Below are 72,089 nucleotides of genomic sequence, written 5' to 3'. Positions count from 1 at the left end.
GTAATGTCTCTAACAGTCTACGCTTTGCGCGTTCCCTGGAAGACCAGTAGTGGTTTCCGATGCATATCTGGAGGCTTTCTGTTCTCTGTGTACTATCAGAGTGTTGATGAAACACAGAAATTTCATCGGGATTGAATACAACAGTCACCATGCGCACTTTCCTCCATGGGAGTAATATCTCAAACAGTCAACGCTTTGATCGTTCCCTGGAAGACCAGTAGTAGTTTCTGATGCACATCTGAAGGCATTCTGTAATCTGTGGACTATCATAGTGTTGATGAAACGCAGAAATTGCATCGGGATTGAATACAATAGTGACCATGCGCACATTCCGCCATGGGAGTAATGTCTCCAACAGTCTACGCTTTGATCGTTCCCTGGAAGACCAGTAGTAGTTTCCGATGCACATCTGGAGGCATTCTGTAATCTGTGGACTATCAGAGTGTTGATGAAACACAGACATTGCATCGGGATTGAATACAACAGTCACCATGCGCACTATCCTCCATGCGAGTAATATCTAAAACAGCCTACGCTTTGATCGTACCCTGGAAGACCAGTAGTAGTTATTGATGCATATCTGAAGAAATTCTGTAATCTGTGGACTATCAGAGTGTTGATGAAACACAGTAATTGCATCGGGATTGAATACAACAGTCACCATGCGCACTTTACTAAATGGGAATAATGTCTCTAACAGTCTACGCTTTGATCGTTCCCTGGAAGACCAGTAGTAGTTTCCGATGCACATATGGAGGCTTTCCGTAATCTGTGGACTATCAGACTGTTGATGAAACACAGAAATTGCATGGGGATTGAATACAACAGTCAACATGCGCACTTTCCTCCATGGGAGTAATGTTTCAAAGAGTTTACGCTTTGATCGTTCCCTGGAAGACCACTAGCAGTTTCCGATGCACATGTGGAGGCATTCTGTAATCTGTGGAGTATCAGAGTGTTGATGAAACACAGAAATTGCATCGGGATTGAATACAACAGTCACCATGCGCACATTCCTCCATAAAAGTAATGTCTCAACAGTATACGCTTTGATCGTTCCCTGGAAGACCAGTAGTAGTTTCCGATGCACATCTGGAGGCATTTTGTAATCTGTGGAATATCAGAGTGTTGATGAAACACAGAAATTACATCGGGATTGAATACAAGAGTCTCCATGAGCAGTTTCCTCCATGGGAGTAATGTCTCAAACAGTCTACGGTTTGATCGTTCCCTGGAAGACCAGTAGAGGTTTACGATGAACATCTGGAGGCATTCTGTAATCTGTGGACTATCAGAATGTTGATGAAACACAGAAATTGCATCGGGATTGAATACAACAGTCACCATGCGCACTTTCCTCCATTGGAGTAATTCTCAAACAGTCTATGCTTTGATCGTTCCCTGTAAGACCAGTAGTAGATTCCGATGCACATCAGGTGGCATTCTGTAATCTGTGGACTATCAGAGTGTTGATGAAACACAGAAATTGCATCGGGAATGAATACAACAGACACCATGCGCAGTTTCCTCCATGGGAGTGATGTCTCAAACAGTGTACGCTTTGATCGTTCTCTGGAAGACCAGTAGTAGTTTCAGATGCACATCTCGAGGCATTCCGTACTCTGTGGACTATAAGTGTGTTGATGAAACACAGAAATTGCATCGGGATTGAATGCAACAGTCACCATGCGCTCTTTCCTCTATGGGAGTAATGTATCAAGCAGTCTACGCTTTGATCGTTCGCTGGAGGACCAGTAGTAGTTTCCGATGCACATCTGGAGGCATTCTGTAATCTGTGGAGTATCAGAGTGTTGATGAAACACAGAAATTGCATCGGGATTGAATACAAGAGTCTCCATGCGCAGTTTCCTCCATGGGAGTAATGTCTCAAACAGTCTACGCTTTGATCGTTCCCTGGAAGACCAGTAGAGGTTTACGATGAACATCTGGAGGCATTCTGTAATCTGTGGACTATCAGAATGTTGATGAAACACAGAAATTGCATCGGGATTGAATACAACAGTCCCCATGCGCACTTTCCTCCATGGGAGTAATTCTCAAACAGTCTATGCTTTGATCGTTCCCTGTAAAACCAGTAGTAGTTTCCGATGCACATCTGGTGGCATTCTGTAATCTGTGGACTATCAGAGTGTTGATGAAACACAGAATTTGCATCGGGAATGAATACAACAGACACCATGCGCAGTTTCCTCCATGGGAGTGATGTCTCAAACAGTCTACGCTTTGATCGTTCCCTGGAAGACCAGTAGTAGTTACAGATGCACATCTCGAGGCATTCTGTTCTCTGTGGACTATCAGAGTGTTGATGAAACACAGAAATTGCATCGGGATTGAATACAACTGTCACCATGCGCTCTTTCCTCTATGGGAGTTATGTCTCTAACAGTCTACGCATTGATCGTTCCCTGGAAGACCAGTGGTAGTTTCCGATGCACATCTGGAGGCTTTCTGTACTCTGTGGGCTATCAGAGTGTTGATGAAGCATAGTAATTGCATCGGGATTGAATACAACAGTTACCATGCGCCCTTTCCTCCATGGGAGTAATTCTCAAACAGTCTATTCTTTGACCGTTCCCTGTAAGACCAGTAGTAGTTTCCATTGCACATCTGGTGGCATTCTGTAATCTGTGGACTATCAGAGTGTTGATGAAACACAGAAATTGCATCGGGAATGAATACAACAGACACCATGCGCACTTTCTTCCATGGGAGTAATGTCTCTAACAGTCTACGCTTTCCGCGTTCCCTGGAAGACCAGTAGTGGTTTCCGATGCATATCTGGAGGCTTTCTGTTCTCTGTGTACTATCAGAGTGTTGATGAAACACAGAAATTTCATCGGGATTGAATACAACAGTCACCATGCGCACTTTCCTCCATGGGAGTAATATCTCAAACAGTCAACGCTTTGGTCGTTACCTGGAAGACCAGTAGTAGTTTCTGATGCACATCTGAAGGCATTCTGTAATCTGTGGACTATCAGAGTGTTGATGAAACGCAGAAATTGCATCGGGATTGAATACAACAGTCACCATGCGCACTTTCCTCCATGGGAGTAATGTCTCTAACAGTCTACGCTTTGATTGTTCCCTGGAAGACCAGTAGTAGTTTCCGATGCACATCTGGAGGCTTTCTGTTTTCTGTGGACTATCAGAGTGTTGATGAAACACAGAAATTGCATCTTGATTGAATACAACTGTCTCCATGCGCAGTTTCCTCCATGGGAGTAATGTCTCAAACAGTCTACGCTTTGATCGTTCCCTGGTAGACCAGTAGTAGTTTCAATTGCACATCTGGAGGCATTCTGTAATCTGTGGACTACCAGAGTGTTGATGAAACACAGAAATTGCATCGGGATTGAATACAACAGTCACCATGAGCACTTTACTAAATGGGAATAATGTCTCTAACAGTCTACTCTTTGATCGTTCCCTGGAAGACCAGTAGTAGTTTCCGATGCACATATGGAGGCTTTCCGTAATCTGTGGACTATCAGACTGTTGATGAAACACAGAAATTGCATGGGGATTGAATACAACAGTCAACATGCGCACTTTCCTCCATGGGAGTAATGTTTCAAAGAGTTTACGCTTTGATCGTTCCCTGGAAGACCACTAGCAGTTTCCGATGCACATGTGGAGGCATTCTGTAATCTGTGGAATATCAGAGTGTTGATGAAACACAGAAACTGCATCGGGATTGAATACAACAGTCACCATGTGCACATTCCTCCATAAAAGTAATGTCTCAACAGTATACGCTTTGATCGTTCCCTGGAAGACCAGTAGTACTTTCCGATGCACTTCTGGAGGCATTTTGTAATCTGTGGAATATCAGAGTGTTGATGAAACACAGAAATTGCATCGGGATTGAATACAAGAGTCTCCATGAGCAGTTTCCTCCATGGGAGTAATGTCTCAAACAGTCTACGGTTTGATCGTTCCCTGGAAGACCAGTAGAGGTTTACGATGAACATCTGGAGGCATTCTGTAATCTGTGGACTATCAGAATATTGATGAAACACAGAAATTGCATCGGGATTGAATACAACAGTCACCATGCGCACTTTCCTCCATTGGAGTAATTCTCAAACAGTCTATGCTTTGATCGTTCCCTGTAAGACCAGTAGTAGATTCCGATGCACATCAGGTGGCATTCTGTAATCTGTGGACTATCAGAGTGTTGATGAAACACAGAAATTGCATTGGGAATGAATACAACAGACACCATGCGCAGTTTCCTCCATGGGAGTGATGTCTCAAACAGTGTACGCTTTTATCGTTCCCTGGAAGACCAGTAGTAGTTTCAGATGCACATCTCGAGGCATTCCGTACTCTGTGGACTATAAGTGTGTTGATGAAACACAGAAATTGCATCGGGATTGAATGCAACAGTCACCATGCGCTCTTTCCTCTATGGGAGTAATGTCTCTAACAGTCTACGCTTTGATCGTTCCCTGGAAGATCAGTAGTAGTTTCCGATGTATATCTGGGGGCTTTCTGTACTCTGCGGACTATCAGAGTGTTGATGAAACATAGTAATTGCATCGGGATTGAATACAACAGTCACCATGCGCAGTTTCCTCCATGGGAGTAATGTCTCAAACAGTCTACGCTTTAATCGTTCCCTGGAAGACCAGTAGAGGTTTACGATGAACATCTGGAGGCATTCTGTAATCTGTGGACTATCAGAATGTTGATGAAACACAGAAATTGCATCGGGATTGAATACAACAGTCACCATGCGCACTTTCCTCCATGGGAGTAATTCTCAAACAGTCAATGCTTTGATCGTTCCCTGTAAGACCAGTAGTAGTTTCCGATGCACATCTGGGGGCACTCTGTAATCTGTGACTATCAGACTGTTGATGAAACACAGTAATTCTATCGGGATTAAATGCAACAGTCACCATGCGCACTTTCCTCCATGGGAGTAATGTCTCTAACAGTCTACGCTTTGCTCGTTCCCTGGGAGACCAGTAGTAGTTTCCGATGCACATCTGGGGGCATTCTGTAATCTGTGGAATATCATAGTGTTGATGAAACACAGAAATTGCATCAGGATTGAATACAACAGTCTCCATACGCACTTTCCTCCATGGGAGTAATTCTCAAACAGTCTATGCTTTGATCGTTCCCTGCAAAACCGGTAGTAGTTTCCGATGCACATCTAAAGGCATTCTGTAATCTGTTGACTATCAGAGTGTTGATGAAACACAGAAATTGCATCGGGATAGAATACAATAGTCACTATGCGCACTTTCCGCCATGGGAGTAATGTCTCAGACAGTCTACGCTTTGATCTTTCCCTGGAAGATCAGTAGTAGTTTCCGATGCACATTTGGAGGCATTCTGTAATTTGTGGACTATCAGAGTGTATGATGAAACACAGAAATTGCATCGGGATTGAATACAACAGTCACCATGCGCACTTTCCTCCAAGGGAATAATGTCTCAAACTATCTACGCTTTGATCGTTCCCTGGAAGACCATTAGTAGTTTCCGATGCAGATCTGGTGGCAATCTGTAATGTGTAGACTATCAGAGTGTTGATGAAACACAGTAATTGCATCGGGATAGAATACCACAGTCACCATGCGCACTTTCCTCCATGGGAGTAATGTCTCTAACAGTCCTCGCTTTGATCTTTCCCTGGAAGACCAGTAGTAGTTTCCGATGCACATCTGGTGGCTTTCTGTACTTGGTGGACTATCAGAGTGTTGATGAAACACAGAAATTGAATCGGGATTGAATAGAACAGTCACCATGCGCACTTTCCTCCAATGGGAGTAATTCTCAAAGAGTCTATGCTTTGATCTTTCCCTGGAAGACCAGTAGTAGTTTCCGATGAACATCTGAAGGCATTCTGTTCTTTGTGGACTATCAGAGTGTTGATGAAACACAGAAATTGCATCGGGATTGAATACAATAGTCACTATGCGCACTTTCCGCCATGGGAGTAATGTCTCAGACAGTCTACGCATTGATCTTTCGCTGGAAGACCAGTAGTAGTTTCCGATGCACATCTGGAGGCATTCTGTAATTTGTGGACTATCAGAGTGTATGATGAATCACAGAAATTGCATCGGGATTGAATACAACAATCACCAGGCGCACTTTCCTCCATGGGAGTAATGTCTCAAACAGTCTACGATTTGATCGTTCCCTGTAAGACCAGTAGTAGTTTCCGATGCACATCTGGTGGCATTCTGTAATCTGTGGACTATCAGAGTGTTGATGAAACACAGAAATTGCATCGGGAATGAATACAACAGACACCATGCGCAGTTTCCTCCATGGGAGTGATGTCTCAAACAGTGTACGCTTTGATCGTTCCCTGGAAGACCAGTAGTAGTTTCCGATGCACATATGGAGGCTTTCTGTTCTCTGTGGACTATCAGAGTGTTGATGAAACACAGAAATTGCATCGGGATTGAATACAACAGTCTCCATGCGCAGTTTCCGCCATGCGATTAATATCTAAAACAGCCTACGCTTTGATCGTTCCGTGGAAGACCAGAAGTAGTTATTGATGCACATCTGAAGAAATTCTGTAATCTGTGGACTATCAGAGTGTTGATGAAACACAGTAATTGCATCTGGATTGAATACAAGTCACCATGCGCACTTTCCTCCATGGGAGTAATGTCTCAAACAGTCTACGCATTGATCGTTCACTGGAAGACCAGTAGTAGTTTCTGATGAACATCTGGTGGCACTCTGTAATCTGTGACTATCAGACTGTTGATGAAACACAGAAATTGCATCGAGATTGAATACAACAGTCACCATGCGCACTTTCCTCCATGGGAGTAATGTCTCCAAAAGTCTACGGTTTGATCGTTCCCTGGAAGACCAGTAGTAGTTTCCGATGCACATCAGGAGGCATTCTGTAATCTGTGGACTATCAGAGTGTTGATGAATCACAGAAACTGCATCGGGATTAAATACAACAGTCATCATGCGCATTATCCTCCATGCGATTAATATCTAAAACAGCCTACGCTTTGATCGTTCCGTGGAAGACCAGAAGTAGTTATTGATGCACATCTGAAGAAATTCTGTAATCTGTGGACTATCAGAGTGTTGATGAAACACAGTAATTGCATCTGGATTGAATACAAGTCACCATGCGCACTTTCCTCCATGGGAGTAATGTCTCAAACAGTCTACGCATTGATCGTTCACTGGAAGACCAGTAGTAGTTTCTGATGAACATCTGGTGGCACTCTGTAATCTGTGACTATCAGACTGTTGATGAAACACAGAAATTGCATCGAGATTGAATACAACAGTCACCATGCGCACTTTCCTCCATGGGAGTAATGTCTCAAACTGTCTACGCATTGATCGTTCACTGGAAGACCAGTAGTAGTTTCTGATGCACATCTAGTAGGATTCTGTAATGTGTAGACTATCAGAGTGTTGATGAAACACAGTAATTCTATCGGGATTAAATACAACAGTCACCATGCGCACTATCCTCCATGGGAGTAATGTCTCTAACAGTCTACGCTTTGCTCGTTCCCTGGAAGACCAGTAGTAGTTTCCGATGCACATCAGAAGGCATTCTGTAATCTGTGGACTATCAGTGTGTTGTTGAAACACAGTAATTCTATCGGGATTAAATACAACAGTCACCATGCGCACTTTCCTCCATGGGAGTAATGTCTCAAACAGTCTACGATTTGCTCGTTCCCTGGAAGACCATTAGTAGTTTCCGATGCACATCTGGAGGCTTTCTGTTCTCTGTGGACTATCAGAGTGTTGATGAAACACAGAAATTGCATCGGGATTGAATACAACAGTCACCATGCGCACTTTCCTCCATAAAAGTATTGTGTCAACAGTCCACGCTGTGATCGTTCCCTGGAAGACCAGTAGTAGTTTCCGATGCACATCTGGAAACATTCTGTAATCTGTGGAATATCATAGTGTTGATGAAACACAGAAATTGCATCGGGATTGAATACAACAGTCACCAGGCGCACTTTACTCCATGGGAGTAATGTCTCAAACAGTCTACGATTTGATCGTTCCCTGGCAGGCCACTAGTAGTTTCTGATGCACATCTGGTGGCATTCTGTAAAGTGTAGACTATCAGAGTGTTGATGAAACACAGTAATTCTATCGGGATTAAATACAACAGTCACCATGCGCACCTTCCTCCATGGGAGTAATGTCTCTAACAGTCTACGCTTTGCCCATTCCCTGGAAGACCAGTAGTAGTTTCCGATGCACATCTGGAAGCTTTCTGTTCTCCGTGAACTATCAGAGTGTTGATGAAACACAAAAATTGCATCGGGATTGAATACAACACTCACCATGCGCTCTTTCCTCTAAGGGAATAATGTCTCAAACAGTCAACGCTTTGATCGTTCCCTGGAAGACCACTAGTAGTTTCTGATGCACATCTGGTGGCATTCTGTAATCTGTGGACTATCAGAGTGTTGATGAAACACAGAAATTGCATCGGGATTGAATACAATAGTCACCATGCGCACTTTCCGCCATGGGTGTAATGTCTCCAACAGTCTACGCTTTGATCGTTGCCTGGAAGACCAGTAGTAGTTTCCGATGCACATCTGGAGGCATTCTGTATTTTGTGGACTATCAGAGTGTATGATGAAACACAGAAATTGCATCGGGATTGAATACAACAGTCACCACGCGCACTTTCCTCCATGGGAGTAATGTCTCAAACAGTCTACGACTTGATCGTTCCCTGGAAGACCACTAGTAGTTTCTGATGCACATCTGGTGGCATTCTGTAATGTGTAGACTATCAGAGTGTTGATGAAAAACAGTAATTGCATCGAGATTGAATACCACAGTCACCATCCGCACTTTCCTCCATGGGAGTAATGTCTCTAACAGTCCTCGCTTTGATCTTTCCCTGGAAGACCAGTAGTAGTTTCCGATGCACATCTGGAGGCTTTCTGTACTTGGTGGACTATCAGAGTGTTGATGAAACACAGAAATTGAATCGGGATTGAATAGAACACTCACCATGCGCACTTTCCTCCAATGGGAGTAATTCTCAAAGAGTCTATGCTTTGTTCTTTCCCTGGAAGACTAGTAGTAGTTTCCGATGAACATTTGAAGGCATTCTGTTCTTTGTGGACTATCAGAGTGTTGATGAAACACAGAAATTGCATCGGGATTGAATACAATAGTCACTATGCGCACTTTCCGCCATGAGAGTAATGTCTCAGACAGTCTACGCTTTGATCTTTCCCTGGAAGACCAGTAGTAGTTTCCGATGCACATCTGGAGGCATTCTGTAATTTGTGGACTATCAGAGTGTATGATGAAACACAGAAATTGCATCGGGATTGAATACAACAGTCACCAGGCGCACTTTCCTGCATGGGAGTAATGTCTCAAACAGTCCACGATTTGATCGTTCCCTGTAAGACCAGTAGTAGTTTCCGATGCACATCTGGTGGCATTCTGTAATCTGTGGACTATCAGAGTGTTGATGAAACACAGAAATTGCATCGGGAATGAATACAACAGACACCATGCGCAGTTTCCTCCATGGGAGTGATGTCTCAAACAGTGTACGCTTTGATCGTTCCCTGGAAGACCAGTAGTAGTTTCCGATGCACATATGGAGGCTTTCTGTTCTCTGTGGACTATCAGAGTGTTGATGAAACACAGAAATTGCATCGGGATTGAATACAACAGTCTCCATGCGCAGTTTCCGCCATGGGAGTAATGTCTCCAACAGGCAACGCTTTGATGGTTCCCTGGAAGACCAGTAGTAGTTTCCGATGCACATCTGGATGCATTCTGTAATCTGAGGACTATCAGAGTGTTGATGAAACACAGAAACTGCATCGGGATTCAATACAACAGTCACCATGCGCATTATCCTCCATGCGATTAATATCTAAAGCAGCCTACGCTTTGATCGTTCCCTGGAAGACCAGTAGTAGTTATTGATGCACATCTGAAGAAATTCTGTAATCTGTGGACTATCAGAGTGTTGATGAAACACAGTAATTGCTTCTGGATTGAATACAAGTCACCATGCGCACTTTCCTTCATGGGAGTAATGTCTCAAACAGTCTACGCATTGATCGTTCACTGGAAGACCAGTAGTAATTTCTGATGCACATCTGGTGGCACTCTATAATCTGTGACTATCAGACTGTTGATGAAACACAGAAATTGCATCGAGATTGAATACAACAGTCACCATGCGCACTTTCCTCCATGGGAGTAATGTCTCAAACAGTCTACGCATTGATCGTTCACTGGAAGACCAGTAGTAGTTTCTGATGCACATCTGGTAGGATTCTGTAATGTGTAGACTATCAGAGTGTTGAAGAAACACAGTAATTCTATCGGGATTAAATACAACAGACACCATGCGCACTATCCTCCATGGGAGTAATGTCTCTAACAGTCTACGCTTTGCTCGTTCCCTGGAAGACCAGTAGTAGTTTGCGATGCACATCTGAAGGCATTCTGTAATCTGTGGACTATCAGTGTGTTGATGAAACACAGTAATTCTATCGGGATTAAATACAACAGTCACCATGCGCACTTTCCTCCATGGGAGTAATGTCTCAAACAGTCTACGCTTTGCTCGTTCCCTGGAAGACCAGTAGTAGTTTCCGATGCACATCTGGAGGCTTTCTGTTCTCTGTGGACTATCAGAGTGTTGATGAAACACAGAAATTGCATCGGGATTGAATACAACAGTCACCATGCGCACTTTCCTCCATAAAAGTAATGTCTCAACAGTCCACGCTGTGATCGTTCCCTGCAAGACCAGTAGTAGTTTCCGATGCACATCTGGAGGCATTCTGTAATCTGTGGAATAACATAGTGTTGATGAAACACAGAAATTGCATCGGGATTGAATACAACAGTCACCAGGCGCACTTTACTCCATGGGAGTAATGTCTCAAACAGTCTACGATTTGATCGTTCCCTGGCAGACCACTAGTAGTTTCTGATGCACATCTGTTGGCATTCTGTAATGTGTAGACTATCAGAGTGTTGATGAAACACAGTAATTCTATCGGGATTAAATACAACAGTCACCATGCGCACCTTCCTCCATGGGAGTAATGTCTCTAACAGTCTACGCTTTGAACATTCCCTGGAAGACCAGTAGTAGTTTCCGATGCACATCTGGAAGCTTTCTGTTCTCTGTGAACTATCAGAGTGTTGATGAAATACAAAAATTGCATCGGGATTGAATACAACAGTCACCATGCGCACTTTCCTCTATGGGAATAATGTCTCAAACAGTCAACGCTTTGATCGTTCCCTGGAAGACCAGTAGTAGTTTCCGATGCACATCTGAAGGCATTCAGTAATCTGTGGACTATCAGAGTGTTGATGAAACACAGACATTGCATCGGGATTGAATACAATAGTCACCATGCGCACTTTCCGCCATTGGTGTGATGTCTCCAACAGTCTACGCTTTCATCGTTGCCTGGAAGACCAGTAGTAGTTTCCGATGCACATCTGGAGGCATTCTGTAATTTGTGGACTATCAGAGTGTATGATGAAACACAGAAATTGCATCGGGAATGAATACAACAGTCACCACGCGTACTTTCCTCCATGGGAGTAATGTCTCAAACAGTCTACAATTTGATCGTTCCCTGGAAGACCACTAGTAGTTTCTGATGCACATCTGGTGGCATTCTGTAATGTGTAGACTATCAGAGTGTTGATGAAACACAGTAATTCTATCGGGATTAAATGCAACAGTCACCATGCGCACATTCCTCCATGGGAGTAATGTCTCTAACAGTCTACGCTTTGCCCATTCCCTGGAAGACCAGTAGTAGTTTCCGATGCACATCTGGAGGCTTTCTGTTCTCTGTGAACTATCAGAGTGTTGATAAAACACAAAAATTGCATCGGGATTAAATACAACAGTCACCATGCGCACTTTCCTCCATGGGAATAATGTCTCAAACAGTCAACGCTTTGATCGTACCCTGGTAGACCAGTAGTAGTTTCCGACGCACATCTGAAGACATTCTGTAATCTGTGGACTATCAGAGTGTTGATGAACCACAGAAATTGCATCGGGATTGAATACAATAGTCACCATGCGCACTTTCCGCCATGGGAGTAATGTCTCCAACAGTCTACGCTTTGATCGTTGCCTGAAAGACCAGTAGTAGTTTCCGATGAACATCTGGAGGCATTCTGTAATCTGTGGACTATCAGAGTGTTGATGAAACACAGAAATTGCATCGGGATTGAATACAACAGTCACCATGCCCACTATCCTCCATGCCAGTAATATCTAAAACAGCCTACGCTTTGATCGTTCCCTGGAAGACCAGTGGTAGTTATTGATGCATATCTGAAGAAATTCTGTAATCTGTGGACTATCAGAGTTTTGATGAAACACAGTAATTGCATCGGGATTGAATACAACAGTCACCATGTGCACTTTCCTCCATGGGAGTAATGTCTCTAACAGTCTACGCTTTGATCGTTCCCTGGAAAACCAGTAGTAGTTTCCGATGCACATCTGGAGGCTTTGTGTACTCGGTGGACTATCAGAGTGTTGATGAAACACAGAAATTGCTTCTTGATTGAATACAACAGTCTCCATGCGCACATTCCTCCATAAAAGAAAGGTCTCAAACAGTCTACGCTTTGATCGTTCCCTGGGAGACCAGTGGTAGTTTCCGATGAACATCTGGAGGCATTCTGTAATTTGTGGACTATCAGAGTGTTGACGAAACACAGAAATTGCATCGGGATTGAATACAATAGTGACCATGCGCACTTTCCTCCACGGGAGTAATGTCTCAAACAATCTACGCTTTGATCGTTCCCTGGAAGACCAGTAGTAGTTTCCGATGCAGATCTGGTGGCATTCTGTAATGTGTAGACTATCAGAGTGTTGATGAAACACAGTAATTGCATCGGGATTGAATACCACAGTCACCATGCGCACTTTCCTCCATGGGAGTAATGTCTCTAACAGTCCTCGCTTTGATCTTTCCCTGGAAGACCGGTAGTAGTTTCCGATGCACATCTGGAGGCTTTCTGTACTCTGTGGACTATCAGAGAGTTGATGAAACACAGAAATTGAATCGGGATTGAATAAAACTGTCACCATGCGCACTTTCCTCCAATGGGAGTAATTCTCAAGAGTCTATGCTTTGATCTTTCCCTGGAAGCTTAGTAGTAGTTTCCAATGAACATCTGGAGGCATTCTATAATTTGTGGACTATCAGATTGTATGATGAAACACAGAAATTGCATCGGGATTGAATACAACAGTCACCATGCGCACTTTCCTCCATGGGAGTAATGTCTCAAAAAGTATACGCTTTGATCGTTCCGTGGAAGACCAGTAGTAGTTTCCGATGCACATCTGGAGGCATTCTGTAGTCTGTGGACTATAAGAGTGTTGATGAAACAAATATATTGCATCGGGATTGAATACAACAGGCACCATGCGCACTTTCCTCCATGGGAGTAATGTCTGAAACAGTCTACGCTTTGATCGTTCCCTGGAAGACCAGTAGTAGTTTACGATGAACATCTGGAGGCTTTCTGTACTCTGTGGACTATCGGAGTGTTCATGAAACAAATTAATTGCATCGGGATTGAATACAACAGTCTCCATGCGCACTTTCCTCCATGGGAGTAATTCTCAAACAGTCTATGCTTTGATCGTTCCCTGTAAGACCAGTAGTAGTTTCCGATGCACATCTGAAGGCATTCTGTAATCTGTGGACTATCAGAAAGTTGATGAAACACAGAAATTGCATCGGGATTGAATACAATAGTCACTATGTGCACATTCCGCCATGGGAGTAATGTCTCAGACAGTCTACGCTTTGCTCTTTCCCTGGAAGACCAGTAGTACTTTCCGATGCACATCTGGAGGCATTCTGTAATTTGTGGACTATCAGAGTGTATGATGAAACACAGTAATTGCATCGGGATTGAATACAACAGTCACCAGGCGCACTTTCCTCAATGGGAGTAATGTCTCAAACAGTCTACGCTTTGCTCGTTCCCTGGAAGACCAGTAGTAGTTTCCGATGCACATATGGAGGCTTTCTGTTCTCTGTGGACTATCAGAGTGTTGATTAAACACAGAAATTGCATCGGGATTGAATGCAACAGTCACCATGCGCACTTTCCACCATAAAAGTAATGTCTCAACAGTCTACGCTTTGATCGTTCCCTGGAAGACCACTAGTAGTTTCTGATGCACATCTGGAGGCATTCTGTAATCTGTGGAATATCAGAGTGTTGATGAAACACAGAGATTGCATCGGGATTGAATACAATAGTCACTATGCGCACTTTCCGCCATGGGAGTAATGTCTCAGACAGTCTACGCTTTGATCTTTCCCTGGAAGACCAGTAGTAGTTTCCGATGCACATCTGGAGGCAATCTGTAATTTGTGGACTATCAGAGTGTATGATGAAACACAGAAATTGCATCGGGATTGAATACAACAGTCACCTGGCGCACTTTCCTCCATGGGAGTAATGTCTCAAACAGTCTACGCTTTGATCGTTCCCTGGAAGACCACTAGCAGTTTCTGATGCACATCTGGTGGCATTCTGTAATGTGTAGACTATCAGAGTGTTGATGAAACACAGTAATTCTATCGGGATTAAATACAACAGTCACCATGCGCACTTTCCTCCATGGGAGTAATGTCTCTAACAGTCTACGCTTTGCTCGTTCCCTGGAAGACCGGTAGTAGATTCCGATGCACATCTGGAGGCATTCTGTAATCTGTGGACTATCAGAGTGTTGATGAAACACAGAAATTGCATCGGGATTGAATACAACAGTCACCATGCGGACTTTCCTCCATGGGAGTAATGTCTCAAACAGTCAACGCTTTGATCGTTCTCTAGAAGACCAGTAGTAGTTTCCGATGCAGATCTGGTGGCATTCTGTAATGTGTAGACTATCAGAGTGTTGATGAAACACAGTAATTGCATCGGGATTGAATACAATAGTCACCATGCGCACTTTCCGCCATGGGGGTAATGTCTCCAACAATCTACGCATTGATCGTTCCCTGGAAGACCAGTAGTAGTTTCCGATGCACATCTGGAGGCATTCTGTAGTCTGTGGACTATAAGAGTGTTGATGAAACACAGATATTGCATCGGGATTGAATACAACAGTCACCATGCGCACTTTCCTCCATGGGAGTAATGTCTCTAACAGTCTACGCTTTGATCGTTCCCTGGAAGACCTGTAGTAGTTTACGATGAACATCTGGAGGCTTTCTGTACTCTGTGGACTATCGGAGTGTTCATGAAACAAATAAATTGCATCGGGATTGAATACAACAGTCTCCATGCGAACTTTCCTCCATAGGAGTAATTCTCGAACAGTCTATGCTTTGATCGTTCCCTGTAAGACCAGTAGTAGTTTCTGATGCACATCTGAAGGCATTCTGTAATCTGTGGACTATCAGAGTGTTGATGAAACAAAGAAATTGCATCGGGATTGAATACAATAGTCACTATGCGCACTTTCCGCCATGGGAGTAATGTCTCAGACAGTCCACGCTTTGATCTTTCCCTGGAAGACCAGTAGTAGTTTCCGATGCACATCTGGAGGCATTCTGTAATTTGTGGACTAACAGAGTGTATGATGAAACACAGAAATTGCATCGGGATTGAATACAACAGTCACCAGGCGCAATTTCCTCCATGGGAGTAATGTCTCAAACAGTCTACGCTTTGATCGTTCCCTGGAAGACCACTAGTAGTTTCTGATGCACATCTGGTGGCATTCTGTAATGTGTAGACTATCAGAGTGTTGATGAAGCACAGTAATTCTATCGGGATTAAATACAACAGTCACCATGCGCACTTTCCTCCATGGGAGTAATGTCTCTAACAGTCTACGCTTTGCTCGTTCCCTGGAAGACCAGTAGTAGTTTCCGATGCACATCTAAAGGCTTTCTGTTCTCTGCGGACTATCAGAGTGTTGATGAAACACAGAAATTGCATCGGGATTGAATACAACAGTCACCATGCGCACTTTCCTCCATGGGAGTAATGTCTCAAACAGTCAACGCTTTGATCGTTCCCTGGAAGACCAGTAGTAGTTTCCGATCCACATCTGAAGGCATTCTGTAATCTGCGGACTATCAGAGTGTTGATGAAACACAGAAATTACATCGGGATTGAATACAATAGTCACCATGCGCACTTTCCGCCATGGGAGTAATGTCTCCAACAATCTACGCTTTGATCGTTCCCTGGAAGACCAGTAGTAGTTTCCGATGCACATCTGGAGGCATTCTGTAATCTGTGGACTATCAGAGTGTTGATGAAACACAGAAATTGCATCGGGATTGAATACAACAGTCACCATGCGCACTATCCTCCATGCGAGTAATATCTAAAACAGCCTACGCTTTGATCGTTCCCTGGAAGACCAGTAGTAATTATTGATGCATATCTGAAGAAATTTTGTAATCTGCGGACTATCAGAGTGATGATGAAACACAGTAATTGCATCGGGATTGAATACAACAGTCACCATGCGCACTTTCCTCCATGGGAGGAATGTGTCTAACAGTCTACGCTTTGATCGTTCGCTGGAAGACCAGTAGTAGTTTCCGATGCACATCTGGAGGCTTTCTGTTCTCTGTGGACTATCAGAGTGTTGATGAAACACAGAAATTGCATCGGGATTGTATACAATAGTCACTATGCGCACTTTCCGCCATGGGAGTAATGTCTCAGACAGTCTACGCTTTGATCTTTCCCTGGAAGACCAGTAGTAGTTTCCGATGCACATCTGGAGGCATTCTGTAATTTGTGGACTATCAGAGTGTATGATGAAACACAGAAATTGCATCGGGATTGAATACAACAGTCACTTGGCGCACTTTCCTCCATGGGAGTAATGTCTCAAACAGTCTACGCTTTGATCGTTCCCTGGAAGACCACTAGTAGTTTCTGATGCACATCTGGTGGCATTCTGTAATGTGTAGACTATCAGAGTGTTGATGAAACACAGTAATTCTATCGGGATTAAATACAACAGTCACCATGCGCACTTTCCTCCATGGGAGTAATGTCTCTAACAGTCTACGCTTTGCTCGTTCCCTGGAAGACCGGTAGTAGTTTCCGATGCACATCTGGAGGCTTTCTGTTCTCTGTGGACTATCAGAGTGTTGATGAAACACAGAAATTGCATCGGGATTGAATACAACAGTCACCATGCGCACTTTCCTCCATGGGAGTAATGTCTCAATTAGTCAACGCTTTGATCGTTCTCTAGAAGACCAGTAGTAATTTCCTATGCAGATCTGGTGGCATTCTGTAATGCGTAGACTACCAGAGTGTTGATTAAACACAGCAATTGCATCGGGATTGAATACCACAGTCACCATGCGCACTTTCCTCCATGGGAGTAATGTCTCTATCAGTCCTCGCTTTGATCTTTCCCTGGAAGACCAGTAGTAGTTTCCGATGCACATCTCGAGGCATTCTGTAATCTGTGGACTATTACAGTGTTGATGAAACACAGAAATTGCATCGGGATTGAATACAACAGTCACCATGCGCACATTCCTCCATAATAGTAATGTCTCAAACTGTCTACGCTTTGATCGTTCGCTGGAAGACCAGTAGTAGTTTCCGATGAACATCTGGAGGCATTCTGTAGTTTGTGGACAATCAGAGTGTTGATGAAACACAGAAATTGCATCGGGATTGAATACAACAGTCACCATGCGCACTTTCCTCCATGTGAGTAATGTCTCAAACAGTATACGCTTTGATCGTTCCGTGGAAGACCAGTAGTAGTTTCCGATGCACATCTGGAGGCATTCTGTAGTCTGTGGACTATAAGAGTGTTGATGAAACACAGATATTGCATCGGGAATGAATACAACAGTCACCATGCGCACTTTCGTCCATGGGAGTAATGTCTCTAACAGTCTACGCTTTGATCGTTCCCTGGAAGACCTGTAGTAGTTTACGATGAACATCTGGAGGCTTTCTGTTCTCTGTGGACTATCAGAGTGTTCATGAAACAAATAAATTGCATCGGGATTGAATACAACAGTCTCCATGCGCACTTTCCTCCATGGGGGTAATTCTCAAACAGTCTATGCTTTGATCGTTCCCTGTAAGACCAGTAGTAGTTTCCGATGCACATCTGAAGGCATTCTGTAATCTGTGGACTATCAGAGTGTTGATGAAACACAGAAATTGAATCGGGATATAATACAATAGTCACGATGCGTATTTTCCGCCATGGGAGTAATGTCTCCAACAGTCTACGCTTTGATCGTTCCCTGGAAGACCAGTAGTAGTTTCCGATGCACATCTGGAGGCATTTTGTAATCTGTGGACTATCAGAGTATTGATGAAACACAGAAATTGCATCGGGATTGAATACAACAGTCACCATGCGCACTATCCTCCATTCGAGTAATATCTATAACAGCCTACGCTTTGATCGTTCCCTGGAAGACCAGTAGTAATTATTGATGCATATCTGAAGAAATTCTGTAATCTGTGGACTATCATAGTGATGATGAAACACAGTAATTGCATCGGGATTGAATACAACAGTCACCATGCGCACTTTCCTCCATGGGAGTAATGTGTCTAACAGTCTACGCTTTGATCGTTCCCTGGAAGACCAGTAGTAGTTTCCGATGCACATCTGGAGGCTTTCTGTACTCTGTGAACTATCAGAGTGTTGATGAAACACAGAAATTGCATCTTGATTGAATACAACAGTCTCCATGCGCAGTTTCCTCCATGGGAGTAATGTCTCAAACAGTCTACGATTTGATCGTTCCCTGGTAGACCAGTGGTAGTTTCAATTGCACATCAGGAGACATTCTCTAATCTGTGGACTACCAGAGTGTTGATGAAACACAGAAATTGCATCGGGATTGAATACAACAGTCACCATGCGCACTTTACTAAATGGGAATAATGTCTCTAACAGTCTACGGTTTGATCGTTCCCTGGAAGACCAGTAGTAGTTTCCGATGCACATATGGAGGCTTTCCGTAATCTGTGGACTATCAGAGTGTTGATGAAACACAGAAATTGCAACGGGATTGAATACAACAGTCAACATGCTCACTTTCCTCCATGGGAGTAATGTTTCAAAGAGTTTACGCTTTGATCGTTCCCTGGAAGACCAGTAGCAGTTTCCGATGCACATGTGGAGGCATTCCGTAATCTGTGGAGTATCAGGGTGTTGATGAAACACACAAATTGCATCGGGATTGAATTCAATAGTCACCATGCCCACATTCCTCCATAAAAGTAATGTCTCAACAGTCTACGCTTTGATCGTTCCCTGGAAGACCAGTAGTAGTTTCCGATGCACATCTGGAGGCATTTTGTAATCTGTGGAATATCAGAGTGTTGCTGAAACACAGAGATTGCATCGGTATAGAATACAACAGTCACCATGCGCACTTTCCTCCGTGGGAGTAATGTATCAAACAGTCTACGCTTTGATCGTTCCCTGGAAGACCAGTAGTAGTTTCCGATGCCATCTGGAGGCCTTCTGTAATCTGTGGAGTATCAGAGTGTTGATGAAACACAGAAATTGCATCGGGATTGAATACAAGATTCTCCATGCGCAGTTTCCTCCATGGGAGTAATGTCTCAAAGAGTCTACGTTTTGATGGTTCCTTGGAAGACCAGTAGAGGTTTACGATGAACATCTGGAGGCATTCTATAATCTGTGGACTATCAGAATGTTGATGAAACACAGAAATTGCATCGGGATTGAATACAACAGTCACCATGCGCACTACCCTCCATGGGAGTAATTCTCAAACAGTCTATGATTTGATCGTTCCCTATAAGACCAGTAGTAGTTTCCGATGCACATCTGGTGGCATTCTGTAATCTGTGGACAATCAGAGTGTTGATGAAACACAGAAATTGCATCGGGAATGAATACAACAGACACCATGCGCACTTTCCTCCATGGGAGTGATGTCTCAAACAGTCTACGCTTTGATCGTTCCCTGGAAGACTTGTAGTAGTTTCAGATGCACATCTGGGGGCTCTCTGTAATCTGTGGACTATCAGAGTGTTGATGAAACACAGAAATTGCCTCGGGATAGAATACAGCAGTCACCATGCGCACCTTCCTCCATGGGAGTAATTCTCTAACAGTCTATGCTTTTATCGTTCCCTGTAAGACCAGTAGTAGTTTCCGATGCACATCTCGAGGCATTCTGTACTCTGTGGACTATTAGAGTGTTGATGAAACACAGAAATTGCATCGGGATTGAATACAACAGTCACCATGCGCTCTTTCCTCCATGGGAGTAATGTCTCTAACAGTCTACGCTTTGATCGTTCCCTGAAAGACCAGTAGTAGTTTCCGATGCACATCTGGAGGCTTTCTGTACTCTGTAGACTATCAGAGTGTTGATGAAACACAGTAATTGCATCGGGATTGAATACAACAGTCACCATGCGCACTTTCCTCCATGGGAGTAATTCTCAAACAGTCTATTCTTTGACCGTTCCCTGTAAGACCAGTAGTAGAGTCCGATACACATCTGGAGGCATTCTGTTGATTATTAGAGTGTTGATGAAACACAGAAATTGCATCGGGATGAATACAATAGTCACTATGAGCATTTTCCTCCATGGGAGTAATGTCTCTATCAGTCCTCGCTTTGATCTTTCCCTGGAAGACCAGTAGTAGTTTCCGATGCACATCTCGAGGCATTCTGTAATCTGTGGACTATTACAGTGTTGATGAAACACAGAAATTGCATCGGGATTGAATACAACAGTCACCATGCGCTCTTTCCTCCATGGGAGTAATGTCTCTAACAGTCTACGCTTTGATCGTTCCCTGAAAGACCAGTAGTAGTTTCCGATGCACATCTGGAGGCTTTCTGTACTCTGTAGACTATCAGAGTGTTGATGAAACACAGAAATTGCATCGGGATTGAATACAACAGTCACCATGCGCACTATCCTCCATTCGAGTAATATCTATAACAGCCTACGCTTTGATCGTTCCCTGGAAGACCAGTAGTAATTATTGATGCATATCTGAAGAAATTCTGTAATCTGTGGACTATCAGAGTGATGATGAAACACAGTAATTGCATCGGGATTGAATACAACAGTCACCATGCGCACTTTCCTCCATGGGAGTAATGTGTCTAACAGTCTACGCTTTGATCGTTCCCTGGAAGACCAGTAGTAGTTTCCGATGCACATCTGGAGGCTTTCTGTACTCTGTGAACTATCAGAGTGTTGATGAAACACAGAAATTGCATCTTGATTGAATACAACAGTCTCCATGCGCAGTTTCCTCCATGGGAGTAATGTCTCAAACAGTCTACGATTTTATCGTTCTCTGGTAGACCAGTAGTAGTTTCAATTGCACATCAGGAGACATTCTGTAATCTGTGGACTACCAGAGTGTTGATGAAACACAGAAATTGCATCGGGATTGAATACAACAGTCACCATGCGCACTTTACTAAATGGGAATAATGTCTCTAACAGTCCACGCTTTGATCGTTCCCTGGAAGACCAGTAGTAGTTTCCGATGCACATATGGAGGCTTTCCGTAATCTGTGGACTATCAGAGTGTTGATGAAACACAGAAATTGCAACGGGATTGAATACAACAGTCAACATGCGCACTTTCCTCCATGGGAGTAATGTTTCAAAGAGTTTACGCTTTGATCGTTCCCTGGAAGACCAGTAGCAGTTTCCGATGCACATGTGGAGGCATTCTGTAATCTGTGGAGTATCAGAGTGTTGATGAAACACACAAATTGCTTCGGGATTGAATACAACAGTCACCATGCCCACATTCCTCCATAAAAGTAATGTCTCAACAGTCTACGCTTTGATCGTTCCCTGGAAGACCAGTAGTAGTTTCCGATGCACATCTGGAGGCATTTTGTAATCTGTGGAATATCAGAGTGTTGCTGAAAGACAGAGATTGCATCGGGATAGAATACAACAGTCACCATGCGCACTTTCCTCCATGGGAGTAATTCTCAAACAGTCTATGATTTGATCGTTCCCTATAAGACCAGTAGTAGTTTCCGATGCACATCTGGTGGCATTCTGTAATCTGTGGACAATCAGAGTGTTGATGAAACACAGAAATTGCATCGGGAATGAATACAACAGACACCATGCGCACTTTCCTCCATGGGAGTGATGTCTCAAACAGTCTACGCTTTGATCGTTCCCTGGAAGACTTGTAGTAGTTTCAGATGCACATCTGGGGGCTCTCTGTAATCTGTGGACTATCAGAGTGTTGATGAAACACAGAAATTGCCTCGGGATAGAATACAGCAGTCACCATGCGCACCTTCCTCCATGGAAGTAATTCTCTAACAGTCTATGCTTTGATCGTTCCCTGTAAGACCAGTAGTAGTTTCCGATGCACATCTCGAGGCATTCTGTACTCTGTGGACTATCAGAGTGTTGATGAAACACAGAAATTGCATCGGGATTGAATACAACAGTCACCATGCGCTCTTTCCTCCATGGGAGTAATGTCTCAAACAGTCTACGCTTTGGTCGTTCCCTGGAAGACCACTAGTAGTTTCTGATGCACATCTGGTGGCATTCTGTAATGTGTAGACTATCAGAGTGTTGATGAAACACAGTAATTCCATCGGGATTAAATACAACAGTCATCATGCGCACTTTCCTCCATGGGAGTAATGTCTCTAACAGTCTACGCTTTGATCGTTCCCTGGAAGACCAGTAGTGGTTTCCGATGCACATCTGGAGGCTTTCTGTTCTCTGTGGACTATCAGAGTGTTGATGAAACACAGAAATTGCATCGGGATTGAATACAACAGTCTCCATGCGCAGTTTCCGCCATGGGAGTAATGTCTCCAACAGTCTACGCTTTGATCGTTCCCTGTAAGACCAGTAGTAGTTTCCGATGCACATCTCGAGGCATTCTGTAATCTGTGGACTATTACAGTGTTGATGAAACGCAGAAATTGCATCGGGATTGAATACAACAGTCACCATGCGCACATTCCTCCATAAAAGTAATGTCTCAAACAGTCTACGCTTTGATCGTTCCCTGGAAGACCAGTAGTAGTTTCCGATGAACATCTGGAGGCATTCTGTAGTTTGTGGACAATCATAGTGTTGATGAAACACAGAAATTGCATCGGGATTGAATACAACAGCCACCATGCGCACTTTCCTACAATGGGAGTAATTCTCAAACAGTCTATGCTTTGATCTTTCCCTGGAAGATCAGTAGTAATATCCGATGAACATCTGGAGGCATTCTATAAATTGTGGACTATCAGAGTGTTGATGAAACACAGAAATTGCATCGGGATTGAATGCAAAAGTCACCATGCGCACTTTCCTACAATGGGAGTAATTCTCAAACAGTCTATGCTTTGATCTTTCCCTGGAAGACCAGTAGTAGTTTCCGATGAACATCTGGAGGCATTCTATAATTTGTGGACTATCAGAGTGTTGATGAAACACAGAAATTGCATCGGGATTGAATACAATAGTCACCATGCGCACTTTCCGCCATGGGAGTAATGTCTCTAACAGTCTACACTTTGATCGTTCCCTGGAAAACCAGTAGTAGTTTACGATGAACATCTGGAGGCTTTCTGTTCTCTGTGGACTATCAGAGTGTTCATGAAACAAATAAATTGCATCGGGATTGAATACAACAGTCTCCATGCGTAATTCTCAAACAGTCTATGCTTTGATCGTTCCCTGTAAGACCAGTAGTAGTTTCCGATGCACATCTGAAGGCATTCTGTAATCTGTGGACTATCAGAGTGTTGATGAAACACAGAAATTGCATCGGGATTGAATACAATAGTCACCATGCGCACTTTCCGCCATGGGTGTAATGTCTCCAACAGTCTACGCTTTGATCGTTCCCTGGAAGACCAGTAGTAGTTTCCGATGCACATCTGGAGGTATTCTGTAATCTGTGGACTATCAGAGTGTTGATGAAACACAGAAATTGCATCGGGATTGAATACAACAGTCACCATGCGCACTTTACTAAATGGGAATAATGTCTCTAACAGTCCACGCTTTGATCGTTCCCTGGAAGACCAGTAGTAGTTTCCGATGCACATATGGAGGCTTTCCGTAATCTGTGGACTATCAGAGTGTTGATGAAACACAGAAATTGCAAAGGGATTGAATACAACAGTCAACATGCGCACTTTCCTCCATGGGAGTAATGTTTCAAAGAGTTTACGCTTTGATCGTTCCCTGGAAGACCAGTAGCAGTTTCCGATGCACATGTGGAGGCATTCTGTAATCTGTGGAGTATCAGAGTGTTGATGAAACACAGAAATTGCTTCGGGATTGAATACAAGATTCTCCATGCGCAGTTTCCTCCATGGTAGTAATGTCTCAAAGAGTCTACGTTTTGATGGTTCCTTGGAAGACCAGTAGAGGTTTACGATGAACATCTGGAGGCATTCTGTAATCTGTGGACTATCAGAATGTTGATGAAACACAGAAATTGCATCGGGATTGAATACAACAGTCACCATGCGCACTTTCCTCCATGGGAGTAATTCTCAAACAGTCTATGATTTGATCGTTCCCTATAAGACCAGTAGTAGTTTCCGATGCACATCTGGTGGCATTCTGTAATCTGTGTACAATCAGAGTGTTGATGAAACACAGAAATTGCATCGGGAATGAATACAACAGACACCATGCGCACTTTCCTCCATGGGAGTGATGTCTCAAACAGTCTACGCTTTGATCGTTCCCTGGAAGACTTGTAGTAGTTTCAGATGCACATCTGGGGGCTCTCTGTAATCTGTGGACTATCAGAGTGTTGATGAAACACAGAAATTGCCTCGGGATAGAATACAGCAGTCACCATGCGCACCTTCCTCCATGGAAGTAATTCTCTAACAGTCTATGCTTTGATCGTTCCCTGTAAGACCAGTAGTAGTTTCCGATGCACATCTCGAGGCATTCTGTACTCTGTGGACTATCAGAGTGTTGATGAAACACAGAAATTGCATCGGGATTGAATACAACAGTCACCATGCGCTCTTTCCTCCATGGGAGTAATGTCTCAAACAGTCTACGCTTTGATCGTTCCCTGGAAGACCACTAGTAGTTTCTGATGCACATCTGGTGGCATTCTGCAATGTGTAGACTATCAGAGTGTTGATGAAACACAGTAATTCCATCGGGATTAAATACAACAGTCATCATGCGCACTTTCCTCCATGGGAGTAATGTCTCTAACAGTCTACGCTTTGATCGTTCCCTGGAAGACAAGTAGTGGTTTCCGATGCACATCTGGAGGCTTTCTGTTCTCTGTGGACTATCAGAGTGTTGATGAAACACAGAAATTGCATCGGGATTGAATACAACAGTCTCCATGCGCAGTTTCCGCCATGGGAGTAATGTCTCCAACAGTCTACGCTTTGATCGTTCCCTGTAAGACCAGTAGTAGTTTCCGATGCACATCTCGAGGCATTCTGTAATCTGTGGACTATTACAGTGTTGATGAAACACAGAAATTGCATCGGGATTGAATACAACAGTCACCATGCGCACATTCCTCCATAAAAGTAATGTCTCAACAGTCTACGCTTTGATCGTTCCCTGGAAGACCAGTAATAGTTTCCGATGCACATCTGGAGGCATTTTGTAATCTGTGGAATATCAGAGTGTTGCTGAAAGACAGAGATTGCATCGGGATAGAATACAACTGTCACCATGCGCACTTTCCTCCGTGGGAGTAATGTATCAAACAGTCTACGCTTTGATCGTTCCCTGGAAGACCAGTAGTAGTTTCCGATGCCATCTGGAGGCATTCTGTAATCTGTGGAGTATCAGAGTGTTGATGAAACACAGAAATTGCATGGGGATTGAATACAAGATTCTCCATGCGCAGTTTCCTCCATGGGAGTAATGTCTCAAAGAGTCTACGTTTTGATGTTTCCTTGGAAGACCAGTAGAGGTTTACGATGAACATCTGGAGGCATTCTGTAATCTGTGGACTATCAGAATGTTGATGAAACACAGAAATTGCATCGGGATTGAATACAACAGTCACCATGCGCACTTTCCTCCATGGGAGTAATTCTCAAACAGTCTATGATTTGATCGTTCCCTATAAGACCAGTAGTAGTTTCCGATGCACATCTGGTGGCATTCTGTAGTCTGTGGACAATCAGAGTGTTGATGAAACACAGAAATTGCATCGGGAATGAATACAACAGACACCATGCGCACTTTCCTCCATGGGAGTGATGTCTCAAACAGTCTACGCTTTGATCGTTCCCTGGAAGACTTGTAGTAGTTTCAGATGCACATCTGGGGGCTCTCTGTAATCTGTGGACTATCAGAGTGTTGATGAAACACAGAAATTGCCTCGGGATAGAATACAGCAGTCACCATGCGCACCTTCCGCCATGGAAGTAATTCTCTATCAGTCTATGCTTTGATCGTTCCCTGTAAGACCAGTAGTAGTTCCCGATGCACATCTCGAGGCATTATGTACTCTGTGGACTATCAGAGTGTTGATGAAACACAGAAATTGCATCGGGATTGAATACAACAGTCACCATGCGCTCTTTCCTCCATGGGAGTAATGTCTCAAACAGTCTACGCTTTGATCGTTCCCTGGAAGACCACTAGTAGTTTCTGATGCACATCTGGTGGCATTCTGTAATGTGTAGACTATCAGAGTGTTGATGAAACACAGTAATTCCATCGGGATTAAATACAACAGTCATCATGCGCACTTTCCTCCATGGGAGTAATGTCTCTAACAGTCTACGCTTTGATCGTTCCCTTGAAGACCAGTAGTGGTTTCCGATGCACATCTGGAGGCTTTCTGTTCTCTGTGGACTATCAGAGTGTTGATGAAACACAGAAATTGCATCGGGATTGAATACAACAGCCACCATGCGCACTTTCCTACAATGGGAGTAATTCTCAAACAGTCTATGCTTTGATCTTTCCCTGGAAGACCAGTAGTAGTTTCCGATGAACATCTGGAGGCATTCTATAATTTGTGGACTATCAGAGTGTTGATGAAACACAGAAATTGCATCGGGATTGAATACAATAGTCACCATTCGCACTTTCCGCCATGGGAGTAATGTCTCTAACAGTCTACACTTTGATCGTTCCCTGGAAAACCAGTAGTAGTGTACGATGAACATCTGGAGGCTTTCTGTTCTCTGTGGACTATCAGAGTGTTCATGAAACAAATAAATTGCATCGGGATTGAATACAACAGTCTCCATGCGTAATTCTCAAACAGTCTATGCTTTGATCGTTCCCTGTAAGACCAGTAGTAGTTTCCGATGCACATCTGAAGGCATTCTGTAATCTGTGGACTATCAGAGTGTTGATGAAACACAGAAATTGCATCGGGATTGAATACAATAGTCACCATGCGCACTTTCCGCCATGGGTGTAATGTCTCCAACAGTCTACGCTTTGATCGTTCCCTGGAAGACCAGTAGTAGTTTCCGATGCACATCTGGAGGTATTCTGTAATCTGTGGACTATCAGAGTGTTGATGAAACACAGAAATTGCATCGGGATTGAATACAACAGTCACCATGCGCACTATCCTCCATTCGAGTAATATCTAAAACAGCCTACGCTTTGATCGCTCCCTGGAAGACCAGTAGTAATTATTGATGCATATCTGAAGAAATTCTGTAATCTGTGGACTATCAGAGTGATGATGAAACACAGTAATTGCATCGGGATTGAATACAAAAGTCACCATGCGCACTTTCCTCCATGGGAGTTATGTGTCCAACAGTGTACGGTTTGATCGTTCCCTGGAAGACCAGTAGTAGTTTCCGATGCACATCTGGAGGCTTTCTGTACTCTGTGAACTATCAGAGTGTTGATGAAACACAGAAATTGCATCTTGATTGAATACAACAGTCTCCATGCGCAGTTTCCTCCATGGGAGTAATGTCTCAAACAGTCTACGATTTGATCGTTCCCTGGTAGACCAGTAGTAGTTCCAATTGCACATCAGGAGACATTCTGTAATCTGTGGACTACCAGAGTGTTGATGAAACACAGAAATTGCATCGGGATTGAATACAACAGTCACCATGCGCACTTTACTAAATGGGAATAATGTCTCTAACAGTCCACGCTTTGATCGTTCCCTGGAAGACCAGTAGTAGTTTCCGATGCACATATGGAGGCTTTCCGTAATCTGTGGACTATCAGAGTGTTGATGAAACACAGAAATTGCAACGGGATTGAATACAACAGTCAACATGCGCACTTTCCTCCATGGGAGTCATGTTTCAAAGAGTTTACGCTTTGATCGTTCCCTGGAAGACCAGTAGCAGTTTCCGATGCACATGTGGAGGCATTCTGTAATCTGTGGAGTATCAGAGTGTTGATGAAACACACAAATTGCATCGGGATTGAATACAACAGTCACCATGCCCACATTCCTCCATAAAAGTAATGTCTCAACAGTCTACGCTTTGATCGTTCCCTGGAAGACCAGTAGTAGTTTCCGATGCACATCTGGAGGCATTTTGTAATCTGTGGAATATCAGAGTGTTGCTGAAAGACAGAGATTGCATCGGGATAGAATACAACAGTCACCATGCGCACTTTCCTCCGTGGGAGTAATGTATCAAACAGTCTACGCTTTGATCGTTCCCTGGAAGACCAGTAGTAGTTTCCGATGCCATCTGGAGGCATTCTGTAATCTGTGGAGTATCAGAGTGTTGATGAAACACAGAAATTGCATCGGGATTGAATACAAGATTCTCCATGCGCAGTTTCCTCCATGGGAGTAATGTCTCAAAGAGTCTACGTTTTGATGGTTCCTTGGAAGACCAGTAGAGGTTTACGATGAACATCTGGAGGCATTCTGTAATCTGTGGACTATCAGAATGTTGATGAAACACAGAAATTGCATCGGGATTGAATACAACAGTCACCATGCGCACTTTCCTCCATGGGAGTAATTCTCAAACAGTCTATGATTTGATCGTTCCCTATAAGACCAGTAGTAGTTTCCGATGCACATCTGATGGCATTCTGTAATCTGTGGACAATCAGAGTGTTGATGAAACACAGAAATTGCATCGGGAATGAATACAACAGACACCATGCGCACTTTCCTCCATGGGAGTGATGTCTCAAACAGTCTACGCTTTGATCGTTCCCTGGAAGACTTGTAGTAGTTTCAGATGCACATCTGGGGGCTCTCTGTAATCTGTGGACTATCAGAGTGTTGATGAAAAACAGAAATTGCCTCGGGATAGAATACAGCAGTCACCATGCGCACCTTCCTCCATGGAAGTAATTCTCTAACAGTCTATGCTTTGATCGTTCCCTGTAAGACCAGTAGTAGTTTCCGATGCACATCGCGAGGCATTCTGTACTCTGTGGACTATCAGAGTGTTGATGAAACACAGAAATTGCATCGGGATTGAATACAACAGTCACCATGCGCTCTTTCCTCCATGGGAGTAATGTCTCAAACAGTCCACGCTTTGATCGTTCCCTGGAAGACCACTAGTAGTTTCTGATGCACATCTGGTGGCATTCTGTAATGTGTAGACTATCAGAGTGTTGATGAAACACAGTAATTCCATCGGGATTAAATACAACAGTCATCATGCGCACTTTCCTCCATGGGAGTAATGTCTCTAACAGTCTACGCTTTGATCGTTCCCTGGAAGACCAGTAGTGGTTTCCAAAGCACATCTGGAGGCTTTCTGTTCTCTGTGGACTATCAGAGTGTTGATGAAACACAGAAATTGCATCGGGATTGAATACAACAGTCTCCATGCGCAGTTTCCGCCATGGGAGTAATGTCTCCAACAGTCTACGCTTTGATCGTTCCCTGTAAGACCAGTAGTAGTTTCCGATGCACATCTCGAGGCATTCTGAAATCTGTGGACTATTACAGTGTTGATGAAACACAGAAATTGCATCGGGATTGAATACAACAGTCACCATGCGCACATTCCTCCATAAAAGTAATTTCTCAAACAGTCTACGCTTTGATCGTTCCCTGGAAGACCAGTAGTAGTTTCCGATGAACATCTGGAGGCATTCTGTAGTTTGTGGACAATCATAGTGTTGATGAAACACAGAAATTGCATCGGGATTGAATACAACAGCCACCATGCGCACTTTCCTACAATGGGAGTAATTCTCAAACAGTCTACGCTTTGATCTTTCCCTGGAAGATCAGTAGTAGTTTCCGATGAACATCTGGAGGCATTCTATAAATTGTGGACTATCAGAGTGTTGATGAAACACAGAAAGTGCATCGGGATTGAATACAAAAGTCACCATGCGCACTTTCCTACAATGGGAGTAATTCTCAAACAGTCTATGCTTTGATCTTTCCCTGGAAGACCAGTAGTAGTTTCCGATGAACATCTGGAGGCATTCTATAATTTGTGGACTATCAGAGTGTTGATGAAACACAGAAATTGCATCGGGATTGAATACAATAGTCACCATGCGCACTTTCCGCCATGGGAGTAATGTCTCTAACAGTCTACACTTTGATCGTTCCCTGGAAAACCAGTAGTAGTTTACGATGAACATCTGGAGGCTTTCTGTTCTCTGTGGACTATCAGAGTGTTCATGAAACAAATAAATTGCATCGGGATTGAATACAACAGTCTCCATGCGTAATTCTCAAACAGTCTATGCTTTGATCGTTCCCTGTAAGACCAGTAGTAGTTTCCGATGCACATCTGAAGGCATTCTGTAATCTGTGGACTATCAGAGTGTTGATGAAACACAGAAATTGCATCGGGATTGAATACAATAGTCACCATGCGCACTTTCCGCCATGGGAGTAATGTCTCCAACAGTCTACGCTTTGATCGTTCCCTGGAAGACCAGTAGTAGTTTCCGATGCACATCTGGAGGCATTCTGTAATCTGTGGACTATCAGAGTGTTGATGAAACACAGAAATTGCATCGGGATTGAATACATCAGTCACCATGCGCACTATCCTCCATTCGAGTAATATCTAAAACAGCCTACGCTTTGATCGTTCCCTGGAAGACCAGTAGTAATTATTGATGCATATCTGAAGAAATTCTGTAATCTGTGGACTATCAGAGTGATGGTGAAACACAGAAATTGCATCTTGATTGAATACAACAGTCTCCATGCGCAGTTTCCTCCATGGGAGTAATGTCTCAAACAGTCTACGATTTGATCGTTCCCTGGAAGACCAGTAGTAGTGTCCGATGCACATATAGAAGCTTTCCGTAATCTGTGGACTATCAGAGTGTTGATGAAACACAGAAATTGCATCGGGATTGAATACAACAGTCAACATGCGCACTTTCCTCCATGGGAGTAATGTTTCAAAGAGTTTACGCTTTGATCGTTCCTGGAAGACCAGTAGCAGTTTCCGATGCACATGTGGAGGCATTCTGTAATCTATGGAGTATCAGAGTGTTGATGAAACACAGAAATTGCATCGGGAATGAATACAACAGTCACCATGCGCACATTCCTTCATAAAAGTAATGTCTCAACAGTCTACGCTTTGATCGTTCCCTGGAAGACCAGTAGTAGTTTCCGATGCACATCTGGAGGCATTTTGTAATCTGTGGAATATCAGAGTGTTGCTGAAACACAGAGGTTGCATCGGGATAGAATACAACAATCACCATGCGCACTTTCCTCCATGGGAGTAATGTATCAAACAGTCTAGGCTTTGATCGTTCCCTGGAAGACCAGTAGTAGTTTCCGATGCACATCTGGAGGCATTCTGTAATCTGTGGAGTATCAGAGTGTTGATGAAACCCAGAAATTGCATCGGGATTGAGTACAAGAGTCTCCATGCGCAGTTTCCTCCATAGGAGTAATGTCTCAAACAGTCTACGCTTTTATCGTTCCCTGGAAGACCAGTAGAGGTTTACGATGAACATCTGGAGGCATTCTGTAATCTGTGGACTATCAGAATGTTCATGAAACACAGAAATTGCTTCGGGATTGAATACAACAGTCACCATGCGCACTTTCTTTAAAGGGAGTAATTCTCAAATAGTCTATGCTTTGATCGTGCCCTGTAAGACCAGTAGTAGTTTCCGATGCACATCTGGTCTCATTCTGTAATCTGTGGACTATCAGAGTGTTGATGAAACACAGAAATTTCATCGGGAATGAATACAACAGACACCATGCACAGTTTCCTCCATGGGAGTGATGTCTCAAACAGTCTACGCTTTGATCGTTCCCTGGAAGACCAGTAGTAGTTTCAGATGCACATCTGGGGGCTTTCTGTAATCTGTGGATTATCAGAGTGTTGATGAAACACAGAAATTGCCTCAGTATAGAATACAGCAGTCACCATGCTCACTTTCCTCCATGGGAGTAATTCTCAAATAGTCTATGCTTTGATCGTTTCCTGTAAGACCAGTAGTAGTTTCCGATGCACATCTCGAGGCATTCTGTACTCTCTGGACTATCAGAGTGTTGATGAAATACAGAAATTCCATCGGGATTGAATACAACAGTCACCATGCGCTCTTTACTCCATTGGAGTAATGTCTCTAACAGTCTACGCTTTGATCGTTCCCTGGAAGACCAGTAGTAGTTTCCGATGCACATCTGTAGGCTTTCTGTACTCTGTGGACTATCAGAGTGTTGATGAAACATAGTAATTGCATCGGGATTTAATACAACATTCACCATGCGCACTTTCCACCATCAGAGTAATTCTCAAACAGTCTATTCTTTTACCGTTCCCAGTAAGACCAGTAGTAGTTTCCGATTTTTATCTGGAGGCATTCTTTTGACTTTTAGAGTGTTGAAGAAACACAGAAATTGCATCGGGATTGAATACAATAGTCACTATGCGCACTTTCCGCCATGGGAGTAATGTCTCAGACAGTCTACGCTTTGATCTTTCCCTGGAAGACCAGTAGTAGTTTCCGATGCACATCTGGAGGCATTCTGTAATTTGTGGACTATCAGAGTGTTGATGAAACACAGAAATTGCATCGGGATTGAATACAACAGACACCAGGCGCACTTTCCTCCATGGGAGTAATGTCTCAAAGAGTCTACGCTTTGATCGTTCCCTGGAAGACCACTAGTAGTTTCTGATGCACATCTGGTGGCATTCTGTAATGTGTAGACTATCAGAGTGTTGATGAAACACAGTCATCCCATCGGGATTAAATACAACAGTCACCATGCGCACTTTCCTCCATGGGAGTAATGTCTCAAACAGTCTACGCTTTGATCGTTCCCTGGAAGACCACTAGTAGTTTCTGATGCACATCTGGTGGCATTCTGTAATGTGTAGACTATCAGAGTGTTGATGAAACACAGTAATTCCATCGGGATTAAATACAACAGTCACCATGCGCACTATCCTCCATGCGATTAATAACTAAAACAGCCTACGCTTTGATCGTTCCCTGGAAGACCAGTAGTAGTTATTGATCCACATCTGAAGAAATTCTGTAATCTGTGGACTATCAGAGTGTTGATGAAACTCAGTAATTGCATCGGGATTGAATACAACAGTCACCATGCACACTTTCCTCCATGGGAGTAATGTCTCTAACAGTCTACGCTTTGATCGTTCCCTGGAAGACCAGTAGTAGTTTCCGATGCACATCTGGAGGCTTTCTGTACTCTGTGGACTATCAGACTGTTGATGAAACACAGAAATTGCATCGAGATTGAAAACAACAGTCACCATGAGCACTTTCTTCCATGGGAGTAATGTCTCTAACATTCTACGATTTGATCGTTCCGTGGAAGACCAGTAGTAGTTTCCGATGCACATCTGGTGGCACTCTGTAATCTGTGACTATCAGACTGTTGATGAAACACAGAAATTGCATCGGGATTGAATACAACAGTCACCATGAGCACTTTCCTCCATTGGAGTTATGTATCAAACAGTCTACGCTTTGATCGTTCCCTGGAAGACCAGTAGTAGTTTCCGATGCTCATCTGGAGGCATTCTGTAATCTGTGGAGTATCAGAGTGCTGATGAAACACAGAAATTGCATCGGGATTGAATACAAGATTCTCCATGCGCAGTTTCCTCCATGGGAGTAATGTCTCAAACAGTCTACGTTTTGATGGTTCCTTGGAAGACCAGTAGAGGTTTACGATGAACATCTGGAGGCATTCTGTAATCTGTGGACTATCAGAATGTTGATGAAACACAGAAATTGCATCGGGATTGAATACAACAGTCACCATGCGCACTTTCCTCCATGGGAGTATTTCTCAAACAGTCTACGCTTTGATCGTTCCCTGGAAGACTAGTAGTAGTTTCAGATGCACATCTGGGGGCCCTCTGTAATCTGTGGACTATCAGAGTGTTGATGAAACACAGAAATTGCCTCGGTATAGAATACAACAGTCTCCATGCGCAGTTTCCTCCATGGGAGTAATGTCTCAAACAGTCTACGATTTGATCGTTCCCTGGTAGACCAGTAGTAGTTTCAATTGCACATCAGGAGGCATTCTGTAATCTGTGGACTACCAGAGTGTTGATGAAACACAGAAATTGCATCGGGATTGAATAGAACAGTCACCATGCGCACTTTACTAAATGGGAATAATGTCTCTAACAGTCTACGCTTTGATCGTTCCCTGGAAGACCAGTAGTAGTTTCTGATGCACATATGGAGGCTGTCCGTAATCTGTGGACTATCAGAGTGTTGATGAAACACAGAAATTGCATCGGGATTGAATACAACAGTCAACATGCGCACTTTCCTCCATGGGAGTAATGTTTCAAAGAGTTTACGATTTGATCGTTCCCTGGAAGACCAGTAGCAGTTTCCGATGCACATGTGGAGGCATTCTGTAATCTGTGGAGTATCAGAGTGTTGATGAAACACACAAATTGCATCGGGATTGAATACAACAGTCACCACGCGCACATTCCTCCATAAAAGTAATGTCTCAACAGTCTACGCTTTGATCGTTCCCTGGAAGACCAGTAGTAGTTTCCGACGCACTTCTGGAGGCATTTTGTAATCTGTGGAATATCAGAGTGTTGCTGAAACACAGAGATTGCATCGGGATAGAATACAACAGTCACCATGCGCACTTTCCTCCGTGGGAGTAATGTATCAAACAGTCTACGCTTTGATCGTTCCCTGGAAGACCAGTAGTAGTTTCCGATGCACATCTGGAGGCATTCTGTAATCTGTGGAGTATCAGAGTGTTGATGAAACACAGAAATTGCATCGGGATTGAATACAAGATTCTCCATGCGCAGTTTCCTCCATGGGAGTAATGTCTCGAAGAGTCTACGTTTTGATGGTTCCTTGGAAGACCAGTAGAGGTTTACGATGAACATCTGGAGGCATTCTGTAATCTGTGGACTATCAGAATGTTGATGAAACACAGAAATTGCATCGGGATTGAATACAACAGTCACCATGCGCCCTTTCCTCCATGGGAGTAATTCTCAAACAGTCTATGATTTGATCGTTCCCTGTAAGACCACTAGTAGTTTCCGATGCACATCTAGTGGCATTCTGTAATCTGTAGACTATCAGAGTGTTGATGAAACACAGAAATTGCATCGGGAATGAATACAACAGACACCATGCGCAGTTTCCTCCATGGGAGTGATGTCTCAAACGGTCTACGCTTTGATCGTTTCCTGGAAGTCTAGTAGTAGTTTCAGTTGCACATCTGGGGGCTCTCTGTAATCTGTGGACTATCAGAGTGTTGATGAAACACAGAAATTGCCTCGGGATAGAATACAGCAGTCACCATGCGCACCTTCCTCCATGGGAGTAATTCTCTAACAGTCTATGCTTTGATCGTTCCCTGTACGACCAGTAGTAGTTTCCGATGCACATCTCGAGGCATTCTGTACTCTGTGGTCTATCAGAGTGTTGATGAAACACAGAAATTGCATCGGCATTTAATACAACAGTCACCATGCGCTCTTTCCTCCATGGGAGTAATGTCTCTAACAGTCTACGCTTTGATCGCTCCCTGGAAGACCAGTAGTAGTTTCCGATGCACATCTGGAGGCTTTCTGTACTCTGTAGACTATCAGAGTGTTGATGAAACACAGTAATTGCATCGGGATTGAATACAACAGTCACCATGCGCACTTTCCGCCATGGGAGTAATGTCTCAGACAGTCTACGCTTTGATCTTTCCCTGGAAGACCAGTAGTAGTTTCCGATGCACATCTAGAGGCATTCTGTAATTTGTGGACTATCAGAGTGTTGATGAAACACAGAAATTGCATGGGGATTGAATACAACAGTCACCAGGCGCACTTTCCTCCATGGGAGTAATGTCTCAAACAGTCTACGCTTTGATCGTTCCCTGGAAGACCACTAGTAGTTTCTGATGCACATCTGGTGGCATTCTGTAATGTGTAGACTATCAGAGTGTCGATGAAACACGGTAATTCCATCGGGATTAAATACAACAGTCATCACGCGCACTTTCCGCCATGGGAGTAATGTCTCTAACAGTCTACGCTTTGATCGTTCCCTGGAAGACCAGTAGTAGTTTCCGATGCACATCTGGAGGCTTTCTGTTCTCTGTGGACTATCAGAGTGTTGATGAAACACAGAAATTGCATCGGGATTGAATACAACAGTCTCCATGCGCAGTTTCCGCCATGGGAGTATTGTCTCCAACAGTCTACGCTTTGATCGTTCCCCGTAAGACCAGTAGTAGTTTCCGATGCACATCTGGAGGCATTCTGTAGTCTGTGGACTATAAGAGTGCTGATGAAACACAGAAATTGCATCGGGATTGAATACAAGATTCTCCATGCGCAGTTTCCTCCATGGGAGTAATGTCTCAAACAGTCTACGTTTTGATGGTTCCTTGGAAGACCAGTAGAGGTTTACGATGAACATCTGGAGGCATTCTGTAATCTGTGGACTATCAGAATGTTGATGAAACACAGAAATTGCATCGGGATTGAATACAACAGTCACCATGCGCACTTTCCTCCATGGGAGTATTTCTCAAACAGTCTACGCTTTGATCGTTCCCTGGAAGACTAGTAGTAGTTTCAGATGCACATCTGGGGGCCCTCTGTAATCTGTGGACTATCAGAGTGTTGATGAAACACAGAAATTGCCTCGGGATAGAATACAACAGTCTCCATGCGCAGTTTCCTCCATGGGAGTAATGTCTCAAACAGTCTACGATTTGATCGTTCCCTGGTAGACCAGTAGTAGTTTCAATTGCACATCAGGAGGCATTCTGTAATCTGTGGACTACCAGAGTGTTGATGAAACACAGAAATTGCATCGGGATTGAATAGAACAGTCACCATGCGCACTTTACTAAATGGGAATAATGTCTCTAACAGTCTACGCTTTGATCGTTCCCTGGAAGACCAGTAGTAGTTTCTGATGCACATATGGAGGCTGTCCGTAATCTGTGGACTATCAGAGTGTTGATGAAACACAGAAATTGCATCGGGATTGAATACAACAGTCAACATGCGCACTTTCCTCCATGGGAGTAATGTTTCAAAGAGTTTACGCTTTGATCGTTCCCTGGAAGACCAGTAGCAGTTTCCGATGCACATGTGGAGGCATTCTGTAATCTGTGGAGTATCAGAGTGTTGATGAAACACACAAATAGCATCGGGATTGAATACAACAGTCACCACGCGCACATTCCTCCATAAAAGTAATGTCTCAACAGTCTACGCTTTGATCGTCCCCTGGAAGACCAGTAGTAGTTTTCGATGCACATCTGAAGGCATTCCGTAATCTGTGGACTACCAGAGTGTTGATGAAACACAGAAATTGCATCGGGATTGAATAGAACAGTCACCATGCGCACTTTACTAAATGGGAATAATGTCTCTAACAGTCTACGCTTTGATCGTTCCCTGGAAGACCAGTAGTAGTTTCTGATGCACATATGGAGGCTGTCCGTAATCTGTGGACTATCAGAGTGTTGATGAAACACAGAAATTGCATCGGGATTGAATACAACAGTCACCATGCGCACTTTCCTCCATGGGAGTAATTCTCAAACAGTCTATTCTTTGACCGTTCCCTGTAAGAAAGTAGTAGAGTCCGATGCACATCTGGAGGCATTCTGTTGATTATTAGAGTGTTGATGAAACACAGAAATTGCATCGGGATTGAATACAATAGTCACTATGCGCACTTTCCGCCATGGGAGTAATGTCTCAGACAGTCTACGCTTTGATCTTTCCCTGGAAGACCAGTAGTAGTTTCCGATGCACATCTAGAGGCATTCTGTAATTTGTGGACTATCAGAGTGTTGATGAAACACAGAAATTGCATGGGGATTGAATACAACAGTCACCAGGCGCACTTTCCTCCATGGGAGTAATGTCTCAAACAGTCTACGCTTTGATCGTTCCCTGGAAGACCACTAGTAGTTTCTGATGCACATCTGGTGGCATTCTTTAATGTGTAGACTATCAGAGTGTCGATGAAACACAGTAATTCCATCGGGATTAAATACAACAGTCATCACGCGCACTTTCCTCCATGGGAGTAATGTCTCTAACAGTCTACGCTTTGATCGTTCCCTGGAAGACCAGTAGTAGTTTCCGATGCACATCTGGAGGCTTTCTGTTCTCTGTGGTATATCAGAGAGTTGATGAAACACAGAAATTGCATCGGGATTGAATACAACAGTCTCCATGCGCATTTTCCGCCATGGGAGTATTGTCTCCAACAGTCTACGCTTTGATCGTTCCCCGTAAGACCAGTAGTAGTTTCCGATGCACATCTCGAGGCATTCTGTAATCTGTGGACTATTACAGTGTTGATGAAACACAGAAATTGCATCGGGATTGAATACAACAGTCACCATGCGCACATTCCTCCATAAAAGTAATGTCTCAAACAGTCTACGCTTTGATCGTTCCCTGGAAGACCAGTAGTAGTTTCCGATGAACATCTGGATGCATTCTGTAGTTTGTGGACAATCATAGTGTTGATGAAACACAGAAATTGCATCGGGATTGAATACAACAGTCACCATGCGCACTTTCCTACAATGGGAGTAATTCTCAAACAGTCTATGCTTTGATCTTTCCCTGGAAGACCAGTAGTAGTTTCCGATGAACATCTGGAGGCATTCTATAATTTGTGGACTATCAGAGTGTTGATGAAACACAGAAATTGAATCGGGATTGAATACAACAGTCACCATGCGCACTTTCCTACAATGGGAGTAATTCTCAAACAGTCTATGCTTTGATCTTTCCCTGGAAGACCAGTAGTAGTTTCCGATGAACATCTGGAGGCATTCTATATTTTGTGGACTATCAGAGTGTTGATGAAACACAGAAATTGCATCGGGATTGAATACAACAGTCACCATGCGCACTTTCCTCCATGGGAGTAATATCTCAAACAGTATACGCTTTGATCGTTCCGTGGATGACCAGTAGTAGTTTCCGATGCACATCTGGAGGCATTCTGTAGTCTGTGGACTATAAGAGTGTTGATGAAACACAGATATTGCATCGGGATTGAATACAACAGTCACCATGCCCACTTTCCTCCATGGGAGTAATGTCTCTAACAGTCTACGCTTTGATCGTTCCCTGGAAAACCAGTAGTAGTTTACGATGAATATCTGGAGGCTTTCTGTTCTCTGTGGACTATCAGAGTGTTCATGAAACAAATAAATTGCATCGGGATTGAATACAACAGTCTCCATGCGTAATTCTCAAACAGTCTATGCTTTGATCGTTCCCTGTAAGACCAGTAGTAGTTTCCGATGCACATCTGAAGGCATTCTGTAATCTGTGGACTATCAGAGTGTTGATGAAACACAGAAATTGCATCGGGATTGAATACAATAGTCACCATGCGCACTTTCCGCCATGGGAGTAATGTCTCCAACAGACTACGCTTTGATCGTTCCCTGGAAGACCAGTAGTAGTTTCCGATGCACATCTGGAGGCATTCTGTAATCTGTGGACTATCAGAGTGTTGATGAAACACAGAAATTGCATCGGGATTGAATACAACAGTCACCATGCGCACTATCCTCCATTCGAGTAATATCTAAAACAGCCTACGCTTTGATCGTTCCCTGGAAGTCCAGTAGTAATTATTGATGCATATCTGAAGAAATTCTGTAATCTGTGGACTATCAGAGTGATAATGAAACACAGTAATTGCATCGGGATTGAATACAACAGTCACCATGCGCACTTTCCTCCATGGGAGTAATGTGTCCAACAGTCTACGCTTTGATCGTTCCCTGGAAGACCAGTAGTAGTTCCCGATGCACATCTGGAGGCTTTCTGTACTCTGTGAACTATCAGAGTGTTGATGAAACACAGAAATTGCATCTTGATTGAATACAACAGTCTCCATGCGCACTTAACTAAATGGGAATAATGTCTCTAACAGTCTACGCTTTGATCGTTCCCTGGAAGACCAGTAGTAGTTTCTGATGCACATATGGAGGCTTTCCGTAATCTGTGGACTATCAGAGTGTTGATGAAACATAGTAATTGCATCGGGATTGAATACAACAGTCACCATGCGCACTTTCCTCCATGGGAGTAATTCTCAAACAGTCTATTCTTTGACCGTTCCCTGTAAGACCAGTAGTAGTTTCCGATTCACATCTGGAGGCATTCTTTTTACTTTTAGAGTGTTGATGAAACACAGAAATTGCATCGGGATTGAATACAATAGTCACTATGCGCACTTTCCGCCATGGGAGTAATGTCTCAGACAGTCTACGCTTTGATCTTTCCCTGGAAGACCAGTAGTAGTTTCCGATGCACATCTGGAGGCATTCTGTAATTTGTGGACTATCAGAGTGTTGATGAAACACAGAAATTGCATCGGGATTGAATACAACAGTCACCACGCGCACTTTCCTCCATGGGAGTAATGTCTCAAACAGTCTACGCTTTGATCGTTCCCTGGAAGACCACTAGTAGTTTCTGATGCACATGTGGTGGCATTCTGTAATATGTAGACTATCAGAGTGTTGATGAAACACAGTCACCATGCGCACTTTCCTCCATGGGAGTAATGTCCCTAACAGTCTACGCTTTGATCGTTCCCTGGAAGACCAGTAGTAGTTTCCGATGCACATCTGGAGGCTTTCTGTTCTCTGTGGACTATCAGAGTGTTGATGAAACACAGAAATTGCATCGGGATTGAATACAATAGTCACTATGCGCACTTTCCGCCATGGGAGTAATGTCTCAGACAGTCTACGCTTTGATCTTTCCCTGGAAGACCAGTAGTAGTTTCCGATGCACATCTGGAGGCATTCTGTAATTTGTGGACTATCAGAGTGTTGATGAAACACAGAAATTGCATCGGGATTAAATACAACAGTCACCATGCGCACTTTCCTCCATGGCAGTAATGTCTCAAACAGTCTACGCTTTGATCGTTCCCTGGAAGACCACTAGTAGTTTCTGATGCACATGTGGTGGCATTCTGTAATATGTGGACTATCAGAGTGATGATGAAACACAGAAATTGCATCGGGATTGAATACAATAGTCACCATGCGCACTTTCCGCCATGGGAGTAATGTCTCCAACAGTCTACGCTTTGATCGTTCCCTGGAAGACCAGTAGTAGTTTCTGATGCACATCTGGTGGCATTCTGTAATATGTAGACTATCAGAGTGTTGATGAAACACAGTAATTCTATCGGGATTAAATGCAACAGTCACCATGCGCACTTTCCTCCATGGCAGTAATGTCTCTAACAGTCTACGATTTGCTCGTTCCCTGGAAGACCAGTAGTAGTTTCCGATGCACATCTGAAGGCATTCCGTAATCTGTGGACTATCAGAGTGATGATGAAACACAGAAATTGCATCGGGATTGAATACAATAGTCACCATGCGCACTTTCCCCCATGGGAGTAATGTCTCCAACAGTCTACACTTTGATCGTTCCCTGGAAGACCAGTAGTAGTTTCCGATGCACATCTGGAGGCATTCTGTAATCTGTGGACTATCAGAGTGTTGATGAAACACAGAAATTGCATCGGGATTAAATACAACAGTCACCATGCGCACTTTCCTCCATGGGAGTAATGTCTCTAACAGTCTACGCTTTGCTCGTTCCCTGGAAAACCAGTAGTAGTTTCCGATGCACATCTGGTTGCTTTCTGTTCTCTGTGGACTATCAGAGTGTTGATGAAACACAGAAATTGCATCCGGATTGAATACAACAGTCACCATGTGCACTTTCCTCCATAAAAGTAATGTCTCAACAGTCTACGCTTTGATCGTTCCCTGGAAGACCAGTAGTAGTTTCCGATGCACATCTGGAGGCACTCTGTAATCTGTGGAATATCAGAGTGTTGATGAAACACAGAAATTGCATCGGGATTGAATACAACAGTCTCCATGCGCACTTTCCTCCATGGGAGTAATTCTCAAACAGTCTATGCTTTGATCGTTCCCTGTAAGACCAGTAGTAGTTTCCGATGCACATCTGAAGGCATTTTGTAATCTGTGGACTATCAGAGTGTTGATGAAAGATAGAAATTGCATCGGGATTGAATACAATAGTCACCATGCGCACTTTCCGCCATGGGAGTAATGTCTCCAACAGTCTACGCTTTGATCGTTCCCTGGAAGACCAGTAGTAGTTTCCGATGCACATCTGGAGGCATTCTGTAATCTGTGGACTATTAGAGTGTTGATGAAACACAGAAATTGCACCGGGATTGAATACAACAGTCACCATGCGCACTATCCTCCATGCGAGTAATACCTAAAACAGCCTACGCTTTGATCGTTCCCTAGAAGACCTGTAGTAGTTATTGATGCATATCTGAAGAAATTCTGTAATCTGTGGACTATCAGAGTGTTGATGAAACACAGAAATTGCATCGGGATTGAATACAACAGTCACCATGCGCACTTTCCTCCATGGGAGATATGTTTCTAACAGTCTACGCTTTGATCGTTCCCTGGAAGACCAGTAGCAGTTTCCGATGCACATGTGGAGGCATTCTGTAATCTGTGGAGTATCAGAGTGTTGATAAAACACAGAAATTGCATCGGCATTGAATACAACAGTCGCCATGCGCACTTTCCTCCATGGGAGTAATGTATCAAACAGTCTACGCTTTGATCGTTCCCTGGAAGACCAGTAGTAGTTTCCGATGCACATCTGGAGGCATTCTGTAATCTGTGGAGTATCAGAGTGTTGATGAAAGACAGAAATTGCATCGGGATTGAATACAACAGTCTCCATGCGCAGTTTCCTCCATGGGAGTAATGTCTCAAACTGTCTACGTTTTGATAGTTCCCTGGAAGACCAGTAGTGGTTTACGATGAACATCTGGAGGCATTCTGTAATCTGTGTACTATCAGAGTGTTGATGAAACACAGAAATTGTTTCGGTATTGTATACAATAGTCACTATGCGCACTTTCCGCCATGGGAGTAATGTCTCAGACAGTCTACGCTTTGATCTTTCCCTGGAAGACCAGTAGTAGTTTCCGATGCACATCTGGAGGCATTCTGTAATTTGTGGACTATCAGAGTGTATGATGAAACACAGAAATTGCATCGGGATTGAATACAACAGTCAACATGCGCACTTTCTTCCATGGGAGTAATGTATCAAACAGTCTACGCTTTGATCGTTCCCTGGAAGACCAGTAGTAGTTTCCGATGCACATCTGGAGGCATTCTGTAATCTGTGGAGTATCAGAGTGTTGATGAAACACAGAAATTGCATCGGGATTGAATACAAGAGTCTCCATGCGCAGTTTCCTCCATGGGAGTAATGTCTCAAACAGTCTACGTTTTGATGGTTCCCTGGAAGACCAGTAGAGGTTTACGATGAACATCTGGAGGCATTCTGTAATCTGTGGACTATCAGAGTGTTGATGAAACACAGAAATGGCATCGGGATTGTATACAATAGTCACTATGCGCACTTTCCGCCATGGGAGTAATGTCTCAGACAGTCTACGCTTTGATCGTTCCCTGGAAGACCAGTAGTAGTTTCCGATGCACATCTGGAGGCATTCTGTAATCTGTGGAGTATCAGAGTGTTGATGAAAGACAGAGATTGCATCGGGATTTAATACAACAGTCTCCATGCGCAGTTTCCCCCATGGGAGTAATGTCTCAAACTGTCTACGTTTTGATGGTTCCCTGGAAGACCAGTAGTGGTTTACGATGAACATCTGGAGGCATTCTGTAATCTGTGTACTATCAGAGTGTTGATGAAACACAGAAATTGCATCGGGATTGTATACAATAGTCACTATGCGCACTTTCCGCCATGGGAGTAATGTCTCAGACAGTCTACGCTTTGATCTTTCCCTGGAAGACCAGTAGTAGTTTCCAATGCACATCGGGAGGCATTCTGTAATTTGTGGACTATCAGGGTGTATGATGAAACACAGAAAATGCATCGGGATTGAATACAACAGTCACCATGCGCACATTCCTCCATAAAAGTAATGTCTCAACAGTCTACGCTTTGATCGTTCCCTGGAAGACCAGTAGTAGTTTCCGATGCACATCTGGAGGCATTCTGTAATCTGCGGAGTATCAGAGTGTTGATGAAACACAGAAATTGCATCGGGATTGAATACAAGAGTCTCCATTCGCAGTTTCCTCCATGGGAGTAAGTCTCAAACAGTCTACCTTTTGATGGTTCCCTGGAAGACCAGTAGAGGTTTACGATGAACATCTGGAGGCATTCTGTAATCTGTTGACTATCAGAGTGTTGATAAAACACAGAAATTGCATGGGGATTGTATACAATAGTCACTATGCGCACTTTCCGCCATGGGAGTAATGTCTCAGACAGTCTACGCTTTGATCTTTCCCTGGAAGACCAGTAGTAGTTTACGAAGCACATCTGGAGGAATTCTGTAATCTGTGGAGTATCAGAGTGTTGATGAAACACAGAAATTGCTTCGGGATTGAATACAAGAGTCTCCATGCGCAGTTTCCTCCATGGGAGTAATGTCTCAAACAGTCTACGTTTTGATGGTTCCCTGGAAGACCAGTAGTAGTTTCCGATGCACATCTGAAGGCATTCTGTAATCTGTGGACTATCAGAGTGTTGATGAAACACAGAAATTGCATCGGGATTGTATACAATAGTCACTATGCGCACTTTCCGCCATGGGAGTAATGTCTCAGACAGTCTACGCTTTGATCTTTCCCTGGAAGACCAGTAGTAGTTTCCGATGCACATCTGGAGGCATTCTGTTATCTGTGGACTATCAGAGTGTTGATGAAACACAGAAATTGCATCGGGATTGTATACAATAGTCACTATGCGCACTTTCCGCCATGGGAGTAATGTCTCAGACAGTCTACGCTTTTAACTTTCCCTCTAAGACCAGTAGTAGTTTCCGATGCACATCTGGTGGCATTCTGTAATTTGTGGACTATCAGAGTGTATGATGAAACACAGAAATTGCATCGGGATTGAATACAACAGTCAACATGCGCACTTTCTTCCATGGGAGTAATGTATCAAACAGTCTACGCTTTGATCGTTCCCTGGAAGACCAGTAGTAGTTTCCGATGCACATCTGGAGGCATTCTGTAATCTGTGGAGTATCAGAGTGTTGGTGAAAGACAGAAATTGCATCGGGATTGAATACAACAGTCTCCATGCGCAGTTTCCTCCATGGGAGTAATGTCTCAAACTGTCTACGTTTTGATGGTTCCCTGGAAGACCAGTAGTGGTTTACGATGAACATCTGGAGGCATTCTGTAATCTGTGTACTATCAGAGTGTTGATGAAACACAGAAATTGCATCGGGATTGTATACAATAGTCACTATGCGCACTTTCCGCCATGGGAGTAATGTCTCAGACAGTCTACGCTTTGATCTTTCCCTGGAAGACCAGTAGTAGTTTCCGATGCACATCTGGAGGCATTCAGTAATTTGTGGACTATCAGAGTGTATGATGAAACACAGAAAATGCATCGGGATTGAATACAACAGTCACCATGCGCACATTCCTCCATAAACGTAATGTCTCAACAGTCTACGCTTTGATCGTTCCCTGGAAGACCAGTAGTAGTTTCCGATGCACATCTGGAGGCATTCTGTAATCTGTGGAATATCAGAGTGTTGATGAAACACAGAAATTGCATCGGGATTGAATACAACAGTCGCCATGTGCACTTTCCTCCATGGGAGTAATGTATCAAACAGTCTACGCTTTGATCGTTCCCTGGAAGACCAGTAGTAGTTTCCGATGCACATATGGAGGCTTTCCGTAATCTGTGGACAATCAGAGTGTTGATGAAACACAGAAATTGCATTGGGATTGAATACAACAGTCAACATGCGCACTTTCTTCCATGGGAGTAATGTTTCAAAGAGTTTACGCTTTGATCGTTCCCTTAAGACCAGTAGCAGTTTCCGATGCACATGTGGAGGCATTCTGTAATCTGCGGAGTATCAGAGTGTTGATGAAACACAGAAATTGCATCGGGATTGAATACAAGAGTCTCCATGCGCAGTTTCCTCCATGGGAGTAATGTGTCAAACAATCTACGTTTTGATGGTTCCTTGGAAGACCAGTAGAGGTTTACGATGAACATCTGGAGGCATTCTGTAATCTGTGAACTATCAGAGTGTTGATAAAACACAGAAATTGCATCGGGATTGTATACAATAGTCACTATGCGCACTTTCCGCCATGGGAGTAATGTCTCAGACAGTCTACGCTTTGATCTTTCCCTGGAAGACCAGTAGTAGTTTCCGATGCACATCTGGAGGAATTCTGTAATCTGTGGAGAATCAGAGTGTTGATGAAACACAGAAATTGCATCGGGATTGAATACAAGAGTCTCCATGCGCAGTTTCCTCCATGGGAGTAATGTCTCAAACAGTCTACGTTTTGATGGTTCCCTGGAAGACCAGTAGTAGTTTCCGATGCACATCTGAAGGCATTCTGTAATCTGTGGACTATCAGAGTGTTGATGAAACACAGAAATTGCATCAGTATTGTATACAATAGTCACTATGCGCACTTTCCGCCATGGGAGTAATGTCTCAGACAGTCTACGCTTTGATCTTTCCCTGGAAGACCAGTAGTAGTTTCCGATGCACATCTGGTGGCATTCTGTAATCTGTGGACTATCAGAGTGTTGATGAAACACAGAAATTGCATCGGGATTGTATACAATAGTCACTATGCGCACTTTCCGCCATGGGAGTAATGTCTCAGACAGTCTACGCTTTTATCTTTCCCTGAAAGACCAGTAGTAGTTTCCGATGCACATCTGGAGGCATTCTGTAATTTGTGGACTATCAGAGTGTATGATGAAACACAGAAATTGCATCGGGATTGAATACAACAGTCACCATGCGCACATTCCTCCATAAAAGTAATGTCTCAACAGTCTACGCTTTGGTCGTTCCCTGGAAGACCAGTAGTAGTTTCCGATGCACATCTGGAGGCATTCTGTAATTTGTGGACTATCAGAGTGTATGATGAAACACAGAAATTGCATCGGGATTGAATACGACAGTCAACATGCGCACTTTCCTCCATGGGAGTAATGTTTCAAAGAGTTTACGCTTTGATCGTTCCCTGGAAGACCACTAGTAGTTTCTGATGCACATCTGGTGGCATTCTGTAATGTGAAGACTATCAGAGTGTTGATGAAACACAGTAATTCAATCGGGATTAAATACAACAGTCACCATGCGCACTTTCCTCCATGGGAGTAATGTCTCTAACAGTCTACGCTTTGCTCGTTCCCTGGAAGACCAGTAGTAGTTTCCGATGCACATCTGCAGGCTTTCTGTTCTCTGTGGACTATCAGAGTGTTGATGAAACACAGAAATTGCATCGGGATTGAATACAACGGTCACCATGCGCACTTTCCTCCATGGGAGTAATGTCTCAAACACTCAACGCTTTGATCGTTCCCTAGAAGACCAGTAGTAGTTTGTGATGCACATCTGAAGGCATTCTGTAATCTGTGGACTATCAGAGTGTTGATGAAACACAGAAATTGCATCGGGATTGAATACAATAGTCACCATGCGCACTTTCCGCCATGGGAGTAATGTCTCCAACAGTCTACGCTTTGATCGTTCCCTGGAAGACCAGTAGTAGTTTCCGATTCACATCTGGAGGCAATCTGTAATCTGTGGACTATCAGAGTGTTGATGAAACACAGAAATTGCATCGGGATTGAATACAACAGTTACCATGCGCACTATCCTCCATGCGAGTAATATCTAAAACAGCCTACGCTTTGATCGTTCCCTGGAAGACCTGTAGTAGTTATTGATGCATATCTGAAGAAATTCTGTAATCTGTGGACTATCAGAGTGATGATGAAACACAGTAATTGCATCGGCATTGAATATAACAGTCACCATGCGCACTTTCCTCCATGGGAGTAATGTTTCTAACAGTCTACGCTTTGATCGTTCCCTGGAAGACCAGTAGTAGTTTTCGATGCACATCTGGAGGCTTTCTGTACTCTGTGGACTATCAGAGTGTTGATGAAACACAGAAATTGCATCTTGATTGAATACAACAGTCTCCATGCGCAGTTTCCTCCATGGGAGTAATGTCTCAAACAGTCTACGCTTTGATCGTTCGCTGGTAGACCAGTAGTAGTTTCAATTGCATATCTGGAGGCATTCTGTAATCTGTGGACTACCAGAGTGTTGATTAAACACAGAAATTGCATCGGGATTGAATACAACAGTCACCATGCGCACTTTACTAAATGGGAATAATGTCTCTAACAGTCTACGCTTTGATCGTTCCCTGGAAGACCAGAAGTAGTTTCCGATGCACATATGGAGGCTTTCCGTAATCTGTGGACTATCAGAGTGTTGATGAAACACAGAAATTGCATCGGGATTGAATACAACAGTCAACATGCGCACTTTCCTCCATGGGAGTAATGTTTCAAAGAGTTTACGCTTTGATCGTTCCCTGGAAGACCAGTAGCAGTTTCCGATGCACATGTGGAGGCATTCTGTAATCTGTGGAGTATCAGAGTGTTGATGAAACACAGAAAATGCATCGGGATTGAATACAACAGTCACCATGCGCACTTTCCTCCATGGGAGTAATTCTCAAACAGTCTATGCTTTGATCGTTCCCTGTAAGACCAGTAGTAGTTTCCGATGCACATCTGGTGGCATTCTGTAATCTGTGGACTATCAGAGTGTTGATGAAACACAGAAATTGCATCGGGAATGAATACAACAGACACCATGCGCAGTTTCCTCCATGGGAGTGATGTCTCAAACAGTCTACGCTTTGATCGTTCCCTGGAAGACCAGTAGTAGTTTCAGATGCACATCTGGGGGCTTTCTGTAATCTGTGGAGTATCAGAGTGTTGATGAAACACAGAAATTGCATCGGGATTGAATACAAGAGTCTCCATGTGCGGTTTCCTCCATGGGAGTAATGTCTCAAACAGTCTACGTTTTGATGGTTCCCTGGAAGACCAGTAGAGGTTTACGATGAACATCTGGATGCATTCTGTAATCTGTGGACTATCAGAATGTTGATGAAACACAGAAATTGCATCGGGATTGAATACAACAGTCACCATGCGCACTTTCCTCCATGGGAGTAATTCTCAAACAGTCAATGCTTTGATCGTTCCCTGTAAGACCAGTAGTAGTTTCCGATGCACATCTGGTGGCATTCTGTAATCTGTGGACTATCAGAGTGTTGATGAAACACAGAAATTGCTTCGGGAATGAATACAACAGACACCATGCGCAGTTTCCTCCATGGGAGTGATGTCTCAAACAGTCTACGCTTTGATCGTTCCCTGGAAGACCAGTAGTAGTTTCAGATGCACATCTGGGGGCTTTCTGTAATCTGTGGACTATCAGAGTGTTGATGAAACACAGAAATTTTCCTCGGGATAGAATACAGCAGTCACCATGCGCACTTTCCTCCATGGGAGTAATTCTCAAACAGTCTATGCTTTGATCGTTCCCTGTAAGACCAGTAGTAGTTTCCGATGCACATCTCGAGGCATTCTGTACTCTGTGGACTATCAGAGTGTTGATGAAACACAGAAATTGCATCGGGAATGAATACAACAGACACCATGCGCAGTTTCCTCCGTGGGAGTGATGTCTCAAACAGTCTACGCTTTGATCGTTCCCTGGAAGACCAGTAGTAGTTTCAGATGCACATCTGGGGGCTTTCTGTAATCTGTGGAGTATCAGAGTGTATGATGAAACACAGAAATTGCATCGGGATTGAATACAACAGTCACCATGCGCACATTCCTCCATAAAAGTAATGTCTCAACAGTCTACGCTTTGATCGTTCCCTGGAAGACCAGTAGTAGTTTCCGATGCACATCTGGAGGCATTCTGTAATTTGTGGACTATGAGAGTGTATGATGAAACACAGAAATTGCATCGGGATTGAATACGACAGTCACCAGGCGCATTTTTCTCCATGGGAGTAATATCTCAAACATTCTACACTTTGATCGTTCCCTGGAAGACCACTAGTAGTTTCTGATGCACATCTGGTGGCATTCTGTAATGTGAAGACTATCAGAGTGTTGATGAAACACAGTAATTCAATCGGGATTAAATACAACAGTCACCATGCGCACTTTCCTCCATGGGAGTAATGTTTCTAACAGTCTACGCTTTGATCGTTCCCTGGAAGACCAGTAGTAGTTTTTGATGCACATCTGGAGGCTTTCTGTACTCTGTGGACTATCAGAGTGTTGATGAAACACAGAAATTGCATCGGGATTGAATACAACTGTCACCATGCGCACTTTCCTCCATAGGAGTAATGTCTCAAACAGTCAACGCTTTGATCGTTCCCTAGAAGACCAGTAGTAGTTTGTGATGCACATCTGAAGGAATTCTGTAATCTGTGGACTATCAGAGTGTTGATGAAACACAGAAATTGCATCGGGATTGAATACAACAGTTACCATGCGCACTATCCTCCATGCGAGTAATATCTAAAACAGCCTACGCTTTGATCGTCCCCTGGAAGACCTGTAGTAGTTATTGATGTATATCTGAAGAAATTCTGTAATCTGTGGACTATCAGAGTGTTGATGAAACACAGTAATTGCATCGGCATTGAATACAACAGTCACCATGCGCACTTTCCTCCATGGGAGTAATGTTTCTAACAGTCTACGCTTTGATCGTTCCCTGGAAGACCAGTAGTAGTTTTCGATGCACATCTGGAGGCTTTCTGTACTCTGTGGACTATCAGAGTGTTGATGAAACACAGAAATTGCATCTTGATTGAATACAACAGTCTCCATGCGCAGTTTCCTCCATGGGAGTAATGTCTCAAACAGTCTACGCTTTGATCGTTCGCTGGTAGACCAGTAGTAGTTTCAATTGCATATCTGGAGGCATTCTGTAATCTGTGGACTACCAGAGTGTTGATTAAACACAGAAATTGCATCGGGATTGAATACAACAGTCACCATGCGCACTTTACTAAATGGGAATAATGTCTCTAACAGTCTACGCTTTGATCGTTCCCTGGAAGACCAGTAGTAGTTTCCGATGCACATATGAAGGCTTTCCGTAATCTGTGGACTATCAGAGTGTTGATGAAACACAGAAATTGCATCGGGAATGAATACAACAGTCAACATGCGCACTTTCCTCCATGGGAGTAATGTTTCAAAGAGTTTACGCTTTGATCGTTCCCTGGAAGACCAGTAGCAGTTTCCGATGCACATGTGGTGGCATTCTGTAATCTGTGGAGTATCAGAATGTTGATGAAACACAGAAATTGCATCGGGATTGAATACAACAGACACCATGCGCACTTTCCTCCATGGGAGTAATTCTCAAACAGTCTATACTTTGATCGTTCCCTGTAAGACCAGTAGTAGTTTCCGATGCACATCTGGTGGCATTCTGTAATCTGTGGACTATCAGAGTGTTGACGAAACACAGAAATTGCATCGGGAATGAATACAACAGACACCATGCGCAGTTTCCTCCATGGGAGTGATGTCTCAAACAGTCTACGCTTTGATCGTTCCCTGGAAGACCAGTAGTAGTTTCAGATGCACATCTGGGGGCTTTCTGTAATCTGTGGAGTATCAGAGTGTTGATGAAACACAGAAATTGCATCGGGATTGAATACAAGAGTCTCCATGTGCAGTTTCCTCCATGGGAGTAATGTCTCAAACAGTCTACGTTTTGATGGTTCCCTGGAAGACCAGTAGAGGTTTACGATGAACATCTGGATGCATTCTGTAATCTGTGGACTATCAGAATGTTGATGAAACACAGAAATTGCTTCGGGAATGAATACAACAGACACCATGCGCAGTTTCCTCCATGGGAGTGATGTCTCAAACAGTCTACGCTTTGATCGTTCCCTGGAAGACCAGTAGTAGTTTCAGATGCACATCTGGGGGCTTTCTGTAATCTGTGGACTATCAGAGTGTTGATGAAACACAGAAATTTTCCTCGGGATAGAATACAGCAGTCACCATGCGCACTTTCCTCCATGGGAGTAATTCTCAAACACTCTATGCTTTGATCGTTCCCTGTAAGACCAGTAGTAGTTTCCGATGCACATCTCGAGGCATTCTGTACTCTGTGGACTATCAGAGTGTTGATGAAACACAGAAATTGCATCGGGATTGAATACAACAGTCACCATGCGCACTTTCCGCCATGGGAGTAATGTCTCAGATAGTCTACGCTTTGATCTTTCCCTGTAAGAGCAGTAGTAGTTTCCAATGCACATCTGGAGGCATTCTGTAATCTGTGGAGTATCAGAGTGTTGATAAAACACAGAAATTGCATCGGGATTGAATACAAGAGTCTCCATGCGCAGTTTCCTCCATGGGAGTAATGTCTCAAACAGTCTACGTTTTCATGGTTCCCTGGAAGACCAGTAGTAGTTTCCGATGCACATCTGAAGGCATTCTGTAATCTGTGGACTATCAGAGTGTTGATGAAACACAGAAATTGCATCGGGATTGTATACAATAATCACTATGCGCACTTTCCGCCATGGGAGTAATGTCTCAAACAGTCTACGCTTTGATCTTTCCCTGGAAGACCACTAGTAGTTTCTGATGCACATCTGGTGGCATTCTGTAATGTGTAGACTATCAGAGTGTTGATGAAACACAGTAATTCAATCGGGATTAAATACAACAGTCACCATGCGCACTTTCCTCCATGGGAGTAATGTCTCTAACAGTCTACGCTTTGCTCGTTCCCTGGAAGACCAGTAGTAGTTTCCGATGCACATCTGGAGGCTTTCTGTTCTCTGTGGACTATCAGAGTGTTGATGAAACACAGAAATTGCATCGGGATTGAATACAACTGTCACCATGCGCACTTTCCTCCATGGGAGTAATGTCTCAAACAGTCTACGCTATAATCGTTCCCTATAAGACCAGTAGTAGTTTCCGATGCACATCTGGAGGCATTCTGTAATCTGTGGACTATCAGAGTGTTGATGAAACACAGAAATTGCATCGGTATTGAATACAACTGTCACCATGCGCACTATCCTCCATGCGAGTAATATCTAAAACAGCCTACGCTTTGATCGTTCCCTGGAAGACCTGTAGTAGTTATTGATGCATATCTGAAGAAATTCTGTAATCTGTGGACTATCAGAATGTTGATGAAACACAGTAATTGCATCGGGATTGAATACAACAGTCACCATGCGCACTTTCCTCCATGGGAGTAATGTTTCTAACAGTCTACGCTTTGATCGTTCCCTGGAAGACCAGTAGTAGTTTCCGATGCACATCTGGAGGCTTTCTGTACTCTGTGGACTATCAGAGTGTTGATGAAACTCAGAAATTGCATCCTGATTGAATACAACAGTCTCCATGCGCAGTATCCTCCATGGGAGTAATGTCTCAAACAGTCTACGCTTTGATCGTTCCCTGGTAGACCAGTAGTAGTTTCAATTGCACATCTGGAGGCATTCTGTAATCTGTGGACTACCAGAGTGTTGATTAAACACAGAAATTGCATCGGGATTGAATACAACAGTCACCATGCGCACTTTACTAAATAGGAATAATGTCTCTAACAGTCTACGCTTTGATCGTTCCCTGGAAGACCAGTAGTAGTTTCCGATGCACATCTGGAGGCTTTCTGTACTCTGTGGACTATCAGAGTGTTGATGAAACACAGAAATTGCATCCTGATTGAATACAACAGTCTCCATGCGCAGTATCCTCCATGGGAGTAATGTCTCAAACAGTCTACGCTTTGATCGTTCCCTGGTAGACCAGTAGTAGTTTCAATTGCACATCTGGAGGCATTCTGTAATCTGTGGACTACCAGAGTGTTGATTAAACACAGAAATTGCATCGGGATTGAATACAACAGTCACCATGCGCACTTTACTAAATAGGAATAATGTCTCTAACAGTCAACGCTTTGATCGTTCCCTGGAAGACCAGTAGTAGTTTCCGATGCACATATGGAGGCTTTCCGTAATCTGTGGACTATCAGAGTGTTGATGAAACACAGAAATTGCATCGGGATTGAATACAACAGTCAACATGCGCACTTTCCTCCATGGGAGTAATGTTTCAAAGAGTTTACGCTTTGATCGTTCCCTGGAAGACCAGTAGCAGTTTCCGATGCACATGTGGAGGCATTCTGTAATCTGTGGAGTATCAGAGTGTTGATGAAACACAGAAATTGCATCGGGATTGAATACAACAGTCACCATGCGCACTTTCCTCCATGGGAGTAATTCTCAAACAGTCTATGCTTTGATCGTTCCCTGTAAGACCAGTAGTAGTTTCCGATGCACATCTGGTGGCATTCTGTAATCTGTGGACTATCAGAGTGTTGATGAAACACAGAAATTGCATCGGGAATGAATACAACAGACACCATGCGCAGTTTCCTCCATGGGAGTGATGTCTCAAACAGTCTACGCTTTGATCGTTCCCTGGAAGACCAGTAGTAGTTTCAGATGCACATCTGGGGGCTTTCTGTAATCTGTGGAGTATCAGAGTGTTGATGAAACACAGAAATTGCATCGGGATTGAATACAAGAGTCTCCATGTGCGGTTTCCTCCATGGGAGTAATGTCTCAAACAGTCTACGTTTTGATGGTTCCCTGGAAGACCAGTAGAGGTTTACGATGAACATCTGGATGCATTCTGTAATCTGTGGACTATCAGAATGTTGATGAAACACAGAAATTGCATCGGGATTGAATACAACAGTCACCATGCGCACTTTCCTCCATGGGAGTAATTCTCAAACAGTCAATGCTTTGATCGTTCCCTGTAAGACCAGTAGTAGTTTCCGATGCACATCTGGTGGCATTCTGTAATCTGTGGACTATCAGAGTGTTGATGAAACACAGAAATTGCTTCGGGAATGAATACAACAGACACCATGCGCAGTTTCCTCCATGGGAGTGATGTCTCAAACAGTCTACGCTTTGATCGTTCCCTGGAAGACCAGTAGTAGTTTCAGATGCACATCTGGGGGCTTTCTGTAATCTGTGGACTATCAGAGTGTTGATGAAACACAGAAATTTTCCTCGGGATAGAATACAGCAGTCACCATGCGCACTTTCCTCCATGGGAGTAATTCTCAAACAGTCTATGCTTTGATCGTTCCCTGTAAGACCAGTAGTAGTTTCCGATGCACATCTCGAGGCATTCTGTACTCTGTGGACTATCAGAGTGTTGATGAAACACAGAAATTGCATCGGGAATGAATACAACAGACACCATGCGCAGTTTCCTCCGTGGGAGTGATGTCTCAAACAGTCTACGCTTTGATCGTTCCCTGGAAGACCAGTAGTAGTTTCAGATGCACATCTGGGGGCTTTCTGTAATCTGTGGAGTATCAGAGTGTATGATGAAACACAGAAATTGCATCGGGATTGAATACAACAGTCACCATGCGCACATTCCTCCATAAAAGTAATGTCTCAACAGTCTACGCTTTGATCGTTCCCTGGAAGACCAGTAGTAGTTTCCGATGCACATCTGGAGGCATTCTGTAATTTGTGGACTATGAGAGTGTATGATGAAACACAGAAATTGCATCGGGATTGAATACGACAGTCACCAGGCGCATTTTTCTCCATGGGAGTAATATCTCAAACATTCTACACTTTGATCGTTCCCTGGAAGACCACTAGTAGTTTCTGATGCACATCTGGTGGCATTCTGTAATGTGAAGACTATCAGAGTGTTGATGAAACACAGTAATTCAATCGGGATTAAATACAACAGTCACCATGCGCACTTTCCTCCATGGGAGTAATGTTTCTAACAGTCTACGCTTTGATCGTTCCCTGGAAGACCAGTAGTAGTTTTCGATGCACATCTGGAGGCTTTCTGTACTCTGTGGACTATCAGAGTGTTGATGAAACACAGAAATTGCATCGGGATTGAATACAACTGTCACCATGCGCACTTTCCTCCATGGGAGTAATGTCTCAAACAGTCAACGCTTTGATCGTTCCCTAGAAGACCAGTAGTAGTTTGTGATGCACATCTGAAGGAATTCTGTAATCTGTGGACTATCAGAGTGTTGATGAAACACAGAAATTGCATCGGGATTGAATACAACAGTTACCATGCGCACTATCCTCCATGCGAGTAATATCTAAAACAGCCTACGCTTTGATCGTCCCCTGGAAGACCTGTAGTAGTTATTGATGTATATCTGAAGAAATTCTGTAATCTGTGGACTATCAGAGTGTTGATGAAACACAGTAATTGCATCGGCATTGAATACAACAGTCACCATGCGCACTTTCCTCCATGGGAGTAATGTTTCTAACAGTCTACGCTTTGATCGTTCCCTGGAAGACCAGTAGTAGTTTTCGATGCACATCTGGAGGCTTTCTGTACTCTGTGGACTATCAGAGTGTTGATGAAACACAGAAATTGCATCTTGATTGAATACAACAGTCTCCATGCGCAGTTTCCTCCATGGGAGTAATGTCTCAAACAGTCTACGCTTTGATCGTTCGCTGGTAGACCAGTAGTAGTTTCAATTGCATATCTGGAGGCATTCTGTAATCTGTGGACTACCAGAGTGTTGATTAAACACAGAAATTGCATCGGGATTGAATACAACAGTCACCATGCGCACTTTACTAAATGGGAATAATGTCTCTAACAGTCTACGCTTTGATCGTTCCCTGGAAGACCAGTAGTAGTTTCCGATGCACATATGAAGGCTTTCCGTAATCTGTGGACTATCAGAGTGTTGATGAAACACAGAAATTGCATCGGGAATGAATACAACAGTCAACATGCGCACTTTCCTCCATGGGAGTAATGTTTCAAAGAGTTTACGCTTTGATCGTTCCCTGGAAGACCAGTAGCAGTTTCCGATGCACATGTGGTGGCATTCTGTAATCTGTGGAGTATCAGAATGTTGATGAAACACAGAAATTGCATCGGGATTGAATACAACAGACACCATGCGCACTTTCCTCCATGGGAGTAATTCTCAAACAGTCTATGCTTTGATCGTTCCCTGTAAGACCAGTAGTAGTTTCCGATGCACATCTGGTGGCATTCTGTAATCTGTGGACTATCAGAGTGTTGACGAAACACAGAAATTGCATCGGGAATGAATACAACAGACACCATGCGCAGTTTCCTCCATGGGAGTGATGTCTCAAACAGTCTACGCTTTGATCGTTCCCTGGAAGACCAGTAGTAGTTTCAGATGCACATCTGGGGGCTTTCTGTAATCTGTGGAGTATCAGAGTGTTGATGAAACACAGAAATTGCATCGGGATTGAATACAAGAGTCTCCATGTGCAGTTTCCTCCATGGGAGTAATGTCTCAAACAGTCTACGTTTTGATGGTTCCCTGGAAGACCAGTAGAGGTTTACGATGAACATCTGGATGCATTCTGTAATCTGTGGACTATCAGAATGTTGATGAAACACAGAAATTGCTTCGGGAATGAATACAACAGACACCATGCGCAGTTTCCTCCATGGGAGTGATGTCTCAAACAGTCTACGCTTTGATCGTTCCCTGGAAGACCAGTAGTAGTTTCAGATGCACATCTGGGGGCTTTCTGTAATCTGTGGACTATCAGAGTGTTGATGAAACACAGAAATTTTCCTCGGGATAGAATACAGCAGTCACCATGCGCACTTTCCTCCATGGGAGTAATTCTCAAACACTCTATGCTTTGATCGTTCCCTGTAAGACCAGTAGTAGTTTCCGATGCACATCTCGAGGCATTCTGTACTCTGTGGACTATCAGAGTGTTGATGAAACACAGAAATTGCATCGGGATTGAATACAACAGTCACCATGCGCACTTTCCGCCATGGGAGTAATGTCTCAGATAGTCTACGCTTTGATCTTTCCCTGTAAGAGCAGTAGTAGTCTCCAATGCACATCTGGAGGCATTCTGTAATCTGTGGAGTATCAGAGTGTTGATAAAACACAGAAATTGCATCGGGATTGAATACAAGAGTCTCCATGCGCAGTTTCCTCCATGGGAGTAATGTCTCAAACAGTCTACGTTTTGATGGTTCCCTGGAAGACCAGTAGTAGTTTCCGATGCACATCTGAAGGCATTCTGTAATCTGTGGACTATCAGAGTGTTGATGAAACACAGAAATTGCATCGGGATTGTATACAATAATCACTATGCGCACTTTCCGCCATGGGAGTAATGTCTCAAACAGTCTACGCTTTGATCTTTCCCTGGAAGACCACTAGTAGTTTCTGATGCACATCTGGTGGCATTCTGTAATGTGTAGACTATCAGAGTGTTGATGAAACACAGTAATTCAATCGGGATTAAATACAACAGTCACCATGCGCACTTTCCTCCATGGGAGTAATGTCTCTAACAGTCTACGCTTTGCTCGTTCCCTGGAAGACCAGTAGTAGTTTCCGATGCACATCTGGAGGCTTTCTGTTCTCTGTGGACTATCAGAGTGTTGATGAAACACAGAAATTGCATCGGGATTGAATACAACTGTCACCATGCGCACTTTCCTCCATGGGAGTAATGTCTCAAACAGTCTACGCTATAATCGTTCCCTATAAGACCAGTAGTAGTTTCCGATGCACATCTGGAGGCATTCTGTAATCTGTGGACTATCAGAGTGTTGATGAAACACAGAAATTGCATCGGTATTGAATACAACTGTCACCATGCGCACTATCCTCCATGCGAGTAATATCTAAAACAGCCTACGCTTTGATCGTTCCCTGGAAGACCTGTAGTAGTTATTGATGCATATCTGAAGAAATTCTGTAATCTGTGGACTATCAGAATGTTGATGAAACACAGTAATTGCATCGGGATTGAATACAACAGTCACCATGCGCACTTTCCTCCATGGGAGTAATGTTTCTAACAGTCTACGCTTTGATCGTTCCCTGGAAGACCAGTAGTAGTTTCCGATGCACATCTGGAGGCTTTCTGTACTCTGTGGACTATCAGAGTGTTGATGAAACTCAGAAATTGCATCCTGATTGAATACAACAGTCTCCATGCGCAGTATCCTCCATGGGAGTAATGTCTCAAACAGTCTACGCTTTGATCGTTCCCTGGTAGACCAGTAGTAGTTTCAATTGCACATCTGGAGGCATTCTGTAATCTGTGGACTACCAGAGTGTTGATTAAACACAGAAATTGCATCGGGATTGAATACAACAGTCACCATGCGCACTTTACTAAATAGGAATAATGTCTCTAACAGTCTACGCTTTGATCGTTCCCTGGAAGACCAGTAGTAGTTTCCGATGCACATCTGGAGGCTTTCTGTACTCTGTGGACTATCAGAGTGTTGATGAAACACAGAAATTGCATCCTGATTGAATACAACAGTCTCCATGCGCAGTATCCTCCATGGGAGTAATGTCTCAAACAGTCTACGCTTTGATCGTTCCCTGGTAGACCAGTAGTAGTTTCAATTGCACATCTGGAGGCATTCTGTAATCTGTGGACTACCAGAGTGTTGATTAAACACAGAAATTGCATCGGGATTGAATACAACAGTCACCATGCGCACTTTACTAAATAGGAATAATGTCTCTAACAGTCAACGCTTTGATCGTTCCCTGGAAGACCAGTAGTAGTTTCCGATGCACATATGGAGGCTTTCCGTAATCTGTGGACTATCAGAGTGTTGATGAAACACAGAAATTGCATCGGGATTGAATACAACAGTCAACATGCGCACTTTCCTCCATGGGAGTAATGTTTCAAAGAGATTACGCTTTGATCGTTCCCTGGAAGACCAGTAGCACTTTCCGATGCACATGTGGAGGCATTCTGTAATCTATGGAGTATCAGAGTGTTGATGAAACACAGAAATTGCATCGGGATTGAATACAACAGTCACCATGCGCACTTTCCTCCATGGGAGTAACTCTCAAACAGTCTATGCTTTGATCGTTCCCTGTAAGACCAGTAGTAGTTTCCGATGCACATCTGGTGGCATTCTGTAATCTGTGGACTATCAGAGTGTTGATGAAACACAGAAATTGCATCGGGAATGAATACAACAGACACCATGCGCAGTTTCCTCCATGGGAGTGATGTCTCAAACAGTCTACGCTTTGATCGTTCCCTGGAAGACCAGTAGTAGTTTCAGATGCACATCTGGGGGCTTTCTGTAATCTGTGGAGTATCAGAGTGTTGATGAAACACAGAAATTGCATCGGGATTGAATACAAGAGTCTCCATGTGCAGTTTCCTCCATGGGAGTAATGTCTCAAACAGTCTACGTTATGATGGTTCCCTGGAAGACCAGTAGAGGTTTACGATGAACATCTGGAGGCATTCTGTAATCTGTGGACTATCAGAATGTTGATGAAACACAGAAATTGCATCGGGATTGAATACAACAGTCACCATGCGCACTTTCCTCCATGGGAGTAATTCTCAAACAGTCTACGCTTTGATCGTTCCCTGGAAGACCAGTAGTATTTTCAGATGCACATCTGGGGGCTTTCTGTAATCTGTGGACTATCAGAGTGTTGATGAAACACAGAAATTGCCTCGGGATAGAATACAGCAGTCACCATGCGCACTTTCCTCCATGGGAGTAATTCTCAAACGGTCTATGCTTTGATCGTTCCCTGTAAGACCAGTAGTAGTTTCCGATGCACATCTCGAGGCATTCTGTACTCTGTGGACTATCAGAGTGTTGACGAAACACAGAAATTGCATCGGGATTGAATAAAACAGTCACCATGCGCTCTTTCCTCCATGGGAGTGATGTCTCTAACAGTCTACGCTTTGATCGTTCCCTGGAAGACCAGTAGTGGTTTCCGATGCACATCTGGAGGCTTTCTGTACTCTGTAGACTATCAGAGTGTTGATGAAACACAGTAATTGCATCGGGATTGAATACAACAGTCACCATGTTCACTTTCCTCCATGGGAGTATTTCTCAAACCGTCTATTCTTTGACCGTTCCCTGTAAGACCAGTAGTAGAGTCCGATGCTCATCTGGAGGCATTCTGTTTATTATTAGAGTGTTGATGAAACACAGAAATTGCATCGGGATTGAATACAATAGTCACTATGCGCACTTTCCGCCATGGGAGTAATGTCTCAGACAGTCTACGCTTTGATCTTTCCCTGGAAGACCAGTAGTAGTTTCCGATGCACACCTGGAGGCATTCTGTAATTTGTGGACTATCAGAGTGTTGATGAAACACAGAAATTGCATCGGGATTGAATACAACAGTCACCAGGCGCACTTTCCTCCATAGGAGTAATGTCTCAAACAGTCTACGCTTTGATCGTTCCCTGGAAGACCACTAGTAGTTTCTGATGCACATCTGGTGGCATGCTGTAATGTGTAGACTATCAGAGTGTTGATGAAACACAGTAATTCCATCGGGATTAAATACAACAGTCACCATGCGCACTTTCCTCCATGGGAGTAATGTCTCTACCAGTCTACGCTTTGATCGTTCCCTGGAAGATCAGTAGTAGCTTCCGATTCACATCTGGAGGCATTCTGTAATCTGTGGACTATCAGAGTGGTGATGAAACACAGAAACTCCATCGGGATTGAATACAACAGTCACCATGCGCACTATCCTCCATGCGATTAATATCTAAAACAGCCTACGCTTTGATCGTTCCCTGGAAGACCAGTAGTAGTTATTGATGCACATCTGAAGAAATTCTGTAATCTGTGGACTATCAGAGTGTTGATGAAACACAGTAATTGCATCGGGATTGAATACAACAGTCACCATGCGCACTTTCCTCCATGGGAGTAATGTCTCTAACAGTCTACGATTTGATCGTTCCCTGAAAGACCAGTAGTAGTTTCCGATGCACATCTGGAGGCTTTCTGTACTCTGTGGACTATCAGAGTGTTGATGAAACACAGAAATTGCATCGGGATTGAATACAACGGTCTCCATGCGCAGTTTCCTTCATGGTAGTAATGTCTCAAACAGTCTACGCTTTGATGGTTCCCTGGTAGACCAGTAGTAGTTTCAATTGCACATCTGGAGGCATTCTGTAATCTGTGGACTACCAGAGTGTTGATGAAACACAGAAATTGCATCGGGATTGAATACAACAGTCACCATGCGCACTTTACTCCATGGGAGTAATTTCTCTAACAGTCTACGCTTTGATCGTTCCCTGGAAGAGAAGTAGTAGTTTCCGATGCACATCTGGAGGCATTCTGTAATCTGTGGAATATCAGAGTGTTGATGAAACATAGTAATTGCATCGGGATTGAGTACAACTGTGACCATGCGCACTTGCCACCATGGGAGTAGTGTATCAAACAGTCTACGCTTTGATCTTTCCCTGGAAGACCAGTAGTAGTTTCCGATGCACTTCTGGAGGCATTCTGTAATCTGTGGAGTATCAGAGTGTTGATGAAACACAGAAATTGCATCGGGATTGAATACAACAGTCACCATGCGCACTTTCCTCTATGGGAGTAATTCTCAAACAGTCTATGCTTTGATCGTTCCCTGTTAGACCACTAGTAGTTTCTGATGCACATCTGGTGGCATGCTGTATTGTGTAGACTATCAGAGTGTTGATGAAACACAGTAATTCCATCGGGGTTAAATACAACAGTCACCATGCGCACTTTCCTCCATGGGAGTAATGTCTCTAACAGTCTACGCTTTGATCGTTCCCTGGAAGACCAGTAGTAGTTTCCGATGCACATCTGGAGGCTTTCTGTTCTCTGTGGACTATCAGAGTGTTGATGAAACACAGAAATTGCATCTGGATTGAATACAACAGTCTCCATGCGCAGTTTCCGCCATGGGAGTAATGTCTCCAACAGTCTACGCTTTGATCGTTCCCTGGAAGACCAGTAGTAGCTTCCGATGCACATCTGGAGGCATTCTGTAATCTGTGGACTATCAGAGTGTTAATGAAACAAAGAAACTGCATCGGGATTGAATACAACAGTCACCATGAGCACTTGCCTCCATGGGAGTAATGTAACAAACAGTCTACTCTTTGATCGTTCCCTGGAAGACCAGTAGTAGTTTCTGATGCACATCTGGAGGCTTTCTGTACTCTGTGGACTATCAGAGTGTTGATGAAACACAGTAATTGCATCGGGATTGAATACAACAGTGACCATGCGCACTTTCCTCCGTGGGAGTAATGCTCAAACAGTCTATTCTTCGATCGTTCCCTGTAAGACCAGTAGTAGTTTCCGATGCACATCTGGAGGCATTCTGTTGACTATTAGAGTGTTGATGAAACACAGATATTGCATCGGGATTGTATACAATAGTCACTATGCGCATTTTCCGCCATGGGAGCAATGTCACAGACAGTCTACGCTTTGATATTTCCCTGGAAGACCAGTAGTAGTTTCCGTTGCACATCTGGAGGCATTCTGTAATTTGTGGACTATCAGAGTGTTGATGAAACACAGATATTGCATCGGGATTGAATACAACAGTCACCAGGCGCACTTTCCTCCATGGGAGTAATATCTCAAACAGTCTACGCTTTGATCGTTCCCTGGAAGACCACTAGTAGTTTCTGATGCACATCTGGTGGCATTATGTAATGTGTAGACTATCAGAGTGTTGATGAAACACAGTAATTCCATCGGGATTAAATACAACAGTCACCATGCGCACTTTCCTCCATGGGAGTAATGTCTCTAACAGTCTACGATTTGATCGTTCCCTGGAAGACCAGTAGTAGTTTCCGATGCACATCTGGAGGCTTTCTGTACTCTGTGGACTATCAGAGTGTTGATGAAACACAGAAATTGCATCGGGATTGAATACAACAGTCTCCATGCGCAGTTTCCTTCATGGTAGTAATGTCTCAAACAGTCTACGCTTTGATGGTTCCCTGGTAGACCAGTAGTAGTTTCAATTGCACATCTGGAGGCATTCTGTAATCTGTGGACTACCAGAGTGTTGATGAAACACAGAAATTGCATCGGGATTGAATACAACAGTCACCATGCGCACTTTACTCCATGGGAGTAATTTCTCTAACAGTCTACGCTTTGATCGTTCGCTGGAAGAGAAGTAGTAGTTTCCGATGCACATCTGGAGGCATTCTGTAATCTGTGGAATATCAGAGTGTTGATGAAACATAGAAATTGCATCGGGATTGAGTACAACAGTGACCATGCGCACTTGCCTCCATGGGAGTAATGTATCAAACAGTCTACGCTTTGATCGTTCCCTGGAAGACCAGTAGTAGTTTCCGATGCACTTCTGGAGACATTCTGTAATCTGTGGAGTATCAGAGTGTTGATGAAACACAGAAATTGCATCGGGATTGAATACAACAGTCACCATGCGCAGTTTTCTCCATGGGAGTGATGTCTCAAACAGTCTATGCTTTGATCGTTCCCTGGGAGACCAGTAGTAGTTTCAGATGCACATCTGGGGGCTTTCTGTAATCTGTGGACTATCAGAGTGTTGATGAAACACAGAAATTGCCCCGGGATAGAATACAGCAGTCACCATGCGCACTTTCCTCCATGGGAGTAATTCTCAAACAGTCTATGCTTTGATCGTTCCCTGTAAGACCAGTAGTAGTTTCCGATGCACATCTGGTGGCATTCTGTAATCTGTGGACTATCAGAGTGTTGATGAAACACAGAAATTGCATCGGGAATGAATACAACAGACACCATGCGCAGTTTCCTCCATGGGAGTGATGTCTCAAACAGTCTACGCTTTGATCGTTCCCTGGAAGACCAGTAGTAGTTTCAGATGCACATCTGGGGGCTTTCTGTAATCTGTGGAGTATCAGAGTGTTGATGAAACACAGAAATTGCATCGGGATTGAATACAAGAGTCTCCATGTGCAGTTTCCTCCATGGGAGTAATGTCTCAAACAGTCTACGTTATGATGGTTCCCTGGAAGACCAGTAGAGGTTTACGATGAACATCTGGAGGCATTCTGTAATCTGTGGACTATCAGAATGTTGATGAAACACAGAAATTGCATCGGGATTGAATACAACAGTCACCATGCGCACTTTCCTCCATGGGAGTAATTCTCAAACAGTCTACGCTTTGATCGTTCCCTGGAAGACCAGTAGTATTTTCAGATGCACATCTGGGGGCTTTCTGTAATCTGTGGACTATCAGAGTGTTGATGAAACACAGAAATTGCCTCGGGATAGAATACAGCAGTCACCATGCGCACTTTCCTCCATGGGAGTAATTCTCAAACGGTCTATGCTTTGATCGTTCCCTGTAAGACCAGTAGTAGTTTCCGATGCACATCTCGAGGCATTCTGTACTCTGTGGACTATCAGAGTGTTGACGAAACACAGAAATTGCATCGGGATTGAATAAAACAGTCACCATGCGCTCTTTCCTCCATGGGAGTGATGTCTCTAACAGTCTACGCTTTGATCGTTCCCTGGAAGACCAGTAGTGGTTTCCGATGCACATCTGGAGGCTTTCTGTACTCTGTAGACTATCAGAGTGTTGATGAAACACAGTAATTGCATCGGGATTGAATACAACAGTCACCATGTTCACTTTCCTCCATGGGAGTATTTCTCAAACCGTCTATTCTTTGACCGTTCCCTGTAAGACCAGTAGTAGAGTCCGATGCTCATCTGGAGGAATTCTGTTTATTATTAGAGTGTTGATGAAACACAGAAATTGCATCGGGATTGAATACAATAGTCACTATGCGCACTTTCCGCCATGGGAGTAATGTCTCAGACAGTCTACGCTTTGATCTTTCCCTGGAAGACCAGTAGTAGTTTCCGATGCACACCTGGAGGCATTCTGTAATTTGTGGACTATCAGAGTGTTGATGAAACACAGAAATTGCATCGGGATTGAATACAACAGTCACCAGGCGCACTTTCCTCCATAGGAGTAATGTCTCAAACAGTCTACGCTTTGATCGTTCCCTGGAAGACCACTAGTAGTTTCTGATGCACATCTGGTGGCATGCTGTAATGTGTAGACTATCAGAGTGTTGATGAAACACAGTAATTCCATCGGGATTAAATACAACAGTCACCATGCGCACTTTCCTCCATGGGAGTAATGTCTCTACCAGTCTACGCTTTGATCGTTCCCTGGAAGATCAGTAGTAGCTTCCGATTCACATCTGGAGGCATTCTGTAATCTGTGGACTATCAGAGTGGTGATGAAACACAGAAACTCCATCGGGATTGAATACAACAGTCACCATGCGCACTATCCTCCATGCGATTAATATCTAAAACAGCCTACGCTTTGATCGTTCCCTGGAAGACCAGTAGTAGTTATTGATGCACATCTGAAGAAATTCTGTAATCTGTGGACTATCAGAGTGTTGATGAAACACAGTAATTGCATCGGGATTGAATACAACAGTCACCATGCGCACTTTCCTCCATGGGAGTAATGTCTCTAACAGTCTACGATTTGATCGTTCCCTGGAAGACCAGTAGTAGTTTCCGATGCACATCTGGAGGCTTTCTGTACTCTGTGGACTATCAGAGTGTTGATGAAACACAGAAATTGCATCGGGATTGAATACAACGGTCTCCATGCGCAGTTTCCTTCATGGTAGTAATGTCTCAAACAGTCTACGCTTTGATGGTTCCCTGGTAGACCAGTAGTAGTTTCAATTGCACATCTGGAGGCATTCTGTAATCTGTGGACTACCAGAGTGTTGATGAAACACAGAAATTGCATCGGGATTGAATACAACAGTCACCATGCGCACTTTACTCCATGGGAGTAATTTCTCTAACAGTCTACGCTTTGATCGTTCCCTGGAAGAGAAGTAGTAGTTTCCGATGCACATCTGGAGGCATTCTGTAATCTGTGGAATATCAGAGTGTTGATGAAACATAGAAATTGCATCGGGATTGAGTACAACAGTGACCATGCGCACTTGCCTCCATGGGAGTAGTGTATCAAACAGTCTACGCTTTGATCTTTCCCTGGAAGACCAGTAGTAGTTTCCGATGCACTTCTGGAGGCATTCTGTAATCTGTGGAGTATCAGAGTGTTGATGAAACACAGAAATTGCATCGGGATTGAATACAACAGTCACCATGCGCACTTTCCTCTATGGGAGTAATTCTCAAACAGTCTATGCTTTGATCGTTCCCTGTTAGACCACTAGTAGTTTCTGATGCACATCTGGTGGCATGCTGTATTGTGTAGACTATCAGAGTGTTGATGAAACACAGTAATTCCATCGGGGTTAAATACAACAGTCACCATGCGCACTTTCCTCCATGGGAGTAATGTCTCTAACAGTCTACGCTTTGATCGTTCCCTGGAAGACCAGTAGTAGTTTCCGATGCACATCTGGAGGCTTTCTGTTCTCTGTGGACTATCAGAGTGTTGATGAAACACAGAAATTGCATCTGGATTGAATACAACAGTCTCCATGCGCAGTTTCCGCCATGGGAGTAATGTCTCCAACAGTCTACGCTTTGATCGTTCCCTGGAAGACCAGTAGTAGCTTCCGATGCACATCTGGAGGCATTCTGTAATCTGTGGACTATCAGAGTGTTAATGAAACAAAGAAACTGCATCGGGATTGAATACAACAGTCACCATGAGCACTTGCCTCCATGGGAGTAATGTAACAAACAGTCTACTCTTTGATCGTTCCCTGGAAGACCAGTAGTAGTTTCTGATGCACATCTGGAGGCTTTCTGTACTCTGTGGACTATCAGAGTGTTGATGAAACACAGTAATTGCATCGGGATTGAATACAACAGTGACCATGCGCACTTTCCTCCGTGGGAGTAATGCTCAAACAGTCTATTCTTCGATCGTTCCCTGTAAGACCAGTAGTAGTTTCCGATGCACATCTGGAGGCATTCTGTTGACTATTAGAGTGTTGATGAAACACAGATATTGCATCGGGATTGTATACAATAGTCACTATGCGCATTTTCCGCCATGGGAGCAATGTCACAGACAGTCTACGCTTTGATATTTCCCTGGAAGACCAGTAGTAGTTTCCGTTGCACATCTGGAGGCATTCTGTAATTTGTGGACTATCAGAGTGTTGATAAAAACACAGATATTGCATCGGGATTGAATACAACAGTCACCAGGCGCACTTTCCTCCATGGGAGTAATATCTCAAACAGTCTACGCTTTGATCGTTCCCTGGAAGACCACTAGTAGTTTCTGATGCACATCTGGTGGCATTATGTAATGTGTAGACTATCAGAGTGTTGATGAAACACAGTAATTCCATCGGGATTAAATACAACAGTCACCATGCGCACTTTCCTCCATGGGAGTAATGTCTCTAACAGTCTACGATTTGATCGTTCCCTGGAAGACCAGTAGTAGTTTCCGATGCACATCTGGAGGCTTTCTGTACTCTGTGGACTATCAGAGTGTTGATGAAACACAGAAATTGCATCGGGATTGAATACAACAGTCTCCATGCGCAGTTTCCTTCATGGTAGTAATGTCTCAAACAGTCTACGCTTTGATGGTTCCCTGGTAGACCAGTAGTAGTTTCAATTGCACATCTGGAGGCATTCTGTAATCTGTGGACTACCAGAGTGTTGATGAAACACAGAAATTGCATCGGGATTGAATACAACAGTCACCATGCGCACTTTACTCCATGGGAGTAATTTCTCTAACAGTCTACGCTTTGATCGTTCGCTGGAAGAGAAGTAGTAGTTTCCGATGCACATCTGGAGGCATTCTGTAATCTGTGGAATATCAGAGTGTTGATGAAACATAGAAATTGCATCGGGATTGAGTACAACAGTGACCATGCGCACTTGCCTCCATGGGAGTAATGTATCAAACAGTCTACGCTTTGATCGTTCCCTGGAAGACCAGTAGTAGTTTCCGATGCACTTCTGGAGACATTCTGTAATCTGTGGAGTATCAGAGTGTTGATGAAACACAGAAATTGCATCGGGATTGAATACAACAGTCACCATGCGCAGTTTTCTCCATGGGAGTGATGTCTCAAACAGTCTATGCTTTGATCGTTCCCTGGGAGACCAGTAGTAGTTTCAGATGCACATCTGGGGGCTTTCTGTAATCTGTGGACTATCAGAGTGTTGATGAAACACAGAAATTGCCCCGGGATAGAATACAGCAGTCACCATGCGCACTTTCCTCCATGGGAGTAATTCTCAAACAGTCTATGCTTTGATCGTTCCCTGTACGACCAGTAGTAGTTTCCGATGCACATCTCGAGGCATTCTGTACTCTGTGGACTATCAGAGTGTTGATGAAACACAGAAATTGCATCGGGATTGAATACAACAGTCACCATGCGCTCTTTCCTTCATGGGAGTAATGTATCAAGAGTCTACGCTTTGCTCGTTCCCTGGAAGACCAGTAGTAGTTTCTGATGCACATCTGGAGGCTTTCTGTACTCTGTGGACTATCAGAGTGTTGATGAAACACAGTAATTGCATCGGGATTGAATACAACAGTGACCATGCGCACTTTCCTCCGTGGGAGTAATGCTCAAACAGTCTATTCTTCGATCGTTCCCTGTAAGACCAGTAGTAGTTTCCGATGCACATCTGGAGGCATTCTGTTGACTATTAGAGTGTTGATGAAACACAGAAATTGCATCGGGATTGTATACAATAGTCACTATGCGCATTTTCCGCCATGGGAGCAATGTCACAGACAGTCTACGCTTTGATATTTCCCTGGAAGACCAGTAGTAGTTTCCGTTGCACATCTGGAGGATTTCTGTAATTTGTGGACTATCAGAGTGTTGATGAAACACAGATATTGCATCGGGATTGAATACAACAGTCACCAGGCGCACTTTCCTCCATGGGAGTAATATCTCAAACAGTCTACGCATTGATCGTTCCCTGGAAGACCACTAGTAGTTTCTGATGCACATCTGGTGGCATTATGTAATGTGTAGACTATCAGAGTGTTGATGAAGCACAGTAATTCCATCGGGATTAAATACAACAGTCACCATGCGCACTTTCCTCCATGGGAGTAATGTCTCTAACAGTCTACGATTTGATCGTTCCCTGGAAGACCAGTAGTAGTTTCCGATGCACATCTGGAGGCTTTCTGTAGTCTGTGGACTATCAGAGTGTTGATGAAACACAGAAATTGCATCGGGATTGAATACAACAGTCTCCATGCGCAGTTTCCTTCATGGTAGTAATGTCTCAAACAGTCTACGCTTTGATGGTTCCCTGGTAGACCAGTAGTAGTTTCAATTGCACATCTGGAGGCATTCTGTAATCTGTGGACTACCAGAGTGTTGATGAAACACAGAAATTGCATCGGGATTGAATACAACAGTCACCATGCGCACTTTACTCCATGGGAGTAATTTCTCTAACAGTCTACGCTTTGATCGTTCCCTGGAAGAGAAGTAGTAGTTTCCGATGCACATCTGGAGGCATTCTGTAATCTGTGGAATATCAGAGTGTTGATGAAACATAGAAATTGCATCGGGATTGAGTACAACAGTGACTATGCGCACTTGCCTCCATGGGAGTAATGTATCAAACAGTCTACGCTTTGATCGTTCCCTGGAAGACCAGTAGTAGTTTCCGATGCACTTCTGGAGACATTCTGTAATCTGTGGAGTATCAGAGTGTTGATGAAACACAGAAATTGCATCGGGATTGAATACAACAGTCACCATGCGCACTTTCCTCCATGGGAGTAATTCTCAAACAGTCTATGCTTTGATCGTTCCCTGTTAGACCACTAGTAGTTCCTGATGCACATCTGGTGGCATGCAGTATTGTGTAGACTATCAGAGTGTTGATGAAACACAGTAATTCCATCGGGGTTAAATACAACAGTCACCATGCGCACTTTCCTCCATGGGAGTAATGTCTCTAACAGTCTACGCTTTGATCGTTCCCTGGAAGACCAGTAGTAGTTTCCGATGCACATCCGGAGGCTTTCTGTTCTCTGTGGACTATCAGAGTGTTGATGAAACACAGAAATTGCATCTGGATTGAATACAACAGTCTCCATGCGCAGTTTCCGCCATGGGAGTAATGTCTCCAACAGTCTACGCTTTGATCGTTCCCTGGAAGACCAGTAGTAGCTTCCGATGCACATCTGGAGGCATTCTGTAATCTGTGGACTATCAGAGTGTTAATGAAACAAAGAAACTGCATCGGGATTGAATACAACAGTCACCATACGCACTATCCTCCATGCGATTAATATCTAAAACAGCCTACGCTTTGATCGTTCCCTGGAAGACCAGTAGTAGTTATTGATGCACATCTGAAGAAATTCTGTAATCTGTGGACTATCAGCGTGTTGATGAAACAGAGTAATCGCATCGGGATTGAATACAACAGTCACCATGCGCACTTTCTTCCATGGGAGTAATGTCTCTAACAGTCTACGATTTGATCGTTCCCGGGAAGACCAGTAGTAGTTTCCGATGCACATCTGGAGGCTTTCTGTACTCTGTTGAATATCAGATTGTTGATGAAACACAGAAATTGCATCGGGATTGAATACAACAGTCTCCATGCGCAGTTTCCTTCATGGTAGTAATGTCTCAAACAGTCTACGCTTTGATCGTTCCCTGGTAGACCAGTAGTAGTTTCAATTGCACATCTGGAGGCAATCTGTAATCTGTGGACTACCAGAGTGTTGATGAAACACAGAAACTGCATCGGGATTGAATACAACAGTCACCATGCGCACTTTAC

The sequence above is a fragment of the Schistocerca gregaria genome, unplaced genomic scaffold, assembly GCF_023897955.1.
Source record: "Schistocerca gregaria isolate iqSchGreg1 unplaced genomic scaffold, iqSchGreg1.2 ptg000066l, whole genome shotgun sequence".
Classification (NCBI taxonomy): domain Eukaryota; kingdom Metazoa; phylum Arthropoda; class Insecta; order Orthoptera; family Acrididae; genus Schistocerca; species Schistocerca gregaria.
This window is presented reverse-complemented; position numbering follows the sequence as displayed.